Here is a 72,089-nt window from a genome sequence, read left to right on the forward strand (position 1 = left end):
CTGCACTAGAGTAATCAGGAACCTGCTAGAACCACTTCAGGAAACAGGCTGATTAGAAACACCTGCAGCCAATCAAGGCAGGCTAATCAGGGCACCTGGGTTTAAAAAGGAGCTCACTCCAGTCAGGTGAGAGAAGAAACCAGAGGAGAGGAAGTGTGTGTGAGAGCTGGGAGCAAGAGAGCAAGGAGCTGAGAGTGAGAGAGTGTACTGCTGGAGGATTGAGGAGGACAAGCATTATCAGACATCAGGAGGATGATCCTGTCCTGTGGTGAGGATAAAGAAGGTGTTTGGAGGAGGCCATGGGGAAGTAGCCCAGGGAGTTGTAGCTGTCATGCAGCTGTTACAGGAGGTACTATAGACAGCTGCAATCCACAGGGCCCTGGGCAGGAACCCGGAGTAGAGGGTGGACCCGGGTCCCCCTCAAACCTCCCAACTCCTGATCAGACACAGGAGGAGATGACCCAGACTGTGGGTTTCACCAGAAGGAAAGATCTCTGAGGCAAGCAAATCTGTCAATAAGCGCAGGATGCACCAAGGTAGAGGAGGAGCTTTGTCACAGTGCATAGCAGACATAAGCTTGTAGTTGCCAAAAATCATTTTAGAAATAGTCCATAGATTATAGTCCAATGTCCATATTCAGGGTGACTTCAGTCAGTAACTGAGGATCTCAATCCTTGTGGCTTAAGGTTTCCCCTCTTGAAACCCAAAGCAAATCTGAGATGAAGTAGGATTTTTATACATTTCCAGCAGCTTTTTGGCCTGAGAAAACGATAGGATTAACTTTCCTTCTCCTAAACATCATGGCAATTAGCACAGAGTAATTTATCCATTAAACAGTTCAGATACAGGTTACCATAATCTCAAAGAAACATAGACAATAATACTATTTCACTGAAGTGTTAATATCCCTTTTTTGATCTTTGAATCAAAGGTATAGCAGTAGACAAGACTTGTTTGCTCAGGTCTTATGAAGTAAGCAAACATCTACCCTTCTATCTCTAACAATGCAGGCTTGCATTTCAAAGTTCTATTCATTACATATCTTCCTAACCAGTCTCTGAAGTTCGGCCATGGGTCAGGTCAGTCTGTGAGTTTATTAACTCTTTTCGGCCCTGTCACCTTTCAATGAGATATTATATGACACTCATAACATCACAACTTCTTAACCCCACAGTGCCTCAGTCCTGGTCTAAGGTGTGTTCTAGCTCCTTTGTTGCTGTCTTTGATTCTGAGGTGAGATGTGAGCTCAGGGTGATGAATCCTTTTTCCTGCTGAATAAGTTGGCTCTGGTCCTTTTGTTGTTGGGTTGATCTCAGCTTCCTAGTTGCATCCCACTTCTTCATGGACTAGCACCTCAGCTGTAGCTCGCAGCTGTGCTGCTTTCTACCCTTTTGGATCAACACCACTGCTGCTCCTAACTGTTCTGTTCTCTGCTCCTTCTCTTGCAGCACAGCTGCAGTAGGTTGGAATAATAGATAAGGCCACAAGGGACTATTGTGGCATCTAATCAAACCTCTTGCACAAGAGAGGGCTTCCCTGAATTAATTTCTGTTTGAATTAGAGCAGAGGTTCCCAAACTTTGCTTATTGCATACCCACTTCCAGATCTACCTGCCTGCCCCACGCTTCTCATCATGACTGATACTTTGTGTGTTCTTCTTAACACTACCTGTCTTTAGCCATCTGTCCATAATTATAGCACAATACAGACAACTGAAAAAAAAATACCACTCTTAGTGTTAGATTGGACAGTTGCTCGGCAACTGAATCCATGCTGTATGATGATTGGAGGGAGGGCTCTATATGTCAGTGTCTGTGTTCTCATTGGTACATCTTGAAGTAAATTAATTATTGTATTTTATATAACAAATTCCCACTGAGTTTTAAAGCTTGGTCTGAGTAGCCTATTATGAAAATGCAATAAACAAAATAATTAATAATCCACCATTACACAATTTCTCCCACATACTCCCCCAGAGATGTCTTGCGTACTCTCATGGGTAAGTGTAACACAGTTTGGGAACCCCTGAACTAGAGCATATCCATTAGAAAAGAACTCCATCTTGATTTAAAAGTGAGGTAGATTCCATCATAGCCCTCGGTAGGTTGTTGCAATGATTAGTTACCCTCACTGCTAAACATTTGCTCCTTATTCCAGTCTGAATTTGTCTAGCTTCATCTTTCAGACAGTGGATCTTGTTATACCTATGGCTTCTATCTAGCTCCCACCTCTGCCAGCAGATTGGCCCAGATCCAGTGGTCTGCAGCCAATTCCCAGGTTTTGTTTTGGAGTGACACCATTCCCTTCCATAGGAAATCAGGTCACTGGTCACCTGTCTCTTATTTTTGTTCAGGATTAAAATTCTTGCCTCCAATGGGGAGCAGGTAGTCAGTAACCAGTCCAATACATACAGTGATATGTATTTGACTGTATGCAAGTAAGCAGTCAAATAACTTCAAGAGCTAAGGGAGGGAAGTCCTGGGTAATCTATTAAGATGATGCTCTACCCACCTTTAGCTTAACTGCAATTTTGAGGGAGGTTCTATTCAGCATGACAACATATCAAAAAGTTGTTCTACAGATACAGCACTCTGTTAATACTTTAACAAAAATAAGTAGACTATCCTTTTTTTCCATGTACTGAAAGCACTGAAAAGATGACTTTTTTAAATGACTTTCTCTATCAAAAGATGCTGCATGTTAATGTTTCACCTTATGGAGAAGATTTACAGACTTCTTTCAGAGACAATAATCTAACTGATCATCTCCAAGGCTTTTATGTCTTTAATGATGATGGTTGCTGTAATACAAAAACAAAATCAATTATTTAAAGATTTCAAGCCCCTTCTGAAGCAGCATGAATGTAGATATTGAGAGAGACTGGAGTTCATTTTGTTTTGTTCATTTTTAAACTTTAAGGCTAGGCTACAAAGATAGGTGCAAAGTAGATTAAGTGGATAAGCAGTTAAATGTTTTTTGAACTACTGTCTTCTGCTAGTATCATGGTCACTAGGAATACTGATGCATAGGAAGATGGTATATTTCCATGGGCTGGCATTTTCTAATTAAAGTATGGATAAAAGATCTGTTTCATGAAAAACAAATAGAGCCGCCTCCTCTTCCTTTTCCACGAAATGTCCATGTATCAACACAACCAAACTAACAGTTAGCCTTATTTAAAGTATCAAAATATCTTCCTCCTCCTCCTGCTATCATTCCTGTATGTTCACTGTTTCCAAGCTGTAAGTAAAATGCACCAGGTATATCATGTCTTTAAGATGTTAAAGGATGGGAAAATAACTATGCAGCAATGTATGACTAAGGAAAAGTTCCTGGTAGATACTCTTCATATTCTCTCAACTAAGTCATGCCAACACCAGTGGTGGTCAATGGTCCCCCTGTGTGTAATCTACTTTTAAATACTCAAAAGCACTAGAAGACAGTATGGAAATCTATATGTATTTGACTGTATGCAGGAAAGTAGTCAAATAACTTCAGGAGCTAATTTTTCAAAACCATGATCAAATTGCCCACTCGAAATGGGCCACTCTGCACACAACTTTCAATTTCATTTTAATCTGAAGTGTGCTGCAGTTTTTGCTTTCCAAACACAACTTTGGTGCATATTTTTGAAAATTTAGTTCACAGGGTGTCATCTTGAGAAATAAGTAAGGTCTTAACATACTGTAAAAGTGAAGAAAGCATGAGAGCTGATCTCTCTCTTCCTCTCTCACTTTTTCTTTTTCCCGCCCTCTGATATGAACTATCCATGCTGCTTAATAACAGGTACCCTCAAAGCCTTTCCAGCAGAGGATTTTTCTGCACCACTGGGACTTCTCTGTGATCTTTGATATCCTGTGGATCACAGTAAGGATAAGGGATCCTGAAACTGAATGAATTTATGAACAAACAAACTTTAAAGAATTCAGTCCTTTGTGTCTTAGTCTGACTTCTTCTAAAATTGCCCTGTGACATGAATAATTTTTTTTGTTATTTTCCTTTGCAATAAGCCATGGATCTACAGAAACTTAAAGCTTTATGCTGATAAATTACTACATTCAGTTCTTATAAGAAAACATCTGTCTTCAGAACTTCATAATACCCCATGAAATCTGCAGAGATATTATATTTCTATTCCACAGAGTCCAAGGCAGGTTGGTTGTTATCAATAACTATTTCCCCCTTTTACTTTTAATATTTCTCAGTTAAAAGTACAGACATGTTTGGCACTTCTACTGTAGAGTTTCTAGCTACCCTGTAAAACTATCATTTAGTGTTGTCTAGAAGTCAATGCCAATGAAGTGTCCAATACTCATGAAACCACAATTCCTATAAAATGACTTGATAATAGATGGTTTGGGGATTTGTAGCTCTTTTGTGACTGTCATTTGAGGCCCTTTTCTAATAACCACTTTTACATAATCAGATGGACTTTATGGAACCTCATCCAGTAAATGGACTATGTGAATGTTTCTCTATTATTTCCTCTATTGCTCATAGACTATACATAGTTGCTAGTCACTCTGTGCTGAAACAAATTACCATTTCAACAATAGAAATCACAGTGGCCTTGGAATAAATCATTTCAATATAGAGTAAAGACTGGATCTAAGTGTCTGTTTCGGTGTCAGAGAATTTACCTGTTAAACTTGCTGCTGACTCAATTGGTCACTGGGCTCATTGGTTTCAGTAAAGAAAGAGGGGAAATTAGTCTGATAAAATAGTCTGTTAAATTTCTGCTTTTAAAGTAAAGCTTTTCCTATTCTGCTTTCACTGCAGCTGCTGCCAAGTAGAATATATTCACTTGGTATCCCAATGCGAGCTGAAAAATGTTTTGTAGCAGTGTATAGAGGACAAATATCTGGTGCAGCTTTGCAGTAGTTTTTGTTTTAGTTATACATATTGCAAGGTAATGCGAAAAGCAACGGTGATGTTTAAGTTGAAACATGACTGACAATGGTATGTCCATGTTGTCTAATGGTTGTGATTTGAAGCAGATACAAAACTTATACTAATTGTATGTTTTAACATGCAGGAATCAATATAATTTGGAAGAAGCCAAAATGAAATTTATCATGAAATTTCTAATCTGCACTACTGTTAAACAAACAAGAGTTGAGTGTATGCTTTCTGGTTTCCAATGTTCTGTAATTTTAGGAATAACAGTGTGACCGGTGCTGCTGATTCTGCATTCAAAAGCAATAGGTTAGTTTTGCTGCTTTGCCTGCACTCTTACTACATGATACCAATTTTGCCTGATCTTTAATTGTTTGCTATAACATACTATTCTTCTCTTTAGACTTAGCTGAGTTTAGAGTGGTAATTTGACATGATGAGCGAAAAAAAGCTTATTCTACACAGTGGTTTTCAAGTCATTAAAGTTAGGTGGAAGCGAGACATGAATTACTGTTCAGGTATTAAAACTAAATATTCAGCTACTGTGAGGCCAAGCAAGGCTTTTCTTCTGCCTAACAAAATATTGCAGTTGCAGTACTAAATATTTCCTAAGCTTGCATAGAAGAGTAGCATGGGACCAGAGCCAGATAGCCAATAATAAATTTGTGAAAGTTCAGTGAGTGAAGTTTGTTCTAATATGAAGTTTCTGTCGTTTATATGTAATTTCAGAATTTTATTAGTAGCCAGCTTATTAAATTTATGTGTAGATAATTATTTTAAAAGATATCTATATTAATATTGACATGCATTTAAATGTTGACAATTACATTAAACAAATCTTCCCAGGTCACTATCACAGGGGGAAAAAACCTTTCAAATGATTTACGATGTTTGCATTTCACAGATTAAATTTCTCCCTGTCTCTAGCTATTTACATTATGTAAAATTATATAAACTCACATAAATTATGTAAAATTATATAAACTCACATAAATTATGTCACTTAAACCTGCCAGATATGTAGACAAGCTCACAGCAAGGTCCAAATTCAGCTCCTAATTTATTCTTAACTCTGAACGCACCATAATTACTAAAAATGAAGAACTCAAATAGGAAAAGATCAGTGTAACATATATTCACTTATGGTTTGCTTCAAAGTCCACTTCAGTCAAGGGGAGTTGGTCCATCGACTTCATTGGCCTTATCTCTTGCTCTTAGTTTTGACCCCTGTATTGCTCATTGGTTCTGATCCAACAAGGTTTGAAGTCTTTAAACCACGATTTGAGGAATTCAATAGCTCAGTTAGGGGGTTGATACAGGAGTGGGTGGGTGAGATTCTATGGCCTACCTTGTGCAGGAAGTCAGTCAGGCTAGACGATCATAATGGTACCTTCTGACCTTGAAGTCTATGATTCTATGAAGGCACACAGATTTTCCCATGGATGTAGATAGGCCCACTCACTTCCTTACTGTAAAGCAGGGGTCAGCAACCTCTAGCATGCGGCTCGCCAGGGTAAGCACCCTAGTGGGCTGGGCTAGTTTGTTTACCTGCAATGTCGGCAGGTTCGGCTGACCGTGGCTCCCACTGGCTGCAGTTCGCCATCCCAGGCCAATGGGGGTGGTGGGAAGCCGCAGCCACCACATCCCTCACCAGTGCTGCTTCCCCCTCTCGCATTGGCCTGGGAAGGTGAACCACGGCCAGTGGGAGCTGCGGTCCACTGAACCTACCAATGCAGCAGGTAAATACACTGGCCCAGCCTGCCCGAGTGCTTACCTTGGAGAGCCGCATGCCAGAGGTTGCTGACCCCTACTGTAAAGCATGCAATTAAGTGCTCTGATCAATAAGGGTCTTTGAAGAACGTAACTCATAGTCAGATCCATGGAAATTCCATCACTGTTAGAGGGAGAAATAATTGTTGTCCTGTCACTTGAGAATCCATTCAACTAAACCTTTTGGGAAATAATGTTGCTGGGCATCTTCTATGATATATGCCATTGGGACTGAGTAACAAGAAAAGTATGAGGTTGAGAGGGTTATGGAATGCTTTCAGCTATACATTTAAACATGGACAAGAGAAAAGCATCTGCTTATTTTATCATCCATTGTAAACAACTGCAAAGCAACTTATTTGCTGGTGAAAGTAAACTACAGCATAAGAATTAAGCCATCTTCGGGGTGGTAACTGGACTATTTGCTCACACGGTGAATGAATGAGAAAAATGCTGTTCTCAAACCATGTAAGTTGCAAACACAGACTTGGCTCAAAATTAGTCTTCTGAGGTACACATAAGTTGGATAAGAATATCCATTTTAGCTAATTTTTTTTAGATTTTAGTCAAGTAATAATTAATCAAATAAGAAAAAATTGTTCATACTTGAAAGGGTGTACCAATGTATAGGTACAATTTTCACTCATTTCAAATAAATGTTTTTTCTGATAATTTGTTCACCTATTCAAGCTTCTTCAGCCAACTTGTGAGTTATTCTGTAGTATCAATGATAATTAAAAATAAATCACAGAAAAATAATATGTATGGCCATGAAACCAAGTATAAATAAATAAAACATATGGAGAGATATCTATCTCATAGAACTGGAAGGGAAGGTCATTGAGGTCAGCTCCCTATCTTCATTAACAGGACCAAGTACTGTCCCTGAGAAGTTGTGATTTTCCCGCCCCAGATCCCTAAATTGCCCCCTCAAGGACTTAGTTCACTACTCTAGGTTTCAGCAAGCCAGTGCTCAAACCACTGAGCTATAACTTTCCCCCTGTATAGTAAGTGGAAGAAAGAAACTTAGTTATCTTGCTAGGAAGAAGCAAACTAGTCCACAATTTTGTTCAAATATATAATTCTATAAATATCACATTTTGAAACAGTAAGCACTGAACAAGGTAAACATATAGAACTAAAATTGTCTTTCATTGAAAAGTGTATGAAACAAATACTTAGCTTTCATGTTTAGTGGAAACATATCTAAAAATAGAGCAATGAAGTTGAAATTTTAAACCCATTAACAGTCAAGAAATTTAAATTAATCTTACTATAAACGTTGCATACATGCCTTTTGATGTCAGGGACAAGGAGTCGACATAACAAGCCAGGCAAATACTTTAGACATTCAAAGATCAAAATTAATGTCAAAGATTGATTAATATTATGATGATCTGTAAAGAGGGAAGCTTGTCATTGCATGTGAGTAGATCTGGCAGATGATAATTAGACTCGGAAGGATTGACTCTTTATTGGGAACTATCAGTAAATATTGACTCTTCACCATAGACAAATGAAATGACCACACACACACACACCCGTTGGTAGTAATAGAAATGTACAGATAGGCAATGTAAGAAAAATGCTTGTGTCAATAAAAATTGCCAGTGTCAATATCAAGTTACTTAAAATTTTGATATAGGCTTGCTACAAAGGCACTAGCAAATGAATAGTAAAACCAGGTATGATTTGTTGATTTAAGAATATTTGCTTTGTGTACTTTGATATGTGAAGTTGACAATTTGTGTTGTAATGGTTCATAAAGCTTAACATTTTTTTTTGACTCTCAGCAGCTATTGTCAGAAATTGTCTGACTCTACCCCAATTTCCCATATCTGTGAACATTTAAATTGATAAACACAGAAACAAATATTATTGGTAAATGGTGATTTCACCATATCAAACAAGCCAACAAAGAATATTTCAACTGATAATAGAAATTTACAGATAGGCAAAGTAAGAAAAATGCTGTCTGAGGGCTTATTCTTAAATCAAACTCCATATTTAATTTGTATTTTTTGACACGTTATAACAACGTGTTTTAACTGTTAAGTTTTAACTGTTTGAATCTCAACATCTATTGTCATTATATAATTGTCTGATGCTGCCCATAATTTCCAGCAAATGTGAACACTGAAATGAATAAAAACGGAAAAAATGTTTAAAAATAAACGTTATCCACTGAAGTTATACAAAAATAAAAATTTAACTCTGCCACGCCAATTAATAGTAATGGTCCAAAACACTACATTTAATATTTTATTTTAGTAATAGTGCAATTTTTTGGATTATTACTGTAGTACTTTTATTATTTAGTTATTTGAAAAGGTAAAATTACTGAACAGTTAACCATAGCCTAAGAGGATCATAGATTAGATCATTAGGTCTGTCCGAACTACACTCAATGCAAGATTGGTGTAGGGAAACAAAAGTGATTTTTTGGCCTCCTAAACCTGGAACTGGCTAAGGATTAATCTGGTCCATGGCATCATTTAGAACAGTCTCTGGGCTGTTTGAACCTACTCCCAGTGTCAGTGATGATCTCAAGAGAGCATAATGGAATCCCAGAATTGAAGAGAGCATGGATGCCCCTGCCATGCACTCTTCATCCTAGAAGAGACATCCTCTAAGCTGAAGGCAAGGAGGAGGTGACACAAGAGCCACTATGGTAACTGTGCTCCCTGGGGGGATTTCTTCAATGCAGCAGGATTCCTCAGGGTACTGGCTTCCCCTTGTTTTCTGTTTCCTTTGCACTGAAGTAGTTCAAAGCAGCTAGAGCTGGGGCTAGGATCCAACCTGTTCAAGGTTGAAATAGAGATGCCTTAACATAGATATGCCTTAACATAGAGGTACATATTTAAAGTCTCTTCCTCACTAAAGGTCGAATCTTATTCTTAATGTAAAGTAAATAGAAAACGTGCCAATAACCTTAGCTATGTAAAATTGTTTCCTGGGTGCAAAATTGGATTACACATTTCCCTGCTGCTTTGCTACTGCTTTTTAGGCTACTCAGCTAAGTCATATGAGGAAAAAAAAGTGCTAAAACAGCTACAATATTTGTAAATATCCCACATCTGTGAGGAGAGGAAGGAGTGTTTCTGTGTCAGTTCAATTTAAAAAAAGAAATGACAGGTGTGTGAAGCTGCTCAGGGGATTGTGAATATTAGAAGTAGTTTTGCCTCAGATGGATTCATGGGCACAGTGTAGGTGAGGCAGTCAAAAATGCATGATAAATGCAATTCATACTGTGGCCATCACAACCCTTTCTGTCATATATGTATATTGTGACAAAGTTCCTCCTCAACCTTGGTGGGTCCTGTGCTTATTGGCGGGTTTGCTTACCTCAGTGATCTTCCCCTCTTGTGGAACCCACAGTCTGGGTCAGCTCCTCCTGTGTCTGATCAGGAGTTGGGAGGTTTGGGGGCGGAACCCGCGGACTCATCCCTCTACTCCAGGTTCCAGCCCAGGGCCCTGTGGATTGCAGCTGTCTATAGTGCCTCCTGAACAGCTGCATGACAGCTACAAACTCCTGGGCTACTCCCCATGGCTCCTCCAAACACCTTCTTTATCCTCACCATAGGACCTCCTCTTGTGTCTGATAATGCTTGTCCTCCTCAATCCTCCAGCAGTATCCTCAATCTCTCACTCTCAGCTCCTTGCCATCTTGCTCCAGCTCCTCACACACACTCCTTCTCCTCTGGCTCCTCCCTGCCTAACTGGAGTGAGTTCTTTTAAACCCAGGTGCCCTGATTAGCTTGCCTTGATTGGCTGCAGGTGATTCTATTAAAGTAGCTATCTTCCACTGCTTTAGAAAGATCTTAATTGGCCCCAGGTGCCTTGATTAACCTGGAGCAACTGCCATTTGGTTACCAGAGTCCTAGGGATTTGTTTAGCCTGGGGCTAACATACCTGTTTCTCAGTACTTTACTGTAGCCATCTGGCCTTGCCCCATCACAATATGCAAACCGCTATATGAATCTAGTCTTCTCCAAATAAAGTTAAATGAAAGCTTTCCCATTTACTTCAAAGGGAGCAAATTCAAGCCCTGTATCTAAAATATGTTCATGTAGGGTAGCACATACATGATTATTCTTTCTTGTTATGGTCACTGGTATCAATAGAGGATCCAATAAGATTGATTGGGTTATTACTCCAGCCTCACTTTTTAAATAATGATAATTTTGCACATACTCCTTCCCCATCCCCCCACCACCACACTTACCAGCTGTGAAATCCTTCCAACCTTAAAAATGCCTAGTATTTGGAAAACTTCACCATTTTCAATGAAAATTCCCCCATTTATCTAGATAAGGAATGTAGCTGAAATGGTAATCTCTTTCAAAATGGTAGGATTTTTTATGTATTGACTATAGATTCTGCCTAGGGCCAAACTCATCTCACTTCACACATGGACACATGCTTAGAATCAGCTCTGCATTTTGAAGTGTATGTTCAGTTCTGAAGGAGTACCATAAGCAAAAGGGCTTTGGGGAAATTCTCTTGCCACAGTAGGATATGATAAATAATTAATAACTGATACCTTGATTTAAAATTTCTAACTGAATGTAACAGCATTTTTAAAAGAAACAAAGGAACATTACTTTGATATTTCAACAGTAGTCAGTGTATAGACAATGTCAACAGATTGTTAAAACGAAAGGAGTATATTTTTATGAGTAATGTTCTTAAGCTTTTCATTCAAAGGATAGTGGATGAGACCCAGTCCAAAATCTGAAGAGCTAACTCACAAAGAAGTACCTTCTCAGGATTTAGGCAACATAGCTCTAGGATTTTCCATGAAGGGACCAGAGAGATTGTACATTGTATTAAAATATATATTTATAAATTTGCTTCATGTGATGTAACCTGCAAGACTGGAAGGTGAAGGAGAAGCTAATTATCAGAAAAAAAAATCAGACCCTGACTGGGGAAAAATACATTTAAAATGTAATAAACTTCTTATTTAATATCTAGACATACCCTCACCTACATCCTATTTGTCTTCCTTCTCCAAAATAAGAGAAAATTGAGCTAATTTGCCAGAAAAATGGCTGGTATGGTGAGGTTATTAATCTGATGAATTTATTTCTATTTCAACCAGTGTCCTTTCTATGCTTGGGGCACATTACAAATGTTATAAAACTGAAAACAAAGATATATAATTCTAGTTTTTTAATGCCAAGATTCCAAGTTATACACTCTTTGATAAATGCTAGTTAAAAGATACTCAATATTTTTCTAAACATAGCTGCCTCTAATACTGTTGATTTTTGTGGGCTTTTCTAGTGGGATTTGATATACTTTACTTTCTTACATGTGATTTATTATTTGAGTCGTGCAATTTGTCTTTTGAGAGAATGTGCACTTGTAATTATTTTAAAGCCTCAATACAAATAAACAGAAAAAAAATCATGAACAACAAATCAGGTCAGGGTCCAAGACAAATAAATTCTCATACATATCACCAACTTTTTGCTCTGTGTCAGCCCCCTCCCCTCGCTTCCAGACACACAATCCCTAAGGATAGTGCCCTGACTCTCTCTAACTCACATTCATCTATTCACTTATTACCTCTTTCACATAGTTATCCATTTATGGTATCATTCCCTTTTCATCAGTCCCCCCACATTCTGTCACCCACTGATTTATTCAGTCAGTCACTACCCTTCACTCACAGACCCTCATCCAGCCATTCACTCAACTTCTGACACACACTCCCCAACCCCACAAATGCATAGACATTCATTCACTCCCCTCTCACCAGCACTCATTCTCCCCAGGCCTGAGGAGAAATCTGGAAGTTGGTGGAATCTAAGCTTGAAGACTTGATACTTGAAGCCACTGGAGATGCAGGAGCTTGAGGGAGAAAACAGAGATGTCACAAGAGGAGAGAGGGCAAGATGAGTAAAGCTACTATAGGTTAGGGGTGGGAGGTTATAGGAAGGGGAGTTGTGGGGGCAGAATGGGAATTTAATTGTTTGAGAGGGGAAGGGCTGAGTGGATGAGAGCGGCAGATGATTTCTGTATGGGATTGCAGGAGAAGGTGTCTTGGAAGGGGAACAACTAGGAACATGGGGGAATTGCAGCCAGAGCAGGGAGCCATTGTGAAGAGATTAGATGGAAGGAATAGTGAGCTGATAAGGTGAGGATTTTGGAGTGGAAAGAGTGAGAACTATTAAGGAAAAGAGGTCAGGGTGTGATGCTGGTGAGAGGCCAGAAGGCCTGAAGTGGAAGAAGGCCCTACAAAGCTGCTGAAGGGCTGGGGGAATAATATCACAGCAGTACCATCCCTCCCTCAGCCCAAAAGCAACAGCAGCAGTATGTACACAGAGCATAATCAGAGTAACTGTATGTCCCTTATGTCAGAAAAGGAGTTTTTTGTTGTTGTTTGTTTGTTTGTTTGTTTTAAAGAAAGCCAGTCTGGAACACTGGAACAGCCCCCACCAACTGGGATAGTCTTAGTTAAGTAAGCCACGTGGTTACCATGGTGAAATTTCTTTGGCCAGATCCCCTGTTTACATTAACTTCCTTACTTTTAAAGTAGTTCAACTGAAGTGAGTGGTAGGTCATAGAGCAGAGAGCCTCAATAATAGAATATGTATTTAGTTTTCAGTAAAAACATGTTTATATAGGTCAGCACAACTACTTTAGTACCTAAGCATTATAAATTGGCAGCTTTTGGTAGAAAAGAGTGTCAGGGAAGATTTGAAGGAGGATAAGATATTGGGTTTATGGACTATTTCTGAGATGATGTTCCAGGCACAAAGGATGGAAAAAAGAATGGAGCTGGGAGAAAGTACACAAAGGGTAAATGCAGGATGAGAAAATGCTGTTATCAAAAAGCTTTTGCTGCTACAAAATTCTCTGTGAGCCATATCCCCACTTATTTTGTGTGTCTCTTTTGAGACTTTTGCGGTATTCATGGTGTAGCTTTTTGCCACTTTAATTGCATTTACTTTGATGCTGAATATATTGTTGAGCATAAATCCTATAAAACTCATGCTGATTCACGTACCCAGTAAAGTACTGTTTTCTTAGGAGAGAAACAAAGAGAGACTGGCACCAGTTAATTGATTATTTGTCAGTCTGCCAAAATGGCAATGTATTACCTACTTTGGGGCATAACTGTGATGGATTTCAAAAAGGTAGATAAATGTGTTTTAATTCAAAAGGATTTACCATTTTTTCAACTCCATTATGCTTATTCACCTCATGATTTATCAGAAAAGCATTTTGTCTGATTCCTTTAACAGTTACATTTTCTAAAATTGCTGTAACTTTTTACACAATTGTTTAATGAAACTCATTTTATACTGAATTATTTTTACTTGTATGCTCGCTAAAAATGTTCAAAGTTCTCATTTGTGTGTCCCTGTTAGGCTTAACTTATCTCTTTGGGCCGAACCCTGCAAACGGCTGAGCACTTCTGAGTTGCTAAGCACCTTCATCACCCTTTAAGGGCCAGATCCTGCTACACTTACTCACGTTGATCAGTTCTATACTCCTGTAGTAGACTCATTCTATCAAATGAGCTGGTTTGGGCAGTATCTTACTCCATAATGTGAAAAAACAGTGTCAGAATTTAGACCAAACCCAGGGCCCTTAGCAACTCTGGAATGAATTCAATACCTGCAGGGCTGGATCCTGCTATCTATTTAAGTGGCACTCATCTCTGGTAATATCTGAACACTTCAAGATACTTAGGTATTTATCCTCACAACTTCCCTTTGAGGCAAGAAAAGGCTATTATCCTTTTTTTTTTTAACAGCTGGAGGAACTGAAACACAGAGCAATCAATGTAGCTAAAGCATACAAGAAGTCTCTGGGGGACCAGGGAATTGAACACAGTCCCCCCCATGCCTAACACCCTAACCGCTGGTCAAGCATTCAACTGAGCATTCTTTGGAAGGGGATGTGAGAGGGGAAGAAGAAAGCCTTACTTTTAAAGTCCTAAACAAATATAAAAATCTCCAAGATAATATTCAAGCCATATCTGCAGATAGGTAGCTAATTCTAATTATTAAAGAAAGTTTCATTTCAACAAGCGCTCCTTCCTCAAATATTATCTACTGCCTCTCTCAATAAAGAGATGATAGTCCTTTAGTTGTGACAACCATGCCTACAACAGGCTGTGATACCTCAGATATTGCATAGGAGGCATTTGTGTAGACTGAACAAAAGCTATCTTTAATTCTTAGACATGAAAACATGACTGAAAATAAAGGGCTACATTCTATGCCCTCCTTCCCCTTTTACTGACACTGAGTAGTATCTTACTGTGCAACTAGTTTCATGTATTTCAGTAGAGTGCTGCCATAGAATCATAGAAGATTATGGTTGGAAGGGACCTCAGGAGGTCATCTAGTCCAACTCCCTGTTCAAAGCAGGACCAACCCCAGTTAAATCATCCCAGCCACAGCTTCGTCAAGCTGGGCTTAAAAAGCTCTAATGATGCAGATTCCACTACCTCCCTAGGTAACCCGTTCCAGTGCTTCACCACCCTGTCCTGAGGAATCTCCTAAATGTCACCTGGCATTCAGAAGTAAAGTTCTAAAGTTTCATTATAAATGCAGCAAGAGAAATGCAAGAATGTAATGAGAAATCATTATCAGTCAAAATGTAAATTAAGCCAGCCGATATAGATCTAAAATAAATCTCCCCTTTTCTTGTCTCTATCCATGCTGAACATATCTCTTATAAACTTACTGTATAAGCTCCACTGATTTGTTCTTGGGACAACTTTCTTTCTAAAGTTACTCAAGTGTTTTGCAGTTAGCACAGTTTTAACTAAGTGTTGTTAACATTTCTTGCTTCCTTTAGAAGGTGCAGGAGGACACTAGTGCCTTTCCTATGCCCAGAAATCTAGTGTTTAATCTAATATTTAATATCATAGATCAGGGTCAGCAACCTCTGGCACGTGGCTCACCAGGGGAAGTACCCTGGTGGGCCGGGCCAGTTTGTTTACCTACCATGTCAGCAGGTTCAGTGGACCACAGCTCCCACTGGCCGCGGTTCACCATCCCAGGCCAATGGGGGTGTCAGGAAGCTGCGCAGGCGAGGGACGTCCTGGCCGACCCCTGTTATAGACATTATATTCAAATCACTGTATATCAAAAGAAAATGCTGCTTAGAAAAAACAAGGAGCTGCTAATCAACTAAATAAAAGGCAAACCTTCAACATTTTGCACACTTTTCTCTGTAGATTACTCTTTAGAGAAACTGTAGATTTACATTTATGTCATGTACAATGACAAGCATAGAGGGCTAGATTGTATCTACAGCTTACAGTCACATAGGGTGGTAAAGGGAATAAGAAGCTCACCTGTCACCACATTGTGCAGACCAGGTAGAAGCTGCAAATCTAAGTAGCTCTGTAGTCAGGACAGAATAGGAGTTGCTAGTAACTTGCTATCCTACTAGAGGAATTTAATGAAAAAGGGAGTGGAAGGGACAGGGAAAAGGCAGGGACATGGCTTTTTCCCCTTCCCCCTGCAGTCTCTCCACATGCACAGACCAAGGTACTCGTTCCCCTTGTACCATTCGGTATCTCTGGATGGCATTTTGAATGTCTCCCAAATACTCTGTTTGGGACATTGCAGTTCACACTGCGTTCAGTTGTGGCTAAATGCAACAATTTATCCAAAGTGAATTCCTCTCAGAGGTAATTGCTCAAGTGGGATGTAGTTTTGCCATCCTTATTCACGTTGGATAGCACCTTAATCTGAATTCAATGGGACTGTCTGCAGATAAGGCACTGCACGACAGGAGCAAGAGTTGCCAAATCTGGCCCATGAATTAAGTAAAATTTAGCCCATGTATGCATGTGCTGAATTTGGCCCATTATCATTTAAATATTTAGCTTCTCTGTGAGAACAGAAAATCAATATTTCAGTCGCTCTGTCCTTTCTCAAGGTTAGTGGGAGCTGTTGATTTTTCATCGGAATGGGTTCCCGCAAGTAATTAAAACTATCTTTTTATGAAGCTCAAGATTTAAAAGAAAATTATTTGAGTAATTATTTTTCTGATGAGTGCAATCTGTGCTTTTTCATTGTTAGGAATGAACTGAGTTGATAATATTAGGGCATGCAGGACACCCGATATTTTGGTAGCACCCAGATTTACTTTACTACACGTGTAACTTTCAGGAAATATATTACCTATCATATAATCCTGCTTTAAGGACTATTAAACAGTGTACTAGACAAAATATTTCATTTATTATGTTATATAGGACTAGACTGTGTTTAATCTAATGCAGCTGTGCAGAGGAAAAAGTCCTCCACGCACCCTCTTTGCAACTTTTCAGACTATCCAGAACTGGGGTCTGGGCCCTTTGTGGAGCACTGGGGACCATGTCCTGGATGCTCCAGACATAAAGCAAGTGGGCTGTGAAGAGCAGGGAGTGAGGCGGGGCCATTAACCCATGTTCCTCTGTGTACATGGCTGGGTGTGGCACGGAGAAGTAAGTTGCAGTATAATTCTCCTTGTGCATCCAGCCATGCAGCAAGTTACTTTCCCATTCAGCTTTTCCAAGCAAGACTTGGGCAGGGGAAGAATTGTGGTTTTAACAGTCGCAGTCCCTCCCACAGCTGTTCCTGTAATGGTGTAGTTTACACCCGCTGCTCGGAATTGTGGCTGAGGGCACAGTGTAGCAGCAGGTGCTCAATAGTAGCAATGAATTACGGGCAATGGTAAGGGAAAATGAAAAGATGCAGATAGGAACTTCAGAAATGTTATTCTTCAATCAGGCTCAATAGCATCAGATGCCCCAGGGAAAGTGGTTGTCATGCCATTCTGGAAGAGATGGCCTGCCCATGTCTACCTTTCCCTGGCGAAACAGAGGGGGCACCAACTCTTCCTTCCCATTCTGTTAGGTGCAGTGCCAGGAGCAGTGTTAGATTCCAGTAGTACTTGCATTCAGGGGCATGAATATGTCTGGGTGTGAGTGAAGCTCCTTGCATCCTTTCTCTCCCTATTTACACACCAGTGCATGGGCCATACACAAATGATCCCATAATGTTTCCCATTAATATATTTCTCTGAATCCCCTTTAGTTATCTTTCTACTTAACATCACTACAAACACATTTTACTGTTTTTCCAAATGTGTGAGATCCAGGCAATGTCTTTTCTTATCTGTGACAAAATATCCCTCATACATTTCTTACATCTACTGTCGAACATTTAATCCCTGGACCAAAAGTAAACAAACATAATGCTAATAAGTAGCTTGAAGCACTAAAGCTGGAATGCAGCAAAATGTTTTTTGTTTTTTTAAATGAAAGAGTACATAGTAATTCTTCAAAAGCAATTTTAGAAAATGGCACCCTCTCAGAGTTGTGGAAGTCATGTTGATCTTCCCTGCAGATTCTCACTTTGGCATTCATGAACTATACTTCAGAGAAATGGAATAATTGCTGGTGGTAGAGCATATTAGTTGACTTGTGCACTAGCAGGGGTATGAGTGTCCCAGAACCCAAGAATACAATATAACATGTTCTGCCCCAGAAATCTTTTGTTGCTGATGAAAAAAAAATATCATCAAGGACACAATATTCTGAGTGTTGCAGAAAAGGGATGAATTTTCTTATTGATTCATGAGGGATCTTCATACTCCAGAAAAGAGATCTCTCAACACCCTACTACTGTTCTGACTGTGGGTAATGTCTGATATCCTTTATCAGGTTGCAAAGCAAAGTTATGATGATTTTTTTTCACCCTAATCTAGGAGCCTTGGCTATTTCTGTGGCTATTGAATAAGGCTGAAGAGGCATTGTCTCTTCTTTCTTCTGCAGCAGATGAATCAGGCATATACAACCTTAACTTAATGTCCTGCTTTTTGAGTGCTTAACTCTACAACCTCATTTCATTACCTCAGGTTATAAGAGGGCCTGGTATGGAATAGATTAAAAATTGGGTACCATATCTGACCCTTGAATGGGAAATATTCTCAGTGAATATTCCCATTGCCTTAAAGGTCTTTAAATGTTTCCATGTTTAGTTTCACAGTTCGGTTAAAAGAGTATTAAAGAAAGCAAATGAGGAAGTTGAGTAATTGCTCAACTTTTCATTAACATCTTTAAAAATCACTGCATTCAGGGGAGATTCCTGAGGACTGAGAAGTGTCAAACAGCACCTCACTGCTTCCTTTTAAATTGTCAAGAGACAAACTAGGGAACTAGATCAGTGATTTATCAGCTGGTGGGAGGGGGCAGAATTATGAGAACTCTCATGTGAGGTGTGTGATGTGCAGGGAAAAGCAAGAATAGCACAGTTTGATTAAGGATAGCCAGTATAGATTCAGGCAGGAGAGGTCATTCTTAACTAACCTGCTGGAGTTTTTTGATGATATTACTGCCACGATAGATAAGAAAAATTCAATGGGTGGTATTATATTTAGATTGGCAAAAAGCACTTAACAAGGTACCATATCAGAGATTAATGTCTAAAATAAAATTCATGAAATAGGAGGTAAAATGGAAGACTGGCATATGAATCTTGCCTGAAGAGAAACTTTTTATTTTGGAAATGGGGGGATACCGCAAGGATCAACTTTAAAATTTCTGTTCATAAGATATATTTTTGGCTAATAATTTGGGTGCTGCCATTGGGAACAAAATCTCCAGATATGTAGGTGAAGGTGAAATTGAAGACAGAACAAGTAAATGAAGAACGATACAATGAGATTTAAAAGGATTTATATATCTTAGGCAATTTAATCATTGTAACGATGCTTGGTTGTAATCAAACAAAAACTATAATGAAGTCTGAAATGGAAAGTTGAGCTATTTATTAGCTTAGGTTACAATTATTCATGAACATGAAACATGCTCAAGTTGTTATACTGAAATGTGTAATGATTACACATTGGACTCTCTTCTTGTATTAGCCTGTTAAAATGACAAGTTTAGGTGGCCACATTTGATGTGGCAAGTTGAGAGTGGCAGTGAACATTGCTGAGTGATGAGTTGATGACTGGCACACCTCAAAAAGGATGACAGTACTTTTCAGTCAAGCATCTTTATTCTCCACTGCCTTATACTCTGGGATAGTTATTTATATATGTGCAATGTGAGTGTAACTTGCTACCAATTATGTGAATGTCTACACTGTAGTCTGAGGTATTTTCCTGCATAAGTAGATATACCTGAACTAGCTTTACCTACACTGGCACGGGCTAAAAATAGCAGTGTAGATGCAGGAAGGTGAGTATGTACCCAGGATAATCCTAGTATGCTTGTATATCGCACATTGAAGCCTATACTTCTTCATATACATTATTATGGTTAGCTGCATTAGAGCAGGTAAAGTCAGTGTGTGGGTCTGTCTACTCATGCTGCAGTTGGACCTCAAATTGCCACGTAGACCTACTCTGAATAGTAGTATTTTATTTACAATTTGCACTATTTAAAGCAGTGGCAAATAGGGACCAAATAGGAACTACCTGAATGTAGTCAAACCTTGAAGATTAAATGCACTTAGGTCAAAAAAACAGCTGAAAGTTAATATTTCAATTTAAGAAATCAGCAGCCACACGTAACATTGAGAAAATTGATTCTCATCCATTCTTACATAAATTGGTGGCTTACTGCAGTCTACATTTTTCTCATGTTGTTCAGCAGCTTTGTGTTTTAAACAGATGGATGAGTGGGATAGTGTAAATTAAAGAAGCTTTTCAGCACAGATCACTTTGGTGGCAATCATTTAAGGTTATCAGATATGAAAGATGTTGCAGCAGGGTACGCTGGTCACAATGAAAAACATTGACCTTGCTTATATAATTGTAAATGATGTATTCAGTGTGTTACATTATAATCATAACAAAAATGTAAATTGTTAGAACTCCTTATGCCTGAATGAGCTGTTAGAAATGGAGAGTTTTATAAAGACACTTTATAGTCAGAGAAGTGTCTCTTGATCTTATTGAGCTGACAAATAAAATATGTAGAGGCAGGGATCCTCATGTACGTCTGTACCATATATCATCTTCAAGGATTACTCCTGGGTTCATGAAGGCTGGTTTGAAAAGTTGTCATGCTTGTTTAAAGGTGAAATTAAGTGTTTTAAAAATGAACTCTGTAATATTCCAGATTACTAACAGAACAAATGGGAAGATGTAAAAATTACAAACACACCTATTTCAAATGGGAACTGGAAAGCTTCTAATGGGTAAGGAACCCAAATTCAGACCCTCCAGATGTGTTTCCTCTGCAACTAGTGGCGACATGACTGTGACCAAATACAACTCTGTATTCACATTCCATACACTATTGTAAGAATCTTTGTAAAAATATCACTTGTAAGGTATCATTTGAAAACTTAACTCACTGGTCAATAATATCTTGGTGAAATGTATGTGATGACATGTGTAAAGCTATGACATTCCCTATGTGTAATGTTAAAAGCATATATTCAAACTCTCATAGACCCTATTAGGCACAACTGGTCAAGCATGTCTTAAACAAAGGGATGTATTTCAGAATGGTAGCCGTGTTAGTCTGTATCAGCAAAAAGAACGAGGAGTACATGTGGCACCTAGAGATTAACAAATATATTCGGGCATAAGCTTTCGTGGGCTAAAACCAACTTCATCAGATGCATGCAGTGGAAAATATAGTAGGAAGATATATATACACAGAGAACATGACAAAACTGGGTGTTGCCATACCAACCCTAATGAGACTAATCAATTAAGGTAGGTTATTATCAATAGGTGAAAAAAAAAACTTTTGTAGTGATAATCAGGATGGCCCGTTTCAAATAGTTGACAAGAAGGTGTGAGTAACAGTAGGGGAAAAATTAGCATGAGGAAATAGTTTTTACTTTATGTAATGACCCATCCACTCCCAATCTTTTTTCAAGCCTAATTTAATGGTGTCCAATTCGCAAATTAATTTCAGTTCTGCGGTTTCTCATTGGAATCTGTTTTTGAAGTTTTTTTGTTGGAGAATTGCGACATTTAGGTCTGCAATTGAGTGACCAGGGAGATTGAAGTGTTCGCCAGCTGGTTTTTGAATGTTTTAATGCTTGACATCTGATTTGTGTCCATTTATTCTTTTGCGTAGAGACTGTCTGGTTTGGCCAATGTACATGGCAGAGGGGCATTGCTGGCACATGATGGCATATATCACATTGGTAGATGTGCAAATGAACAAGCCTCTGATGGTGTGGCTGATGTGATTAGGTGGTATGATGGTGTCCCTTGAATAGATATATGGACAGAGTTGGCAATGGGCTTTGTTACAAGGATAGGTTCCTGGGTTAGTGTTTTTGTTGTGAGATGTGGTTGCTCGTGAGTATTTGCTTCAGGTTGGGGGGCTGTCTGTAAGTGAAGACTGGCCTGTCTCCAAGATCTGTGAGAGTGATGGATCATCCTTCAGGTTAGGTTGTAGATCCTTGATGATGCGCTGGAGAGGTTTTAGTTGGGGGCTGAAGGTGACGGCTAGTGGTGTTCTGTTACTTGCTTTGTTGGGCCTGTCCTGGAGTAGGTGACTTCTAGGTATTCTTCTGGCTTTTTCAATCTGTTTCTTCACTTCAGCAGGTTGATATTGTAGTTGTAAGAATGCTTGATAGAGATCTTGTAGGAGCTTGCCTCTGTCTGAGGGATTGGAGTAAGTGTGGTTGTATCGTAGAGCTTGGCTGTAGACAATGGATCATGTGATGTGGTCTGGGTGAAAGCTAGAGGTCACTAGGTTTCTGGTATAGGGTGGTGTTTATGTGACCATTGCTTATTAGCACTGTAGTATCCAGGAAATGGATCTCTTGTGTGGACTTGTGCAGGCTGAGGTTGATGGTGGGGTGGAAATTGTTGAAATCACGGTGGAATTCCTCAAGGACTTCTTTCCCATGGGTCCAGATGATGAAGATATCATCAATGTAGCGCAAGTAGAGTAGGAGCAATAGGGGACAAGAGCTGAGGAAGCATTGTTCTAAGTGAGACATAAAAATGTTGGTTTACTGTGGGGCCACGAGGGTACCCATAGCAGTGCCGCTGACTTGAAGGTATACATTGTCCCCAAATGTATTGTTCTTGAGTAATTCCACCATGATTTCAACCATTTCCATCCCACCATCAACCTCAGCCTGGACCAGTCCACACAAGAGATCCACTTCCTGGACCCTACAGTGAATAACTTTAGATTCGCTGATGATATTGACTTCAAAGCGTTGACCAAGATGGATATATAGAGAATAATTGACAAGCTAGACTGGGAAAGTGGAAAATTTGGACTGAAGATCTGCACTGAGAAGACAAAAAATATGGCAACTGGAAGACAAGAGGGAGAGATAAAGATCAAAGCCAGAAACAATGAACTAGAACAAAAAAATGACTCCAAATTAAAATATTCTATAGTTATAAATATCTTGACTTTAATTAAAACTAATATGAGAACTATAACTGTTTGCTAGTCTTTTCCATCGTAGCCCAATATAATATTATATAGATTAAAATGATAAATTTCAGTTTTACATTTCCACCAGTTGGTGGTGCTAGCAGTTTCTACATTTGGTAATATATTTTACTTAAGCAATCTTCTCATACTAAGTAAAAATGTGTTTCTATTTTACTGAACAAAATATTTATAGTTGATCAAGTTACACTCAACAGATGTAAGAATGCAAGGCCTGATTTTAGATTAATCTAATATAAAATAAGTGATAACTGAAATCATGTGGCAGCTTAGCTTTCATTCTAAAAATGTAGTTAAAAGCTTTTTTTCTTTTTCTTTCTTTTATAAATTGTTCCAGTAGCCCAGATTTGTGGTTGTCAAGTTATAATTGTTCAAGATAAATCTGAGTCGTACATACCCAATCAGTGAAGATGCCATGTGTAGTATTATTGGGAGTCACCAGCGGACAACATTACAAATAGTCCTAGAAGTTCTATTTAGCTGACAGTATTGGCAGTTGTTCGCAGGGTAGCTGTAGCCATGTCATCCCAGGACATTAAAGAGAAGAGTTGGGTGAGGTAATATCTTTTATTGGACCAAATTCTCTTGGTGAGAGAGACAAGCTTCCAAACTACACAGAGCTCTTCTTTAGGTCTGGGAAAGGTACTCAGATGGTACAGCTATGCTCTCTGCTTAATTTATAATGAATGAGGTGCCAGGGCTCAAGCAATTAGGTACTGGGAGTCAAGAAATTTTTTTACATTCATAACTGATGCAGCAAGCCCAGAGGTGCCGAAGCTATAAACTGCTAAGCCTAGAGATGCTGGAACTCAACCCTGGCACAAATTAAACATTGTCTGTGCTACAATTAAGCACCCACAGCTGGCCCACATCAGCTGACTCAGGCTCACGTGACTGTAAAATTACAGTGTAGATGTTCAGGCTTGGGCTAGAGTCCAAGCTCTGGGATCCCATGATGGGGAAGGGTCCCAGAGCCTGGGTTCCATCCCAAACCCAAATCTCTACATTGCAACTTTTGCAGACCTGTAGCCCAAGATCTGTGAACATAGGTCAGCTGATATGGGAAGGCTGCAGATGTTTAATTGCAGTGTAGGTGTGCCCTGAGTGTCACAGCTAAATGAGCTGGAACAGGTTGCTTAGCATAAGTAAACACATATTTTAAGAGACCATTCAAGGTGAAATGACCAGTTAACACCCCTGCTGTCATAGGACAAAAAAGGGGAGTTAGTGGGTTACAGATTGTTGTAATAAATCATAAAACTAGTGACTTTATTAATACTATGATTTTTAGTTATGAATTTACGCTCGCAGGCTTGCTTTTGAAGGTGTTGTACAGGTTTCCTTTAAGGAAAAGACTGACAGGTCAGATACGGAGTGATCATTTTCTGAAAAGTTAAATCTTGGGGAAATACAGATTGTTCTTGTGGGGTGATTTTTTTGCAGTGTCTGAGCATAGCACCAATAAGGTTTGTTTTCCGCTTAAGGAGCTCTCCAAATAAAATCACTCCTTAGAAGTAGAGCTGCTGCATACAGGGTATATCCTTGCAAGAAAGCAAAACACTACATTGTGTCGAGCACCTAGAATTGCGAAGAGGTAGCACTAGAAGTGCTAAAAGTTGAGGGTAATAACAGAAAGGAAAGGGACATATTGGATGCTGTGAAATATGCTGGAGTTTAGCAGTTTCAAGTGATGGGGAGTTTTGGTGACTTGTCTTCTTACTCAGACTGATTTCAGTCCTTTTGTAATGAGGAAATTTCTTACTACCTTGGAGATAAAAATGAAGCAAAGTATGTCCAAGCTGTCATTTTCTCTGGATAGAGGATGAATCTGGAAAAGACACAAGGATTAAGCTTGGAGTTTAGTCCAATGATACTCACTGAATCACTTGATGTGTTGGGAGGCCGTCACCCACAACCTGTCTTTTGTATCAATGTCATTCCTGGCTGGTGAATGACAGCAGGGAGAAACTGGGTTGTATGGTGATGGGATTTGTGAATGGTTTCTTAAAGGAGGGGAAGGTCTCTAGAGGAACTTACTGTGCAGCTTTTCTCAAGAAACTAACACTTGATGCTGGCAATCTGTTTAAATATATTACAATGTTGGTTAAGACTAGAGGCTATTGGAAAAGCATGTGAGCATCTAGTTGTCTCAGATTTCCTTTTACCGTGACATTCTAGGTACAGAACAGAAACTGAACTGGAAATGGATGATATGCAGGCATCTATGCTGACATTTCATAGTTGTCATCTGCCTTCAATTCCACAGATCATGAGGTGCTGCTTATTTCTCTGTGAACTTTAGTCCTGAGCATTCTGAGAGTGGTGTTAAATTGTTCTATTAACTTCTAATGGTCTTAACAGATGGCAATCTAGAGCTCTATCTTGTCTTCCCTCCTATTCAATGTTTACATAGAGCCATTGGAAGGGTTAATTAGGAGGCCCTGGTTTCAAATATGCTTGTGACTCCCCGAGCTATGTATTTCCATATCACTTGACCTTACTGTCCAACATCTGCTGCAAAGTTTGGCAGATGCTGCAGCATGAATGAGAAGTAATTGGTTGAATCTTAATCCAGATAAAATTGGATATGAACCTTGTTACCATGATCACTGCTTTTGCCTCCCTGCAATTACATTGCAGAAACACTTACTACATGGGACATTTCCTTAAATTAACCTTAAAACTCAAGCTGGTGCAGACTGCATCGCTCCTCTTGTTGTGCAATGTATCTTAGGAGAAAAATGTAATCTCAAGCGTGGTTTATTGGTTTCCTGGTGAAGTTTAAGATCCTGTTTTTGACCTATTAAAGCCTAAATGGTATGGGTCCTGCTTACCTAAGAGACTGCCTCTTCATGTGTAAAACTGCATCAGCATCTTCAGTCACTGGAGGATATAGAACTAGAGTCCCTGAAAAGATTAAAGATGATCTTTGTGAGTGATCCTCAACTTTAGAACATACTCTGTGTGAAATAATCCAAACTTAAAGTCCTTCAGGGTACGCTATAAGGCCCATTTCTTTACCTTGACTTTTGAAAATGAAGGTTCACATTCTGAGCTGATGTCTGTGGTACCAAGAGATATAGCTTGGATTTGATTTCATTAGGATATTTCTCTTTCTCTGGCTTAAGAGTGAGGAGCACTTACTGGCTTTATTTCTAAACTATTTTTATTTTTTGGTCAAAATGCTTGGAGCCCAGGATCGGTGCTTTGTTATAAAAAGATACATACAAATAAAATCATTATAAACATTTGTTTGAAGAGTAGCCACAATAATATAAAAAATGTATCTGCAGGGAGCTAGAAGTTTGCATTTAGGAAAACATAGATATAAGCCTAGGAATTTAGAATCGACTCAATCCTGCAAAGACCTCAGCAAATAGGCTTTGTGAATAGTTCCCTTGACTTCAAATCATAGGATCCTATTTTCTTTAAATGTTAATATTTGAGGATAAAATCCTCAGCATTTAAACTATTTTTTCAGAAAAAGGTCTGCACCACACCTTTTAAGCAGGTGGACTGTTGTCTGGTTTGCTGTGGGAAAGGGAACAGTGCTTTATAGTTCCCAGGGGGAGAGGTCAGAAGCTACTGCAAAAGGGGGCGTGGGTCAGCATGGTGACACTGACTCACCCCCTGGGACTGGAAGGGTGGAGGAGAAGCCTGGGCATGAGAAGCCCTTTTTCCATGGAGCGGGTGAGGCAGCACCCACCCTCTCTCCCCTTGAGGTGGCAAAATACCAGATTTAGTTAGGACAGGGGCGGCAACCTCTGGCATGCAGCCAACCAGGATAAGCACCCTGGCGGGCCAGGCCACTTTGTTTACCTGCCATGTCCACAGGTTTGGCCAATTGCAGCTCCCACTGGCCACAGTTCGCCACTCCAAGCCAGTGAGGGCTGCGGGAAGAGTGGCCAGCACATCCTTCAGCCCACGACGCTTCCCACAGCACCCATTGGCCTAGAGTGGTGAACCACAGCCAGTGGGAGCTGTAATTGGCTGAACCCGCAAACACGGCAGGTAAACAAACTGGCCCAGCCTGCCAGGGTGCTTACCCTGGTGAGCCGCGTGCAAGAGGTTGCCAACCCCTGGGTTAGGACCTGCTGTGGATGCTGCGCTAGCCGCTCCTTTTTAGGAGGGGGGAAGTAATTTTTCCCTCCTCCAGACTGGCCTATGTGGAATGGTTGAGGCTTTTTATTTTTACCTTCCCCACAGTAGGTTCAGGGAGGGCTTTGTTATGGTGAATTGGGAAGGGTGTTAGGCTATGAGGTCACAACTCATTGTGTAAGTGTGGGGCAGATGGCCCATGCAGGTACTCCATAGGGAAGCCATATAGTGACCAGATAAATGGCTTGGTAAAAGAAATAAAGAGGAGGTGTTGGTTAAAGGGGTGGAATGGGGAGGCATCAACCTCCCTTTATTATAGCTCACCTGAACCCTTGTTTGAGCGGGGCAGGGGGGAAAGGGGCTGGTAAGGTCCCAGCAATGGGTTGGCTGTGTGATCTGGAATGAAAAGAGTGGGGGTGGCTGCAAATGGGGGGGCTGGCAGAAGTCTCCTGGACAGTTATGGAATGAATATGAAGTTACCTGCACTGTATGCTTTTATCTGTCGGATGGTCCCAGACATCTAATAATAAAGTTGTTGCCTGAATAAAACCATATTGAATGTCTCCTGTCCTTCTTCGGATATAGCCAGACAAAGATTGAAATGAATGTACACTTAAAAAGTTACTTATTTATAGAATTGCTGCTATGTCTTTTGTACTGTATTTGAAGTTGACCATATGAGTTTAAGTACTCTGGGGTTGTTTTGGTAGAGGAACTTGTATTTTATGTTCATTGGTTTTCTTTTAACACCCTAGTTTATTTTTCTCACCTCCCCAAAGACTAGGTCTCACATCTGACACATCAATTTCCTCCTTATTTTCAATTTACAATGTGTATTTTATTGCCTACCCTTTTTACCTCTGCACTCACATTATTCAGTTGTTTAAGATTATATTTTAAAGAGATGTAACCTGTACATTTGAGGCAAAGCTGCAAAATAAACACTATAATTTTATTAGGTGAAGGGCCATTACTTTTCAGAAGAACATCTGAAGTGAGAGCCAGACAATTAATTTCTCAATCTTCAAGAAGAATTAAAGGGTGTTTGCTATATTATCACTTGCTCACATCTGTGGCTCAATACTGGGACTCTGACTTGTGCAAGTAATTCATACTCACAAAAGTGGTTTCACTGAAGGAACATAGTCTTCAAAACATTACAGCAGAGGGTTTTATTTTATGTGACCCTAATAATTCACATTTTAAGGAAGAAACTGAATATACTCACCACAAATTTCTGTTCAGAATAATATACTATACTATTTATAATATATCTCACAATAGCATAAAACACCATGTGTATTCATTACTATAGTTATGATTTTACTGCAGGTAATATCGCACTATAAGATACAGTCTTTGATACAATAAAACACTTAGGCATGTGTTTAACTTTAAGCTTGTGAACAACCAACGCACATTTTCACAAAGTAGTGAATTCATTGGGGCTATTAATGTGCTTAACTTTAAGTATATGCTTACATGCTTCGCTGAATTGAGGCCTACATAAATATAGGGTCTGCATGTAATATACTTCCTCTGAGGAAAGAGAAAACTTTGTAGATCATTTTTCAGCTACTGTGTGCAAGTTTATTTCTAGTTTGATTTCTGATTTTTTTTAGCTTGTAATTCTGAGTAAAAGGACACTCATTATAGGAATTTCTTGGTATATTACCTGGTTGCTTAATGAGACCAGTCATTTTTCATTTATTTGTATCTGATATACCCTTTCAGATCTTGAACATCATGCTAACCCAAAAAAAAAAATAGATTTATTTCAGCTCAGCATTTTTTTTAACTCTACCTATGTAATAAATTGATTGGTACAAAAGTTATTTTTTCTGCTTTACTGTAGACAGGCCATTAGTGTGTGATTCTGAATCACCAAGAGCAGATAGTGCTGAATGGCTATTGATCATAATTATAATTGTTTCTCTTTTATAATGAATTTTGGCCAATGTTAGAAAATTACGGTTGCTAAGAAAAAAGGGTATATCTTTGAAGAAAATGAAAGAGGGTATGGAAAGCAGATCTGACAAACAGCTCTGGCAGCTTTAGAGCTGAGGAAAGCAGTTATATTTAAATAGTATAAATATTTAAACATTAGCATCCCTTTACCATTTCTAAAAAGTCTCCTGAGATTAATAGACTGAAAGCACAAAAAGCACTCAGAGAAATGAAAGCATACTTTATTTTGGGCCAACGCTATGGAAACATTATAAGGTAAACATGTTTCATAATATTGGCACTGACAGCAGACAGACAGTCTATTGCTGTTAATGGCTCTAACTTGAAGAGGACAGAATGAAAACCTAATTATGTGACACACACGATTTGTTGACTTTTTACTGTCTGGTTCCAAATTTAAAGCAGTTAAATTTAACCAGTGAGCTGCCATTTTGTGTTTTGTACCTTTAAATCCTTTAACCCCATTTGAGTAATCACTATAAGTAGAAGTTCTTGAATCTTACTCCTGATGACACCAAATGGCAAAACTTTGCTTTGTTGACTTGTTTGGGAGCAGAATCGTGTCCAATTATAGATGAAATCGTGAAATTTTATCACAACAGATGATGGATGTTTAATGAAATAATATGAAACACAGGATTTTAGCAGATCTGAATAAAGTTGTGATTTCCCTCATTTTTAATTTTAAAAACATTCCAGTTCATGTATGCATGTGTTTCAATTTCTGATCGCAGAAGTGCCTTTCCATAACTTATGTAGACATTCAGACATCAGTCAAAAGTTACAGGTGTAGTAGTTAGACCATGAGTTGTCAAACTTCATTGCACTGAAACCGCTTTCTGGCAACAAAAATCACTATACAACCCCAGGATGGGGAGGACCGAAGCCTGATTCCAATTGCCCGAGGTGGAGGAGTCAAAGCCTGAGGCCTACTGCCCTGGGCATGGTATGGTCAAAGCCAAAGCCCAAGGGATTCAGCCCCAGCCAGGGGGCATGTAACTTGAACCCTGCTGCCCAGGGCTGAATCCTTGGGCTTCAGCTTTGGCCCTGGGCAGTGGGGCTCAGCTTCAGCCCTGAGCCCCAGCAAATCTAAGCCAGCCCTGGTGACCCTATTAAAATGCACAGATAAATTAAACAACAAGTAAATCAATTAATTGATGAAGATCTGGCAGAAAAACAAATATATGAAATGCTGAGCTCTTTAGGGTCCCCACAGTAGTGCAATTATATCAATACCTTTTATTAAATAAAAAAAAATATTCAGTTTATGTTCTCTCCCCTTTTCCAAAGACAATTGAGTTGTCTTAAATTTATCAGAAAAAAATCTGCCAAGACTTTATTTCATGATGTGTCTGTAAATGTTTCCTTGCAAGAGCAAAAACGAGCAGTTACTTGTTACCAGTTATCTCATGTAACTATCAATATAAAGACATTTTAAGAATAGATAATCAAATAATAGTATCAGATGTAAACTCTTAGGGAATCTTCATCCACAGTAAAATAGAATCAGCACAATACTTGGACAGTACTCAAGCAATCAGTTTCTGTTTGAAAATTTATAAATAGTTTTTATAAGAAACAAATCTGAACATTCAGTAAACCAAAGGAAAAAATCTGTACAAAATATTGCAAACCTTGGGAAGATTTAAAGAATTTCTTATAAGATTGTAGTGTTCCAGCACAGAACTCTTCTTTATGCTACGTACTGCCTGTGGGATTGGGAGAGCAGTAATCTGATAATGCCTTTTTAGTGAATATGGGACTTACAGTAAATTTATTATTCAGTTTAGTTTACACTATTTTTTAACATAAACTCAGAAACTCAGACAGTAATTTGATTTCTAGCACCATAGTTCTAGACAAGGAAAACAAAAAAAAATTATTTAAAAAAAATACTTGTCTATGTATGTCAACAGAAATTATATCTATGTAAGAGGAACTTTCATGCCAAAATTATCAAATTTATATAAACTCATTTATTATATTATTATAAAGTACTTTATAATTTATTTCTATGGGAATGACACAAAGTCCCTTGAAGTGAAATTACCTTTGACCACAATGGACTTTGGATCAGACCTATAAACCAGTGTTTCCCAAACTTGGGATGCCGCTTGCGTAGGGAAAGCCCCTGGGGGGCTGGGTCAGTTTGTGTACTTGCCATGTCCGCAAGTCCGGCCGATTGCGGCTCCCACTAGCCGTGGTTCACCACCACAGGCCAATGGGAGCTGCTGGAAGTGGTGGCCAGTATGTCCCTAGGTCCGTGCTGCTTCCAGCAGCTCCCATTGGCCTGGAGCAGCGAACCACAGCCAGTGGAAGCCGCAATCAGCCGGACCAGTGGATGCGGCAGGTACACAAACTGGCCCGCCCCCCAGGGGCTTTCCCTACACAAGTTTCGTCCCAAGTTTGGGAAACACTGCTATAAACCATTCAGATATATCAAAGTACTTTGCCATAGTCAACAACTAAAAGACTGTAACTCAAGAACTGGACCATAAATTGGGCTTATCTTTGACTCAGACCTCTTTCTAAGTGCTTATATCCAGTCTAGATCTAAACCTTATGATGATTCTTTCTTCATAACTTCTCTAAGATGTTACCTTTCCTATTCATCCACACAGCTAAGCTCATCTGATCCAAGCTTTCATCGTCTCATGTCCTGATTATTGCAGCGTTCTGTTCTCTGATCTTGACAAATACAATCTTGTCCCACTCATATCCATTTAGAATACTGCTGAAAACATAATTTTCCTAAGCCATCACTCCAACCATGTCATACACTCTTTCCATGCCTCCATTGGCTCTCTTTTCTCTAGTGTATTAAATATAAACTGATTTGTCTTTATTTTCAAGGCCTTTTGTGGTCTATCCCCACACTGCATGTCCTCTTTAATCCTCTATTGATATTGACTTCCAGCTCTCATCTTCCCATGATGCCAGCCTCCATTTTATACTTGTTAAAATTTCAAACAAGCCCCTTTATGCTTTCTCTCATGCTGTCCCTCATGTTTGGGAGTTCCCGGTAAATATCTGCAAAGTTCCTTGTTTATACTTCAAAATCTTCCTTAAAACTCTCTTTTGCCGTGATGCCTAAAATATTCTTGAAAATATTTAGGTCACTGCTGTGCTGATACCACTGTCTATCCTGCTGACTAATATTGTCTCGTTGTTCTCATTTGTCTCTCTGTACTTATCTGATGTCTTTTGTCTTATACTTACATTGTAAGCTGTTTGGGGCAGGCGGCTTTTTGTTCTGTATTTGTACCCCTAGCAAAATGGGGTCCTGACTAGGGCTTCTTGGCACTATGATAATACACATGATTAATAGCAGTAATGGATATTTTCAGGAAAATCAAGGCTAATTAATAGGATCGTCTTTCATATGAGACATTGTGAAGGATATTGTCAAATTGGAAATGTAAATGTGGTTTTTTTTTTCAGTGCCTCCCCTCCTCCACCTGAACACAGAAGTAAACTTGGTATTTCTTTAAAGGTAAGGGATTGCATACATGCTCCAGTGTGGAACAGCTTGCAAAATCGGAGACCAAAGACTGCAAAGAAAAATACTCTGCTGTGGGTTGAAAAAGTGGTTTAGAGTTACTACTACGGTTAGCTCGTTTAACCCAAGGAAAACAATTTTCTATAAAAAACTAAAAATTCTAGCCTATATCTGTTATTTATATCTTTTTACAACTCAATATATTTCCCCACTTAATATGCTACATCTTTTGAAACCACTATGTAAAGATCGTGTGACCGTCTCAGCTAAAAGATGAGAGGAAGCAGTAGTAATGATAATAAAAATATTGAGTAAATGTAAGTGCAATTGTTCCAATAGTTTTTATAGCCATTATCTTTCACATTCACTCTAGAATTTTATTTTCACTCTGAACAGTTTTGTGCACATCAATGAGTATTTCCAAGTATTTCTATGTTGCTTTTTTCATGCCCTTTACTATTGATCGTGGTGTATCTGACAAGCTTAAAAGATGGACTTAGATAGCTGTGTTTTGGTTTTCAGCTTGCACCTTTTGCCTTATAGCAATAAACTCAAAGAGCTTAATCTATTTAGTTTAACAAAGAGAAGGTTAAGGGGTGACTTGATTACAGTCTATAACAGGGGTTCTCAAACTTGACTTGCAGCTTGTTCAGGGTAAGCCTCTGGCGGGTCGCAAGATGTTAATTTTACCTGAGCATCCACAGGTACAGCCGCTCAAAGCTCCCAGTGTCTGCAGTTCACTGGTCCTGGGCAATGGGAGCTGTGGGAAGCCACGGACCACAAGGATGTGCTGGCTGCCACTTCCCGTAGCTTCCATTGGCCAGGAATGGTGAACCGCAGCCACTGGAAGCTGCAGAGGGCCGTGCTTGTGGACAATCAACATAAACAAAAAGTCTCGCGACCCTCCAGTGGATTATCCTGATGGGCCGCATGCCAAAGGTTGCCGACCTCTGGTCTATAAGCATCTGCATGGGGAAAAAATATTAAATAAAGGGCTCTTCAGTCTAGCAGGGAAAGGTATAAAATGATTCAATAACTGAAAATAAGGCATACATTTTTGGCAGTGATGATAATTAGCCACTGGAATAATTTACATAAGGGCATGGTAGCTTCTCCTTTGGGGGAAATTCAATACCCTGTGTTATCCTGGAGGTCAGACTACTTTTGTAATAACATTAAATATATAAAAAAATAAAGAAGAACTGGAACATAAAATACATCCTGGTGAGTACAATAACAAAAAATGTCCTGCAAATAAATTGGGTCACAGCAGGAAAGGCTCTGAATGTAAGCAGCAGGCTCCTAAATTTGATCAGTTGTCTCACTGAAAGTTAATGGAGCTCTCTCAATATAGAAACAATATAGTCAATCATACTTGATAGTAGTAATTAACTAGTGATGAAAATTAGAATAAGTTGAAAATATTCCAAAGATGCAGCAGGAAGATCAACAAAGTTGCTGATTTTCCTGCTTCTGTAATGCCAGAGGAAGATGACGAATGTATGTACAGTATTAACATACAAAGCAACCAGTGTAGAAACTGTACTGTGCTTCCTCAAATTACTTCTAAACTGTATTATGTTTTGAAGATATAATATTAGTTTTACCAGTAGAGGCCCAACTAAAATTCCAGATTTGATCTAAACAACTTTGTGACAGCGTGTACTTGGTCCTTTGTGGCCCCCTGCTGGAGAGCCTGTGATCCTACTATATATTACCCCAAGAAGAAGCAGTGAAGGTGTGTTCTCCAGGCAGGCTTAGAGAAGCTGCATAGTAGCAGTCCAGCAAGCTCAGATAAAGGAAGCTTCAAGGCCTTAGCAGGGCAGTTCTTTGCTGTGACCAGAGAGGCAGGGAAAGGTGCTGCCTCTCTGGTCACAGGCATTTAACTAGCTGAGCTTGCTTAGCTTGGAGGAGAGAGGACCTGAGAACTTTAACTCAAAGGTAAAGGACCAGGTACAAAAAGTCCCAGGGAATGTAGCAGCAACTAATTAAAGAAATGGTACATGACTGCTGTTTATAGAGTCCCAGGACTGGAACCTGGAGTAGTGAGTAAAGCTGGGCTCCCCCACTGGCAATGTGGCCTAATCCTTGAGAAGGGGACAAGGCTTTTTTAGAGGCCCACATGAAGGGTAGATTTAAAGGTCCCAGAGATGAGGCTGAAGACCTTGGTGAGAGAAGACAAGCATTTTGTTGAATTCTGAGCTTTCTTGGAAGGGGTCCATTTTGACTGAGTGACGAGCTAGAGGGCTGAACCTCGGAAGACCCACCTAATGAGATCAGCAAACTACAGAGGGTTCCAGGAGAGGGAAAGGATTTCAGTGCCACACCCAGGTGCTAGGAGGCTCTCAAGAGGTTACTGTCCCCGTCCCCCGTATTACAACTTGTTTCAAGAAGAGGGGTCTTCTTGGACTGGCCCCTGAAAACAATGGGACATTGGGATAATTGATAAAACTTTTAGCCCAGCAGCAGCATAGCTCTGCTGAAACTCAGCATGTACTAGCTGAAGGGTAACAAGAGGCCAGGTTAGCCACCGAACAACAGCAGGCTGTATTGTTGGAGGTGATTCAGCTATAGCAACAGCAGTGACTTCAGAAGCAACCGTATCAGGCTTTACAGGGAACCTGGCATCCATGACAGCAACGAAATAAGCCTAGCTATCACACACACCAAAAGGAAATGAGATCAGACAGGCCCATCCAGGGGATGCAGGTTCTGTGGACAAATGGGGCATGAAGGATGGGCTTGTCCTTATACAAACCCTGATTGTAAGGCTAGTCTGATTACACTGAGTAACAAAGAAATTAGTGAGGCCCAGGCTATTGTAAAAGAACCGAGGATGGTGGGGACCTAGTTTGGCACAATCTGTTTGGGTTGTGGAGAAATGTGACACATACAAAGGTGTTGCCCTGCGGAAAAAAAACCCTCAAGCTCTGAAAAGCAAGATTGTTACTATTGTGAAACCAGGCTTCACAGTAACTGGCAGGCTTGGACTTGCCAGGGAAAGAGGACTGAGGACCTTAAGTTAAAAGTGGAAAGTCAGTCAGGGGTTTTAAACACCCCTTTTGCTGAGGGCAAGACCCAGCATCTAGTGTCAACCCCAGGGAAGAGAACTTGAGAATATACATAATTTTTTACAAGAACTGAATCAGAGCTAAGGGGCTGAAATGACTCCAGTGGTGAAGAGCCCAATGAGATACTCTGGAGATAGTGCAGTTCCCTGACTGGAACTGTTATAGAAAAGGAGGAATCGGTTTCACAGGATCTGGATACTCAAGGAAATGCTGATAATTGGAAACCTTCGATGAGCACCAAGCACCCCTACAAACTACAGAACCAGATAATGGGTCTCTGGCAGGAATTGGATAATAAGATGAAGGCTTATGAGATCCAGATCCAGGGAACAGTGCAGAGGTGTTTCCAAGCTGTGAAGAAACTGACCAAACCGCTGGAACAAACCAACAGCGCAAAGCAGGTTCTGGAGCTGAATGTACAAAATTGGCCAATGAAATTAAAACAAGTCTACCTGGTGAAGGAAAATCTGGTCAAACATACAAGGATGTGACAGAAAGGCAAGTAAGCTCAAGGAGCAGCCCAAGACAACCAATCTTTTTGGAAAGTAAGGTTGGGTCTACACTAATGAGGTAAATTAGTAAACTAGTCCACAAGTTAAGTTATGAAAGATATTTACAGCATATCTTAGATTGACTTACAGCAGTGTCTACACCATGCTCTGTTGATGGGAGATGTTCTCCCATCGATATAGCTTCCATGCCTCAAGGAGGTTAAGTACTAAAGTTGACAGGAGAGTGCTCTCTCATTGACTTATCACATCTTCACTAAACTGACTAAATCAATTCCTGCTGCATTGACTGCAGCAGCGTTGATTTAGCCCATAGTGATGACAAACCATAAATCAGGCATCAGGAACCTCTGGCACGCAGCTCGCCAGGGTAAGCACCCTGGAGGCTGGGCCAGTTTGTTTACCTGTCGCGTTGGAAGGTTCGGCCGACCGTAGGTCCCACTGGCTGCAGTTCACCATCCCAGGCCAAGGGGGGGGTGGGAAGCAGTGTGGGCCCGGGATGTGCTGGCTGCAGCTTCCTGCCACTCCCATTGGCCTGGGACGGTGAACTGCAGCCAGTGGGAGCTGCGGTCAACCGAACCTGTAGACGTGGCAGGTAAACAAGCTGGCCCGGCCTGCCAGGATGCTTACCCTGGCAAGCCACGTGCCAGAGTTTGCCGAACCCAGCCATAAATTATTTAAGTCAGTGGATAAATTATTAGAGCTTCAGAAAGTAATATCCAGCCTAAATGATAGACGAAAGGAGTTGGAATACTTGCTTGTTTAGGAGAGGGATCCAGTAGGCTGGAGACCTGAAGCTGGCCAACAAGATGTTATGGTTGTGGCCAGATGGGACATTTAAGAAGTGTGTACCCTTGAGATAGAGACAGCCCTGACTAAAGAGAGTAAAGAGTGTGACAAACTCTCCAGGTAGAGATTCCTGGTACAGAAGGCCCTGATCAACCGAGTCAGAGATTGCAAATGCTCTCCAGACAGAAAGGCCCAGAGGAGAAGACCCTGAAAAAGCAGGGAAGAGATTGGATAAGAACGAATGTTACTCACAGGTAAAATTACCACCCCAAATCCTGCAGTGCTACTATACCCTGCCCCAGGAAGGAGCAGTGAAGGTGGGTCCTCCAGGCCTGCCTAGAAAGGCCTCTTAAAAGCAGCCAATCAGAGCCCAGCAGGCTTATATGAAAGGAGAAGCAAGGCCTTAGCTGGTCAGATAGGTGAAGAAGGATGCTTTTCTCTGGTCAAAGGAGCATGTCTGGCCACATTTATTGAAGAGAGGGAGAGGACCTGAGAAATTTAACCCTATGGTTATGGGTGAAAATAAAGAGACTGGGTGGGAAGAGGCTCTGGGAATGCAGCAGCAGCAGCAGCTAATTAAAGGAAGTTGTATGGGGCTACTGCTTTTGGGGTCCCTGGGTTGGAACCCAGAGTAGTGGTTGGGCCCAGATTCCTCCACTGGCAGAGTGCTCTCAGCCTCTGAGAACGGGACCAGGCTCTTTTAGAAGCCCAGGCAAAGGGCTGAATATAAAGGGCTCAGAGAAGTGGCTGAAGACTCTGGTAAGGGCAGAGAGTTTCTTTAACAATTTGCTATCCTGAAGAAAGTTCATTTTGACTGTGTGACTTGGGCACTGAAGACCCATCTAGTGATTACTGAAAACCTACATGGGGCATCAGGAGTGGGGGAAAAAATTGCAGTGCTACACTAGCTGCTAGGAGGCACTCATGATGAGTGCCCCCTTGTTACAAACTTATGCCTTTGAACTATGGGGAAATGTAGATCTGGTTCTCAGATTTGTGACTCAGCAACATCAGTAAATATAAGCTTTCAGAAATGTCATACAAATCTTTGATATTCAGCTCCTGGTAATTTTAAGACATTACAGTCCGTATGTCAGTAGACAATCAAACATCAGGTAATGAATATGAATCATACTTCAATGAATGTGGCTAGGAGTAAATTTTAAAATGAACAAGGACAGTGAGTGATAAACCAAATTCAATGACATATGCAAAATAATAAGACTTCATAGTCAGGATCATCAAATATCATATACTAGTCCAGCAGGGGAAAATCAGAAAGTCACCCCTGTCAGCAGACACCATGAGGTCACTCCAAACTTGTAAAGGAGACGTCTCAGTGCTGTGAACTGGATGGAAGCCAGGCTGAAATTGATTATATAAATTATGCCTGTGTGTTTCCAAGTAAACTATGGCTGAGTGACAATCGCTTTTCGATAACCCTTGGTAATAACAAAAGTTTTTGAAATTAAATGGCAGTTTTCAGGGTTATCTCTTGTCAGGACTTGTTTCCTGAGGATTAGTGGTAGCATAATTACTTTTTTTAAAACAAAGTGGTACTGTTCTTTGCAGATATAAAGACATGAACTAGTGTTAAATATTATTTAAAATAACAAAACATAGGATATCTAATCAACTAACAAGCAGGAATCCACAATTGTTTTCTTAGCCTCAGCTGCTAATATGTACTTTGTCATACCTTTTTATAAGATTTTTCTTAGTATAAAGAATGCATATGGTACCCAATCCAGTACGAGTCTTTTCAGTGAATTCATTGACCTTTGGATCACAACTCTACTGTAGGTAACAATAACTGTGGGCACATTTGGTGCAGCAGGAGATGTTTGCAGTAGGACAGAACACAATGGTGCTCTCACTCACTGTGTGTGAGACAGATACAGGCCTGATTGGAGGGAGAATGTTCAGTAGTGCCCCTTGCATGTGCTGCATAAAGATGCAGCCTGTGCCTTTCCCTGTACTTGTTGTGCTCCTCCAAGTGCTGCCAGGTGTCTAACGAGAACCAACCAACCTGATCACACACACTTAAGGCAATTAGTTGGACTATGAGCATTTTGGCAAGACCAAACAGTTAAGCATTTAATAAAAAATTCTTTATAGTAACTCAGAGCCCTCCCCATCTTGTGTCCCATCACCTGCCATTGGGGATATTTGTCGCTAGCAGTGTCAGCTACATGCCATTGTAGGCAGTTTCATCATACCATCCCCTCCATAAACTTATCAAGCTCAGTCTTGAAGCAGTTAGATTGTTTGTCCCCATTGGTCCCCTTGGAAAGCTGTTCCAGAACTTCATCTAATGCCAAGTGGTGATGAATTTATATCCATTTGTTCTTGTGTCAACGTTGTTGCATAACTTAAGTAATACCTCTCTCTCTCTGGTATTGATGTATTTATCGAGAGCAATCATATCTCCCCTCAGCCATTTTGTGGTTAGGCTAAACATGTAAACTCTTTGAATATTGTCTCATAAGGTAGGTTTTCCATTCCTCTGATCATCTGAGTAGCCCTTCTCTGTACCTTTTCCACTGCTATGTCTGCTAACTGCCTCTTCCTTTCACTCAGGGACTAGTGGTGTCCACAGACAAATGCACTTTGTTCTCATATATCACCACGATGGATACAGTGATAAGAATGTATGCCCTGATCCAATTCATGTTGAACCAAATGGAAAAACTCTTGCTTTTAATGGGCTTTTGGATCAGGGACTAAATTTGTAGGTAGATGGGAAGATGCTCACCAGCTGTTCCTGATAGTGTATCTACAGAAGGCAAGACAAAAATTCACCCTTAAGGTGATGCATACTGCCCTGGTACATACCAAGCATCAATACTCCATGGTATATTAATTAAGTCTAACATGTTTGGGAAGAAGCAGTAAGCAACACAGGTGATCTTGGAATACACTGAAATGGTGTTCAGAAAGATGGAGCAGAAGATACTAGTCCTGGTTGTGGTACTGATGGCTAATCTGCTCCTGAAACTTTGTGTGCCAACTACATTATCTCACAAGCTTACAGAAGAATACATATTGCAACATTAACTTGTAATAGACATTTCCCCCAGGTGTGCAAGAAGTAGGGACGATATAATGAAGCCAGTGAGAAGTCCTCATCAGCCAGCAAACAAACTACACATCAGAAATCTTTGAAAGAACTACTCAAAAGCTTACTCAGTTTAAATCTGCATATGGAATAAAAGAAACAGATCTTCTCCATTTTCAGGGATTATATTGTATGGAGGTAGTTTCATGTTAAGAAATACTTAGCTGAAACTGAAAATGTCCAAAGCAGGAAAAAGAAGATACATAGAGATATAGTAAGACTTTGTGTGTATGATAAAAGAAGTAAAACCTAAGATTATTTAGCCTAGATTATGTTGTTTTGTATTATTCCATAGGGTGGGGAAATGAATTTAAATAAATGGGGAAAGTATATTAAAAAACGAAGGAAAATGTTCTTCACACATCCTGTGGAATTCAGTACTTTATGAGAGGTCATATGTAGATTTTGGGTTTATATTTATAAGGGGAAGGGAAGATTGTGGTACTGATATCAGCATAAGTAAATTCTTGATGAGGTAAAGGTAATCACATCTCATGATTCAGGGTTTAAGCTCTTTGCTGCAGAGGTCAGACAAATGGGTGTATTTTAATGTTTTAGCTAGTTCATTTTTCCTTATGGTGATGCTATGGGTATTCTTGCATGGAGTTCTGGGATCTGTAATTCCAGCAGGTGGAATTATTAGCAGGGAACAGACTCTCTTACTTTTCTTGTATATTTCAAGAAAGTAAGTCAGGCCCTCAAATGAGATCTCTGGGATATTGCTGGGATAGCTGCTGCTTAGAGAGACAGTAGGGAAGATGTGACTAGCTGAAAGAGCCAAAGAGAGGAGTTAAAACAAAGTCTTTATTCAGAAGACATCAATGAGTAAATGGTGACCCTGGAGGTTGTGTGAGAGCAAGATAGTGTCAGGGTCTCAAATGGCCTTTTCCAAACTTTGAATTCAACCAGTTCCAAATCCAGAAGATGGATCTGGATTCAGCATATTATATTCAAGTAACAAACAGGACTGAACTGAACTTTGGAGGCCATCTCTAAAATGTAAAAGTAATCGTAGTGGTGGACTGTCACAGTTGCAGGTTTAACTGTATCTGGGACTCCCCTCCTGGTCTTCCTCAAGGGCGCCCACTCAGTTTTCAGCCATCACCTCGCTCATGCAGAGACTCATCTCTCTCTTGGTCCAGAGTGGGGTTTAGGCTTGTAGTCCCTCTGCACCTCACTGTGATTTCCCTAGCAGGTCTGTCCAGGGTCCAGCACTTATGGGTAACATTTCTCCAGGGGCTACAGTAGTTTGTACCAGTTACCAACCAGCCTTCACAAAGCAAAATATGTTTATTCTTAGGGTAAAAGCATTATAAAGAAAACATATACAAACAATAAACATTACTGTACACATGCAAAAAGCTTACCAAAGGTCACTCACCAGTCTTATGGGGTCCTAATAAACCAAAGTCTTTTCAACCCTTCAGCAATAGTTGCACTTTCCCACCACTCCCCACCACCCCACCTTCCATTGGACAGATGGTCCTGTGCCTCTGCTGAGTCAAAAAAAGACCCTGTACCTGTATTAAGTCAATGTTTCAGTCTTTTCTTTGTTTGTTGGTCTCTGAAAACCCATTTTGAACCAGTATGTGCAAACCTCCCCAAGAGTGATACCTCTTTTGAGGTATTAACAACTTGAGTGCTTCACTTTGATCACCCTTCACTGTTTTTTGATTCCTGAAGGAGCCGTGGTAACCCTCCTCCTGGGGAGTTGTTTACAATCCCTGCTCACAGTCATACATAAGCCATTCATAAACTTAATACAATATGGTCCTGTAGCAGGGGTGGTTACTCGCTCCAGCCCTGACAGGGTTATGGCCCACCCTGGGAGAGGGGTGGGGCTGTAAGGAAAAGTCCAGGCTGCTTAGGAATGCAGGCACAGCTGGAGCCACGCCCCAGACAGCATGGCAGGTCCTTATAAAAGGCTGCTAACTTGACACTAGAGTAGCTCTCTCCAGTCTTGGAGGGAGCAGGGCCTGGCTGTTGGTTGGAAAGGTACCGGGAGTGAAGCAGGGCTGGGGAAAGGCCAGAGGAGCAGGGGAGCTCCAGACTGGTGACCCCTCATGCTGTAGGGCCTGGTCCTAGGCCGACCCTTGAGGTACTGGGTGGTAGAAGAAGACAGCAGGTCCTACCCCCTTGCCTGTGATGACTGGCTCTTATAGTGCAGTCTGCCCCAGGGAGTGGGGGCTCATTGCTGACTGGCAGTAGCCACCAGCTCAGGAAAGATGGGATTAGGGAGTTGGAGTCCCTGGAGAGGGGAGACCCTGAAAGTGAGGGGTTACTGCCAGGGGGCAGCGCACCAGATAACAGGGCACTGGAATCCAGGAGGGACTTGGGGCCAAGTGGCAATGGAATACTGGCCTGCAGAGGGCGCTCTAAGGCTGGCAGAGCTAATTCCCGGAAGAGACCAGCAGGAGATGCCGCAGGGATGAGTCTCACATCACTACAGGTCCCCAAAGATATTGCAAACTCACGCAATATATCTCACAGGGACCTTTTGATTCCAAAAGCGTAATTGCAACTCTAGGTAGCTAAAAGCCAACAATTCTCCACTGGTTTCATTTGTCACAAACCAAAAGGAGAGAATGGTTAATCCCCAGTTCAAACTTGGATTGTACTTTTGGCTTCATAGAATCATCACAACCCATTTTTAATGGCAAATATGGACATTTTTATATTTTAATTTCTGAGATTTGACTTTTCCACTCTTTCCGGGCTTATTTCTCTCCAACCTTCTGTATTAAAATAGTTAATCTTTGTTGTGTGAAATTCACATGGTTGGAAACATAGAGTGGGAATACTTACTTTTAACTACTTACTCTATATTGTGTTTTAAGGAGCTTGTGCAAAGCTTACTGAGGTCACTGTGGGTTTTACATTGTTTATTGACCATTGGTCAGTCCTCAAATCAGAATATAAAGACAGGGAAAAAAATTGTAAAAAACCCTTTTGTATGTAAATTTTATTTTTCTCCAAGGTGAATACAGAAACAACTATGCAGGGTGTCGTTTAGATAAACCACTTTTGACCTCATGTGTTAATCAAGGACATTTTATTTCCCTTTTCTTCCTCCATTTTCCTCTGTTAATGCAGATAGAAAATGTACTTATTAATTGCCTACAGAAATTTTCTTAAAATCTGTATAGGGGAAATAAGAGTAATTCTGTCAAAGAATCCAGCTAGTTAAAATCAGTGGAGTGGCTTTAAACATGTAAGTATCAATTTACATCCTAATTTGAACACTCTTTTTATAACAACCTACATTGAAAGTGCGGGATTCAAGTTAAGAAGCTTTAGAATTCTTGAAACATTCGAGGTTAAATCAAACAAATTGATATTTAGGTTCATTAAGCTGTAATCAGCAATTTGCTAGTAGGCAATTATACAGATGAGCCAAAGTTGGAAGTTTTGGTTATAGACAAAGGTGCATAATTGTCGTTAAGACAGTTATTGGAAAACAGTAAGGAAAAAAACTGTTTAAAAAATCATATTACACTAAATCCAACATTTTCAAACCTCAATTCATAAAACTTAAACTTGGGTACCCCTATATTGGGAAATGTGAAGGGGATTATCAGCACCTTTTAAAAAATGGGAAATTTTTTTTTATTCAGGTGTGTGAATGCAGATTAAAAGGCCTAATATTAGATAGTCAAGTTTAGTCTAGAGATACGTAATGAAGCCCAATATCACAAGACAATAACTAATGTTAGCCCAAGCAGCCTAGAATGAAGTAGTAAAAGTGAACACAATAGCTAAAGGCACTGCAAAATCAAATGAGTTGGCTAATGTTGACTCAGTAATACCTTGCTCTTGTACAATGCTTTCCATTATATAGATGTCAGAGCACTTTGCAAAGGGAGATAAGTATTATTATCCCCCTTTTAACTGCATGATTAGAACATGGGAAATATATGGTTATGACATGATAACCTTAACTCAGAATACAGATGTCTTTGTAATTTTTATTAGTGTCAGTATTTTCATTCCTCCTTCTTTCACTTATCTCGTCATCTGGGGTCAGGTCATCATGCAAGCATCTGCTGTCTTTGGCTGTCCAAAGCAGCACTAAGATCCATCTGCTTTGATGCAATCCATCCATAACTTTTTCAGCTTTCCATGAGGGTGTCTTTCCTACCACCTTCTTCCACAATGCTATCTTCACTAGATACTTTTTCATTCATCCTTTGCATGTGTCTGAACCTGTGAAGTTGTGCTTCCTGGATTTTGTCAGCCGCATCATGGACTTTGATTCCATCCTAATGCTTTCATTTCACAATCTGTCCCTTTGTGTAACTTTTTATTGCATGAAGATATCTCATCGCAAACACCTGTAGGCATGGAACTTACTGTCTCTTTACAGACCATACTTCTGCATCAGACAGCATTGTGGGGAGCACCATTTTTCCATACAATTGGGCTTTCTGTCTCAGTGACATATGCTTGTCATACACAACCCCTGAGTTGTTTGTTCCACACTCTTGCAGCACTCCTCAGTATGGACTTTGTCTCATGTTCAAGGTTGCCATCTTCCATAACTCAGCTGCCCAGGCACTTGAACTGGTCAGTCTGGTTTGGCCACGCTCCATTAATCTTTAAATACAGTTTCACTGTGTCATCTCTACTGACCCACATGACCTCTGTTTTAGTCATGTTCATTTTCATCCCATGACTACTTAGTTGGTCATGCCACTAGTTAACTATTTCCTCCAGGTCTTTTGAGGATGTATTTATTGCTGTGTTGTCTGCAAATAGTAGCTTCTCACCTTTTTCCATTGGGATCTTCCTGCTGACCTAGTCTAGCAATATAATAAATAGCAGTGGACTGAGGGCTGACCTCTGTTACACTCCTGTTTTTACTTCAACAGGGCTTGTCATTCCCAAACATGTTAATATCACTGTTTTAGGTGACCTATGCAGTGTATTCACTGTAGTTATTAAACCCTCAGACCCTCCATATTTCCTCAGCACATGTAAAAATCCTTCAGTCCATTTTATCTTATACCTTTTCTAGGTCTATAAAAGCCCAGAGGTTGTTGGTACTCTAGCCACTTCTCAATCACTTGATGAATTGCCAAAATAGCATTTGTGGTCCCTTGTGCTTTCCTAAAGCCAAACTGTTCTTGTTTTGAAAAGGAGTTGCACCATCCTCCTAATCCTAAAATCCAACAGGAATTCTAGTATCTTCATTCCATGCAACAGTAATTTTATCTCTCTAGTTTCCACATTCATGGATGTCCCTTCTTTTGTACTGGGTCCAAGATAGATCTGCACCAGTGTTTAATCATTCTGCTCATCAATCTTGTGCCACTCTCACTCTTGTGACCCAGGACTTTCATCAGGTCTGCCGTCACTTCATCAAGTCCTGCTGCTTTACTTTTCTTGACTTTTTTTTTTTTCTGGAGTGCATTTCTAATCTCTCCTCCATTATGTCTGGCTCAGTCACCTCAGTAGCCTAAGCTGTTGGCAACTCCACCAAAAAAGGTATTTGTCTCTCTTCAGGGACTCTCATAGTATTGTTTCCATTTCTTCTTCACTTGTTCATGTGTTACTAACAGTCTCACCTGGTCATCAATTATAAATCATGTTGCAATGCCATTCTTCCCTTTGCATCTCACTTTTGCAGTGCTGTATACCTCTTTGTGAGCTTGCTGTGGTTCATGTACAAGCTCAGCATGCAGGTCATCTAGGGCATTCTTTGTGATCTTTTTACCCTGTCTGCCTGGCATCTCACTTTATGTCTTTGTATTCACCTTCATTTACACTCAAGATGTTTTTCTTTTGACACACCATTTTTTTGTTTCAGATTGCTACCTGTACTTCATTGGTTCACCACCACTCCTCTCTTTCCCTTGGTTTTCCCCATCTACACTATCCACAAACCTCTTCCACCTCTGCAGTCAACATTATTCTGAAGTGGTTCTACTCCTCCTCAGCGGATAACAAATCTGTTTCCAGATGCCTATCCTGCACAAACTTTTCTGCCATCCTTCCCCTTAATTTCCTGTATTTTAAACTTGTTTCTTTGAGATCAGTTCCCTCCTTGTCCAATGCTCTGCTGTCTTTTTTTAAACCATGAAAGGCTTGAGTTGTAATGCTATTGTCTTGTTAGGCATCACTTTGCAGTCCATAAATTGACTCCACTGACATTGATATGATGTCAGTAAGGCAATCTGGTTTTTGTTTCCACCAGTGATATGTGACCAAATGACTAACTCACCCTCTTTTGGAACTATGTATTGCAGGGCTCGGCAACCTCTGGCATGCAGCTTGCCAGGGTAAGCACCCTGGTGGGCTGGGCCACTTTGTTTACCTGCCACATTGGCAGGTTCGGCCAACCGTGGCTCCCACTGGTCGTGGTTTGCCGTTCCAGGCCAATGGGAGTGGTGGGAAGCCGGGGCCAGCACATCCCTCAGCCCGCACCGCTTCCTGCAGCCCCCATTGGCCTGGGATGGCAAACTACAGCCAGTGGGAGCCGCGGTTGGCTGAATCTGCTGACACGGCAGGCAAACTGGCCCAGCCCATCAGGGTGCTTACCTTGGTGAGCCACATGCCAGACCTCTGATGTATTGGTTTTTTCTCCTGATAGTTTTAATACATATTTAGAAACACTTTCTGTTCCTCATTCATAGTGGATAGATGGAAATCGCATGTTATAAACTTCAGTTTTTGCCTGTGTGCATTCATATCACCCAGCACCAACAGCAGCACCTCTGGCACTGATGCATCCACTAGTGCTTGCAAGTCTTAGTGTAAACTCTCATTTTATTCTTCATCCTATCCTTGTTGAAGTGCATATGCTGATATCAGAAACAGAGCATGCTCTCTACCTTGAACTCTAAGAGCCATCTAAAAACTTCAATCACCATCTTCCTCATGTCTCCTCTCACTTCCTCCACAACTCCTTATGTCTCCTTCTGTCATGCACATAGAGTTTACAAACGAAGCCCAACTCCTTCACTGCCTTTGCCATTTATTGTGTTTCCTGTATGCACAGAACATCAATACTCTTCTTAGCATCCTCTCAGCTACTTTCACACCTTTACCAGTCAAGCTGGATACAGTCCATGTTGCAACTTCTATAATATGGTATTTCTTTAGCTGTACAGGTCACTGCTTTTCATCTGACTCTTTACTCTAGCTGCTGGTCCCCCTAACACTCTAGAGGACAACTCAGACACCAGTCACCAGAAATCGTGTTAGCCTGAGGTTGCCAAGCTTGAAGCAGAACAAAGTTCTTTCATAAGACTGAGATGCCTTCCCGTTGTTACCAGTAGTCCCTGGTGAAGAAGCGTACAGGCCAGTCTCACCCTGCCATGTAATGGGTATCCAATATTGCCCTTTGGTAATTCACCAAAAAGAAGAAAACTGCTTGCACAAACATAGTTACCTGGCACCAGAAACTATATAGTGCAAGTGTGGGCAACCTCTGGCACACAGCTCGCCAGGATAAGGACCCTGGTGGGACAGGCCAGTTTGTTTACTGTGTCAGTAGATTTGGCTGACCGCGGCTCCCACTGGCCGCAGTTCACCGTCCCAAGACAATGGGGGCTGCAGGAAGCAGTGCGAGCCGAGAGATGTGCTGGCTGCAGCTTCCCACCACCCCCATTGGCTAGTGGGAGCCGTGGTTGGCCGAACCTGCCGACACGGCAAGTAAACAAAGTGGCCCGGCCTACCAGGGTGCCAGAGGTTGCCGACCCCTGATAATGCATGTGGAAGATGAGAACTCAACCGCTGAGATATAGAACACAGATGTTTAGCTGTCCTTTGGGCCTGAGAATAGAACCACAGCTTATTCCATGCTAGGAGTATGCTCTGCTCAAATCTCCATGGAATGATTTGGGAGTAATTCCTGGGAGAGGCTGATCCAGTCCAATAATACTTTCTGTCATCTAGAAATCAGATGGGGAGCTCTAACAGTCAGTGGCCCAATATTAATGCATTTCTGTGAATTTCATCAACTCGAGAGCCCAAATAAGTTATCAGAAATGCATTAATGCATGGTTGGGTGCAATGGCATGGAGTCAGCCACCTTGAAAGAGACTCTGGTAATACTATAGTTGCATTTCTTTATGGTATTCTTCCTAAAGCTAAAGAGTTTGGGTATTTGGTCAATATATAACTTGAATAGTTCAAATGCATTATTCAGTTCAGTGCATTACTCTTAAAAAGAAGTTGTCAGAGCAATTTACACTCCTCTCTGAAGGATGTCTGACAGGAATTATGCAGTACAATGTGGGCTTGATTTTCTGCACTCAGATGAACAGGAGGAGGGAGACCATTTGTAGCTCCACAATCCTAGAGCTAGTTCAGGATTGCACTAAATTATGCCCTAGTTGAGTATGGCTCCAAAAAGTATTCAACCAGCTGAAGTTTGTAGAGTTATGGCACTCCTACAGTCATGCCCCCCTCTTTCAGCAGCTATCTATGCCAGGGATGGGAAGAAGATGAAGTATGAACTCACTGCACTAGCTATATGCCATTGAAGGAGACTCCCTCACTAGTGGAATCCTCACCTGGAGAGACCCACTAGCTCTCTAGTTCTTGTACACAACTTCCATGATACATGGAACAAATGGTGGGAGTACTCAGAATTGAATCTCCCATCTCTATCACTGTCCAGTAGAAAACATTCCCTTCTCTCCAGGAAAAAAGCAAGATTTTAGCCTGCATATCAAACTTTAGCATTTTGACATTCAAAGAATACCAAAGCCTTCAAATGTGACTGTCTCAAAGAAATCCATGTTGACTGAATTTTGGTGATATGATATGAGAAAGGACCCTAGATAATGGGTCACAAGGTAGCTGGTCTCTGTGGATACACTGAGCCCAGATCCCCTGCAATGCAGTAGGTGATGCTAATTCAGCCAATTAAATATGGCTGGGCTACACCTGGGCCTATAAAGGGTTGCTAGTAGGCAATTAGGGAAGGAAGGAAGGACTTAGACACACCGAGCCCTAGTATGCAATATCCACAGTGGAGTGGCACTATCTTCTGTGGTGGGTCCCTGGAAGAGAGCTTAAGGAAGTACCCTACAGTTGTGACACCAAAAGGGGAACAGACCTGGAGGAAGCAAGGAAGATGTCAGGAGCTGGAAAGGCAGAGACCCCTGGGAGGCTGAAGCTTGGGACCGGGTATTGATATAAGATTGCCTTCTGTTTGTTAACCTTTGTTATAAGAGAATAAACTCCTTGACTAGTACTGGGTATGGCAGTGCATGCTTGGAGATAGGTGTGAGGAGGAAGTGGTGGCCCTCCCTGGTGACAATGGAACTATATTTTAATTAACCTCAGTACTTCTTTAAATAAAACATCAGCATAAATGATTGTAATAACATTCCAGAAGCTTCCAGGTAGTGCTTTTTATTTGTGTTCATATGCAGTACTCTGATTTTAGTGTGTGATTAAAACAAACAAAAAGACATCTGCTCTATGTCAACTGATAGAGTAAAAACCAGCCTGCTGAGATCCTTACCAATCTGTGACAAACATGTGCTGTGAATAATTCCCCCAGATAGAAGTAAGCATGCTGCTTTTTCCACTGCAGAGACACACTGAGAAAAGTAGTAGATTCACTAGAATAGGAAATAGACTCTCTAGTCACGAATAGACAAACATTAGCTTCAGGTAAAGTAAAAAGCCTCTGGGGGAATATACATGTGTGGGCTGCTGATAAGATGCATCTATTTAGTTCCACTCCAGTTTCATGCATTTGTATTTATTATTTTACTAACACAATTCTGATAACTTATTTGGGCTCTTGAGGTGATAAAATTCACAGAAATGCTTAAATCCATGATTCTTCCTAGGAAAGGCCCTTTATTAAAATTCTTGGTGTTACATTTCTATTGAATTTTTTCTTTAGTTGCATGCCGTGACCTGAAGTCCACATGGAATTCATTTTTTTTGGAGCTTAGAAATAATTTAGCTAAATACAGACTTGATTCATAAGCACCTGGAGAGTCTGTAAGAAACCCTAGACAATCTTGATAAAATGAAGTTCAGAATTGGAGACGCCTCTAGAAGGAAACTGCAGTCTGTCCCTTTTCCTTCCACTAGATCTTGTATCAAAGAATATTGGACTCGACTCTGTGGAGTCCTGCTGTCACATGAGCTGAACAGAAGAAGCTTGAGAATAACAAGTAGTCTTCCTCCAGTAGCTAAGTGATGCATCCGACATTCATCCGATGAAGTGGGTATTCACCCACGAAAGCTCATGCTCCAAAATGTCTGTTAGTCTATAAGGTGCCACAGGATTCTCTGCTGCTTTAGCTAAGTGATGTTGTCTCAGACCCCATTAGTATGCCTGATTGTAGTTGGTTTGGATTTTATTTTAAAGTGCCAGGGCTCTTGTGACACACTATACTAGGGATCGGCAACCTTTGGCATGCGGCCTGCCAGGGTAAGCACACTGGAGGGCCGGGCCGGTTTGTTTACCTGTTTACCTGCCCTGTCCGCAGGTTTGGCCGATCATCCTTCAGCCCATGCCGCTTCCTGCAGCCCCCATTGGCCTGGGATGGTGAACCGCAGCAATCATCAAACCTGAAGACACGGCAGGTATACAAACCAGCCCGGCCCGCCAGGGTGCTTAACCTGGTGAGCCACATGCCAAAGGTTGCTGATCCCTTATGTATATTAATGAATATTAAATTATGTTGTACGGTTGTCACTAAAATATGCTGTAAGTTTGGGAATCGCCCAGATATTAGGAACCCAGAGATGACAAACATGCCCATGTGGGTGTTGAACATCAACAGCCATAGGTCAGCAAGGGAGTTACAATGCAATGACTCATTGCATAAGGCCACAGCATGGGAATTGCTCAATCTTGCTTTGGGCATTGTGAAGTCACCATCATGCCTGGACTCTCGAAGCGCATGGACTAGGATACAAAATAGGGGATAGAGGCCACATGGTTTGTCCTTCCCTTCTCATTGTCTTCAGCATAGTGGGGAAAAGAATGCTGGAGCTGAGGAGACTGGTCTCCAGGCTAAAAGGGAGAGCCTGTGTATGATAACCAACCTGCAGTATGCAGTGGGGTGAGGAAAGCTGCTAAATCCAGATATTGCCTAGAATAGCAAGACTGAGAATTTAGACTGAATGCTTATTTTCTTTTCTTTTGGTAGCTACTCTGACTTCTGCCAATCATCTTAAAATCCATCTTTTGTAATCAATACACTTATTCTAATTTTTATCCTTACCAGTGAGTTTGACTGAAAATTTGGTAAATCTGCTCAAGTTACAAAGGCTGGTGTATGTCCACTTTCCATTGATGAACTGGTGAACCAATTAATAAATGTGCATTTCTCAGGACCTTTGAGCAATGGATGACGGTATATTCCAGTGGTACAAAGCAGGGGGATTTGGCTGGTGCCTTTCTCTGTGTGATTCATGAGTAGCTCTGGGAACATTCATGCGATCCGGCTGTGTATGGGGGTTCTACATGAACTTGTACTGAGTGATAATAGCACCTGGAGGGAGTTGCTGTTTGACTCACAAAACCGTACTGGTTATAACCCAGATTAATGAGTTAAAGGGGCACAGCAGTCCCACAGTCTCAGCTGAACACTGGGGATCCTGTCACAGCTTCCTGAGAGCTGGTCAAAATATGCAGAAATGATTTAATTATTTTTATTCCCAAGTTTTCTATTTCGTAGAATTCAAGACTCCGAATTTTCATTGTTTCAGATAGTTTTCAATGTTGCAAAATTTCAAAGTATTTTCTCCTTCGTGCCCCATTTTTACCATTGAGTGCAATAAAATTAATCATGTCAGATTCACTTTTACTTTTTTCTTTTGCTATTTTTTTCAAAAAACATACTCAAATTTGCCAAAGTTACTTTTGTTTTTCCTTTTGTTAGTCTGTAATTTTTTCCAAAGTTGAATAATTCTTGAAAATGTAGTGACAAAATCTGAAGGAAAAACATGCAAAAGTGAAATAAAACCCTTAGACTTAATGTATTCTTTTGTAATTAGTGTCACAGAAGAATAAATATTGGGGGTTTGAGGAGGGGGGAGAAACAAAACTTAGAATGTTTTATTTTTTTCTAATTTGTGGTTGAGATGAGAATTGTGTGGTTTTTTGTTTTGTTTTGGGTTTTTTTTAAACAATGTAAATTTTGGGAAAGTTTTGGGTTTTGAAAAAGATGCAAAAGAAAAATATTTTGAATGAAAAAGTAAATATTTCTGCACCATATGCATTTAAAATTGTGGAGCGCAATGTCATGACATGTGGCCTTTGGGAGGCCTTAATAAGGAACAGAAGCTAGAACTCCTGGAATTTGTCTCTACTGCTAACTTGCTGTGAGACTTTGTAACTCTGAGGTTCTACTGTATAACAAAGTTTGGACACCTCTGGAATGTAGGTTGTCCATAACTCTGAAATGTTCGTAATGATGAACAAAACACAACTTCAGCTCCAGGCATTAACACTCCAGGCCAGGTTCCAGAGGCAGCTAGGCAGCTTCCAATCGGGCAAGCTTGTCCCCATCCTGACCAGGTGGGGTAGAAGGGGTGGTGGTGAAAACAGTGTGCCCCCCTCCCAGTGTGTGTGAAAACAGTATCCCTTCCTCCTGGCCAGGAAAGAGATGTGGGTGAAAACAGCACCCATGGCTTGCAGGCAAGCAGAGCAGACCCCAGTGCTGCTCCTGCTCTGGCTACCTGGGGCTGGCAGCAGGGGCTCACAGCTTTACCTGTGAATCTCACCATTTTCAATTCCTAACTGTATGTGGTTGCCCCACACATAGAGGTGGGGACAGGCTGTCCAGATGTGCCTACCTTTAAGATGCAATAAAGGCACAGTCTAGTAGTTGCAGTTTTTGTTGGTTGGTTGATGGTTTTACTTTGCTGCTGCCTGATTGGTTACTTCTGGTTTCACATGGTGTCCCGGCTGACCAGTTAGTCTGTAACTCTGGTGTTTGTATCTTTGAGGCTCTACTGTAGTGCTCCCGTGTTGCCAACTCTCGTGATTTTTACAATGAGTCATGCAATTTTGTCTTTTTTTTTCTTGAAGCCTCCCTTCCCAAAGTCATGGTTTTTTTTTATTTTAACCAAAAAACGAGCTTCTCATAAAAGTACATTTCTAGCCCTCGTCATTGCAGAGAAAAGCTCAGAAACATGTAGTTTGAGAACAAGAAGGCATATAAAAAAACTTTTTTAACCTCATGATTTTTAAGCCCAAATAATTGTTTTTTTTGGGGGGGGGGACTGATTCATTATTGATGTGACATTCTCCTGGTGTTATCTGGATTGGTGATCTGTTAGGTCACTCCAATCCTTAACTCTGGGAGCCAGCCGTACCCTGCTTCGCTGTGAGAACCCCCCGCCCTCAGGCTGTTTACGCACAGCCTCTAGCATGTAAACTACTCCCAACATGTGAGTGAGCACTTTTGGCTAGCTGCTGCTTGGATTGTGCAACTGAATGACGCTAGCCAATATCTCCAATCCCAGACACAACCCTAGGAACCTCCATCTTGCTGTGTCCAGTTATGCCCACTGAACTCTGCAAGCTTATGAGTTCATCAATTTTTTGTTAAATTGATATGCACTAGGCTTGTTATCCCAAGAGGAGTTTCTGACATGCTTCAAACCAAATACACTTCCCTTTACACATACACTGAAGCCTATATGATTTTTTGGGAAATATATTCCCCATCATATCAGCTCTGAACAGTATGGCATAGGTGGACATGTAGAAAGATCAAGGGTTGGGACTGCCAAAGCTGCCTCATGAGCTGTAAAAACTGTTTACATAAAACTTCCAGACCTAGTTGAACTGAGTACTACATGAGAACGGCCATGCTGCATCAGACCAATGATCCATCTAGCTCAGTACCCTGACTCTGACAGTAGATAGTGCCAGATGCTTCAGAACGTATGACCATGGCAATTTTTAGTGATCTATCCACTGTCATCCAGTCACAACTTCTGGCACTTAGTCAAGGACACAATTTCATGCATCATCTTGGCTTGTAACCATTGATCCTTCATAATCTTACCTAATTCTTTTTATTTTTTTAACCTAGTTATACTTTTGACCTTCACAGCATCCCATGACAATGAACTCCAAAGGTTGACTATTGTGACAAAGTTCCCCTCTACCTTGGTGGGTCCTGCGCTTATTCGCGGATTTGTTCACCTCAGTGATCTTCCCTTCTTGTGGAACCCACAGTCTGGGTCAGCTCCTCCTGTGTCTGATCAGGAGTTGGGAGGTTTTGCGGGGAACCCGGGCCCGCCCTCTACTCCGGGTTCCAGCCCAAGGCCCTGTGGATCGCAGCTGTCTATAGTGCCTCCTGTAACAGCTGCATGACAGCTACAACTCCCTGGGCTACTTCCCCATGGCCTCCTCCAAACACCTTCTTTATCCTCACCACAGGACCTTCCTCCTGGTGTCTGACAACGCTTGTCCTCCTCAATCCTCCAGCAGTACACTCTCTCACTCTCAGCTCCTTGCCTTCTTGCTCCCAGCTCCTCACACACGCTCCTTCTCCTCTGGCTCCTCCCTGCCTGACTGGAGTGAGCTCCTTTTTAAACCCAGGTGCCCTGATTAGCCTGCCTTGATTGCCTGCAGGTGTTCTAATTAAAGTAGCTATCTCTACTGCCTTCTAGAAAGATCTTAATTGGCTCCAGGTGCCTTGATTAACCTGGAGCAACTGCCATTTGGTTACCAGGGTACTAGGGATTTGTTTAGCCTGGGGCTAACATACCTGTTTCTCAGTACTTTACTGTTGCCATCTGGCCTTGCCCCATCACACTATGCATAATGTTGTCATCTTAGCATATGCACAATATGCCTCAGGTGGCACATGACCAGGATTCATCACTGAATTTGGTCCACTGGTTGTATCATTAGCTTGCCCGTCCCAGGATTGATGCTGGTGGGGAGAACAACGTGAACGCTGATCCATGCATTGTGTAAGGAAATACTTCCTTAGGTTTATTAAATCAGCAAGCTATTAATTTCATCAAATGACCCCTAGTTCCTGTGATATGTGAAGGTGTAAATAACACATTTTCTCCACACCGTTCATGATTTTATACGTTTCTGTCATATTAACCTCTTAGTCATCATTTTTTTTATAAGCTGAACAGTCAGTCTTAAATCTTTCCTCATATGGCAGCAGTTCCATATCCCTAATCGCTTTCATTGTCCTTCTCTGCACCTTTCCAATGATATTATCTTTTTTGAGATGAAGTGACCAGAACTGCATGCAGCACTATGACATTTTCTGTCATATTCTCTATCCTTTCTTCTAATGGTTTCTAACATTGTTAGCTCGTTTTTTTTTTGTTTTGTTTTTTTTTACTGTCGCTATACATTGGATGGCTGTTTTCAGGGAATAATCCAGTGACTTCAAGATCTTTCTGAGTGATGACAGCTAATTTAGACCCCATCACTTTGTATGTATAGATAGCATTACTTTTTCCAATGTGTATTGCTTTGCACTTACTAATGTTGAATTTCATCTGCCATTTTGTCACACAGTTTAGTGAGAACATCTCTTCACAGCAGTCTTTGTATTTAATTATCTTGAGTAATTTTGTATTGTCTGCAAACTTTGCCTACTCACTGTTTACCCCTCTTTTCCAGATCATTTCTGAATATGTTCAATGGCACAGGTCTTAGTACAGATCTTTGGGACCCTGCTGTTCACCTCTCTCCACTGTGATAACTGGCCATTTATTCCTATTCTTTGTTTCCTATGTTTTAACTAGTTACTGATCCATCAGAGGTCCTTCCCTCTTAAGCAAACAAATCATTCATGGGATAAGAGCCATCGGTGGAGAACCTCATCAAAGGATTTCTGAAAGTCCAAGTACACTGTATCTAGTGGATCACCCTTGTCCATATGCTTGTTGATTGCAACAAAAATTTAATGAGTCAAAATTTCCCTTTACAAAAGCTTTGCTGACTCTTCCACAGCATATTGTGTTTTGTGTCTGATAATTTTGTTCTTAACTATAGTTTCAAACAATTTGCCTGGTACTCGAAGCAAGGCTTACTGGCCTGTAATTGCCTGGATCACCTCTGGAACATTTTTTTTTAACAAAACATGTGTTACCATGGGCACTGGATATTATAGGCCCAGGGAGGCTCTGGACTCCAGGGAGATTACTGATGAACCCAGGAAGCTAAGTAGCAGATACTGCCTCCTCAGTTGCCCCAGAACCTACCTGGGGCATATCAAAAGGTTGTTCTTCTTTGGAATAGGATTACCAATTTTGGTTGGATGTATTCCTCAAGGTTTCTGTGCATGACATAAAGATTAATCTTCAATTAAAAATTAGTTACTGGAGATTCCAGGCCAATCCTGGAGGGTTGGCCAACCTACTTTGGGAAGAGACACTGATTTTTTTTTTCCCAGGCAACTTGGGGTCTGGACAGGGAATTGGTGGAGGAGTCTCTCAAGGCTACCCAGGGAGGGGAAGGTTTTGGGGGGGAAGACAGAGTTTTCCAGATGACTCAGACATCTGGATGGTGGCAGCAAAACCAAATCTAAGCTGGTAATTAAGCTTAGGGCTTCTCATGAAGGTCCTCATATCTGTACTCTAAAGTCCAGAGTGGGGGTGAAACCTATGACAGGGCTCCTCCAGACAAGTGTGTGGGCAGGGGCGAAGAGGGGGTTGGGGCTCCCCTGGGCAGGTGAAGGGATGCTTCAGCCTCTGGCCAGTTCAGGGCTCCTTTGGCTGAGTGGGCAGTGAGGGGGGCTGGGGGCTTCAGACTGGGCAGGGTATGGGCTAAAGGAGCAGAGCTGGCAGCTGGCCTCCCTGAAGGGGGTTTCCACCCACTGTCCATGGGTGTTACATTAGCTACTCTTCAGTCATTTTGTAGAAAGGCAGATTTAAGCATTAGGTTACATACTTATGTATCTACAGTTAGTAGTTCTGCAGTTACATGTTTGAGTTTTTTCAGAACTGTTGGGTGAATACTGTCTGGTCTTGGTGACTTATTACTGCTTTAATGTATCAACTTGTTCTGGAACCTCATTTATCTGGGATAGCTACTCATATTTGTCATCTAAACATGTGTGGGGATCTCCCCCATATCTTTTGCAGGGAAGGCTGATGCAAAGAATTCATTTAGCTTCTCCACAATGGCCTTGTCATCCTTGAGTGTTTCCAGGGCTGGTGCAAGGAAGTTTCACGCCTTAGGCGAAACTTCCACCTTGTACCACCCGCCCCCAGCTAACCCCGCCTACCGCCCCCCCGTGGCAGCTAACCACACCCACCCGCACCACCCACCCAAGTAGCTCCCCCCCCCCGTGGCAGCTAACACTGTCCGCCACGGCAGCTAACCCTGCCCAGGGAGCCTGCCCCGGGAGCCTGCCCCAGCTATCCTCCACTGAGCATGCCAGTGCTGCTCTAATTCTCCTCCTCTCCCAGGCTTGCGACACTGATTGGAGGAGTCTTAGAGCGGGGGCTGTGTACTCAGCAGGGGAGGCAGAGTGGAGGTGATCTGGGGCAGGGAGCGGTTCCCCTGCCCCCCCCCCCCCCGTTACTGCAGGCGGCCCTCCCCGTGCCTCCCCCCTCACCGCCCAGCTCACCTCCACTCCACCTCCTCAGCTGAGCACGCTTTTAGGCGCCGTCAACCACTAGGTGCCCTAGGCGGCCAACTAGTTTGCCTAAATGGTTGCACTGGCCCTGAGTGTTTCTAATTGATTAGCAGGCTTCTTGTTTCTGTTGTACTTTATTTATTAATTTTATTTATTCGTAGCTAGTTGATCTTCAAATTCTTCCTTGGCCTGCCTTATCATATTATTACACTAGATTTTCCAGAGTCTAAGCTCCTTTTTATTTTCCTCACTATGATCTGACTTCCAGTTTTTAAAGAATGTCTTTTGACTCTGCTGTTTAGTCATGGTGGCATTTTTTCCCCCTTTTTTAATTTGGAGTATACATTTTGTTTGTGCTTGTATTACAGTGCCTTAAAATAGTCTCCATGCAGTTTGGAAGCATTAACCCCTTGTGATCCTTTTCATTTCCATATAAAAAGCTTCCTCACTTTTTGTGTAGTTCCCTCTTTTGAAGATGAGCTTGGGAACCTCTGGCACATGGCTTGCCAGGTTAAGCACCCTGGCGAGCTGGGCCAGGCCAGTGGTGGCTGATGGAAGCGGTGCAGACCAAGGGATGTGCTGGCCACCTCCATTGGCCTGGAACGGCGAACCGCAGCCAGTGGGAGCTGCGATCAGCTGAACCTGCCGACGCAGCAGGTAAACAAACTGGCCCAGCCCACCACGGTGCTTACCCTGGCAAGCCGCGTGCCAGAGGTTGCTGACCCCTGTGCTGGTAGAATGGGTTTCTTTGACACTTGAGCCCTTCAAAGATACAAAATTTAATTACTTTTTTGCTATTACCAAGTTTTTCATCTATACTCACCTCTTGGACCAAATCATCCGGTCTATTTAGGACTCTTGTGGGTTCCAGGACAAGCTGTTCCAAGAAGCAGTCATTTGTGGTGTGTCCAGGAATTTCATATCTGCATCCTACAATGCACCAAGTCAATCTGAGGATAGCTGAAATCCCTCATTATTGTTGCATTTCTACCTCTGTAATCTCCCTGAGCATTTCAAAATCACTGTCCCTATCATGGTAATGTTGCCAATACTATATTCCTACTTTTATACTGTTGTTCAAGCATGAAATTTCTGTCCATAGAGATTCTATGACAGTTTGTCATTTAAGATTACTTTATTTGATTCTATGCTGAGTTTGTTCCTCACCTATGGTCTTAACGTTGTGGGTGGTTTGTTTTTTTTTGCAGTAGTCATCCCAGGCTGTTCTCACAACCGCACTGTGGAAACTACAGTGTTCCTCTCCAGACCCACCCTAAAAGGTGCCCCCCACTACATTTTCAGGTGCCCAGGGATTCTTGTAATCGAGCTATCTATCAGACTTGAAACTATTTATCATACTTGAAATTGCATGGGCTGATTCATTCTATTCGTTGTGCATTTAGTGGATCCATAGTGAAACTGGACCCTCAAGCCTGACTTGCAGCTTAGACTGCAAGTCTTTCAATGTAAAGTCCATATCTCCACCTCTATTTGTATACCACCTAGCACAAGAGGCCTGGATGATCAGTGTGCATAGAATGTGCATTTATTCCTGTCCTGTGCAGTAACTAGGGCTAGGTTGTCTAGCTGCATTTCTATTCTGACTCTTTTCTCAGGATTTCCATAGTTTTACTTCTCTCTGCAGTGCACCAGATAGCTTAGGCCCCATGTTTCTAACAGATGCGGAAGTCTTGATATTTTCTCCCCGTTGGATTTTGCCTGGCCTAGTAATTTATATCTCCCAGAAAAGTGGGCTACCCTATCAGAATGGTGCATTTCGCACTCCCTTTGCACGGGCATATTATGGCTTATCACGTCTACTGCATTAGCACCCAAGCACAAACATACAGAAGTAAAAACAGAGCTTATTAACTAATTGAAGACAAGTGTAAATTACTGCACAAGGTGCAAAGCAGTGAAGAATCTGGCCAACAGATGTTACAAAGAGACATTCTTAACCTTTTAAGTCATTTAGTCCATCCTTTTGCTGATGCATGACTGATCCCTATAATATAGTCTTCATTGTTTTTAGTACAGTTTAGTTTTACATAGTTCACAAGTTATGCACCGTTTCTGAAACAGTTAGTGTTAGAAGCAACCTGTTATTGACTTGAATTCTGACTGAAAAATACATTTTTAAAAAAGGCATTTAACTAAAACGTCTTGAGTTGCAGCATTTTTCCTCCCTCTACAGTCTAACTCAAAAATGGCTGAAGGAAATTTACCAAACTTAAAGAATGAGCTGAATTTTTTTATGCTTATTCTCAAAGGGTAATTTCCTACCTTGCCCTCAGAAACTAAGCGCTTTAAAGCAAGTATCTGTAATTGCCTCAGCCTTAACTACAACAACAAGACCGCATAGCTATAACAACCACAAGTGGCTGCAGTACAATTTTAGCAGCATATATTTTGTTCACTAAAAAGACAGGACACTTCACAGCTGTTCATCAATATCTCAGTGCACTTATAGTACAGCCATTTCACTATTACACTAATTCTTATCTGTGAAAATATAATGAGGAAATGCAGATGTGAAAAGAATTCCCCACTGTGGTATTGGGACCTGTACCTTTAATTGGTACAGCTCCCCAGACAGAAAGTCCAAGGTAGGGGGTATTTGATGAGAAGGTACTGCAGAAGCTCATTCTCTACTATGCAGGGACAGAATGGAATGATGTCACTGAATAAAGAGGATCCCTTTTAAGCACCAGAGTGATTCTAAAATATTAAAAAATCAGAGTTAGCGTAAGGTTGCAGATATAAATTTAGAATCAACAAAGCTTTGACCTGCCCCAGTCTGCATAATCTGTATTTTTTCCTATTTCTTCCCTTCACTGTTATTACTCCTGCCTATTTTTTTGTCCTGGAATCCTTGGCTTGTATCATCTCCTGCAATGTGTGCAGCACAAACAGAAGGCAATCACTAACTCACCCATGTAGGCAGAAAGGAAGAGTAACCTGGGTAAAATCCATTGCACAAATAGCATCCCACTGCATGCTATCGCATGTAGGCTTCAATCTAGCAGCTGTTCACACAGGAAGCATGTGTTGTAAAAGGTGAGCCTAGAAATCTGAAAAGGAGCTTGGCAGATGGATCAAAGCTCTTGTGCAGTATCAGCCTGTTCTTAAAACTGATGCTACACATAAAGTAGGAGGCACAAGCCTTCCCTTTATGCCCTTAACTACACATTGGCAAGCATAAGTCAACGCTGTTTAAAGTATTATGAGCTTAAATTTGAGGTCCTAATTCTCAGATGGTTTGTACCAGTAACTTGAGGGTTTGCTTTCAGAGAAATAGGTGGAGGTGACATCTGCACTACTATGCATTTTTGAAAGAGTACAGCCATAGCACGGAGGCCAGGAGGCATGCATCAAGCACCCTTAGGCTACATCAACAAATGTTCTCCTCCCAGAGGTGTTCTCTGCACTCCATCTCCCAAGCAATTGTCTTTGTAAATTGGAGAGAAGCTGAGCTGAGTAGTGCCCTGGCACCTTGTCAATCTCTGTGGGTTTTGTGTCCTTTGGAAAAGGAGATGGAGGTGAGAGGGTGAACGGGACAGGGCAACAGTGCACCTCTGTTGTAATCTTTGTGCATATCAGAAGATATTTACAATAATGTGCTTGTCCAGGGCCACAGAGGGAGCCAGAGTCTTAATGAGGATGCGGAATTAGAAGTTGCTGATGCCTGGTCCTGTGTATAAATTCCATTGCCTCTAAAAGAAAGTAGTGTTCAGGGTTCCATAAACCAACAGTACAGGTGTATCTCTACCCCAGGGTTATCACCAAAAACATTTTACCTGCACCCCAGTGCAATTATATTTGTTAAGTCTGTGATGAGATCTAATCCAAGTCTTCTTCACTGTTCCAAGAAACCTAAACTAAGCCACTTCTGTTGTATAAATGTAAAACCAATTTCCTTCTCTTCAGCTCTTTCTCTTTGTATTTAATGTTCACTAAGTTGTCTTTTCTTGACCATCTTTCTTTCTCTTCCTTGTTCCATTTCCTGTCAGACACAGCCTGAAGGATGTTTTATGTACACCTGTTAATTAAAATCTCTCACTTTCTTGATTACTTCTTTTCCCTACTTTTATTTGTATTTTCATTTATTCTTTTATTTCCATGAAAAATTGACCTCATTTTTTTTCTTAAATTTACAAAAACAAAAGTACTACCATACTCAAATATTTTATTTTCCTTGTTTTTTCTTAACTTTAATTCCCTGACGTATTCCTCTATTACTTGTGGGCTAAGATGCACTCCTCTTGGAAAATGGCAGGGGGGAGCGGAGGAAGAGTGATTCCTCTTGGCATTAGATTTTTAACAGAAGCAAGAAGAACAAGTGCTAGTCAGTCTTCTTCTTTTGGTTGTGTCTTAGCTGCCCCACAACACTGTAATTGCAAGTGTTAAGTTCATCTTAAGTTCAGCCTGTCTCTTCCTTTAACTTACTATTTTCTCTATATTTTCTGTATCTTTATTTATTCTTTCAAGCTGGTTTCTCCTTGAACTTTCATCTTCCATTTTTATAAATGAACACTTCAACTTGTCCGTTTTTTTCCCCAGTAAAGTGTAATATCTCTCCTCTCTTCTCTATCGAAATTGTTTTTGCCTCCCTTCCCTGACTACAATTACATCTTTCATTTTGATCTTCTTTCACATTCTCCCTGTAAGGACACTTTTTTTTTAAATGCTGTTTGCATGTTCCTTTCAGTGTCCAAATTCTGAAGTTTAAACACTGTGGCTAGTAAATATGTTTATTACATATCTAATGTTAACTTCTATATTCTCAACTAATACTCAGCGCAATTTAATATTAACAAGCGGGAAGGAACACAATCTAAAATCAGGAAAGAACAGGTTAAAGAATATTTAGGTAAGTTAGATATATTCAAGTCAACAAGTCCTGATGAAAATCACCCTGGAGTACCTGAAGCAATCTTGGAACCATTAGCAATTATCTTTGAGGACTCATGGAGGACAAGTGAGGTCCCAGAGGACTGAAAGAGAGCAAAAATAGTACTTATCTTTAAAACAGGGAACAAGGAGGGTCCAGGAAATTAGAGAGGTCAGCCTAACTTCAATACCTGGAAAGATATTGGTAGAAATTCTAACAATGAGTTTGCAAGCAACTAGAGGATAATATGAATATAAGAAATAGCCAGCATGGAATTGTTGAAAACAAATCATGCCAAATCAACCTAATTTCCTTCTTTTAGAGGGTTACTAGCCTAGTGGATAGGGGAAAGCAATAGACATGATCTATCTTAATTTACAGTATGGCTTTTGATACAGACCAGGTGATGTTCTCATAAGCAAACTAGAAAATGTGGTCAAGGTGAAATCACTAGAAGGTGGGAACATAACCATACTCAAAGAGTAGTTATCAGTGACACACCCTCCACATTTGACAGTGAATTTGGGGCCCTCCAGGGTCAGTTCTGAGTCTGTTACTAGTCAAGATTTTCATTAATGACTTTGGTGATGGAGGGGATAGTATGCTCATAAAATTTGCAGATAACACCAAGCTGGGAGGAATGCCAAGTATTTTGGAGTAAAGTATTAGAATTCAAAATTACATTGAAAAATTGGAGAATTGATCTGAAATCAACAAGATGAAATGCAGTTAAGATAAGAGGAAATTACTACAATTAGAAAGGAAAAATGAAATGCACATCTACAAAATGGAGGATAATTGGCCAGATGGTAACACTATTAAAAAAGACGTGGGGGTTATAGTAGATCACAAAGTGAACATGAGTCAACAACATGAGGCAAATATCATTCTGAGATTACTCCTGGGGAAATTCAGCATCACTGTGCATGTGTGGAATGAGTCCCGCATTTTTTTTCTTCATAGAAAATACATTCTGATGGAGAGACTCTGCACTCATGCCTTTCACCCACTGGGGGTTGCTGTTGTGCCAGAACAGAAGCAGGCTCCTTGGCTGTAGCATTCAGCTGGCAATCATGAGAGAGCAGAGTCTGCGTTCCTCACAGGGCCCAGCTTGTGGGGCCAGATGAGGGGATGCATGGGATATGGGGGTGGGGGCAGACAGTGCAGAGCACATAAGGCTGCTGAGAGGTCATATCAACTGGGGTTTTAAAGGGCTAGAGGGGGTACAGACTAGAGTGGGGGCTTGAATGGGAGTGAGGATGTAGGGACACATGGGGATAGGGGATGGTTAACGGAGGTGCAGGGACACATGAAGACAGGAGCAGATGCACCTGATTAATTGGGAGTGGATAGGGGTCAGCCAGGGTCTGCATGGGTGAAGCTTCCCCATTCACTAACAATCCTCTAGCCACACCCAACGATCCTCCAGGTTCACTCCCAGGCTTCTTTCCAGAAATTATTTCCCTCTTCCCTGACTCCCTCAATCCTTTGCGCTGCTTCTGAGGAGTGCAAGAAATACATTTCTGTCTTGTAATAATTCATTTAAACTGCTCAGTGTTCTGTATTAATATGACTAGTAAGGAATCTATTTCTCAAAAACAAACATTTTCTGACTCTTTTTTGTTGTTGTCTATATTGTTAAAGACATAATTGACAGGTTTTTTTTAATAAATTAACAAAATAATTTAAACTCTCGTAATTATATTGTGTTTTGACAAATACAACTTTCAGAAATTTAAAATATTGTGGCGGAATTTTTAATACCATATTCCCGAAGGACTATGGGATATATTAACAGGAATGTCTTATGTAATACACAGGAGGGAATTGTCCAGCTTCATTTGGCACTGGTGAGGCCTCAGCTGGAGTACTATGCCCAATTCTTGGCTCCACACATTAGGAAAGATGTGGACAAATTAGAAACTCTAGAGGAGAGCAACAAAAATTATGAGATTTAGAAAACCTAACCTATGATGAAAGGTTTTAATTTAAATAAAAAAGAAGCATGTTTAGTCTTGAAAAAAAAAAAAGACTGAGTAGGGGACCTGATGACAGTCTTCAAATATGTTAAGGGATGTTTTAAAAAGGATGGTGATCAATTATTCATATCCATTGAAGGTAGGACAAGAAGTAATGGAACTAATATGCAGAAGAGGAGATTTAGGATAGATATTAGGGAAAGCTTTCTACCTATAAGGGTATTTAAGTACTGGAATAGGCTTCCAAGGAAGGTTGTGGGATGTGCCCCCCTATGGGAGCATGGGGAAACATTTGAGGGGCCCAGCAGGACTCAGGCCAGTCTCCACAGGGGGTGGGGAGGGAGTGCCATTCTGCCATAAGCTCCATATCATTCAATCCTGAGATTCTGAGTAAGGATTCTCACTAATATTTCAATCTACTACCCCATTTTGACACTAACACTTTTCCCACAAAGAATTGGATTGTAATTGTAACCACTAACTTATTTCATAGGAGTTACTTCATTTTATCTGTGCCATTAGAATATCTGCGTATCCACAGGTTGCTGTATAGAGGCTTTTTTATTTTTTAAAGATTCAAGTGAAAATAACGAATGCACTTTTTTTTCTTTCTTGAGGGTCAACACCAGGATTTTTAATGGGTTTTTATTTTGGATCCTTTCCTTTTATTTCCTTCTTGTTTTGTGATTTTCAACTTGTTAATTTTAGATCACATTAATTTCACAGAGTGACCCAGGCACCTACCATGCTATGACTCATGTGGAAGAATTTTTGTTTTTATTACGCCACTATAGCATCTGGTTCATGTTTTTTAAAACACAACTCTGTTTCAGAAATGACTTTATGAGATTCTATGTTTATTGTAGCTCAGTAATTTTTAGATCTAATTTCCTAACTGTCATTTTTGCTTGCCCCTGTGGGATCTGAAAGTCAAGCTGGATCCTTTCATTTGTGTGCATCATCAAAAGTACAAAAGATTTTGCAGGCAAAATTCCAGTCTGCTTACACATCTTCAGATTTTGTCCTCAGAGCATGATCCTGATCCATGACTTCAGTTGAAATTGAAGGTACATAGAAGTAAAATTGGTTTGTTGCAACAGAATTATCCAGAACTCTTTATCCTTCTTTTATGTTCAGAAATCCTTTTCAAGTGGATCCTGATTTTTGTGAATGTATTTGTTCGTAAGTATTCACTGAGTAATTTTCAGCATATGTGCTGTTGGCAAACTGTTCACTTTTACTATTTACTATTCATTACTCAGTATTCACGGTGTGTAGTCACCTAAGATGCATGCTGTTTCATGTCCCTGATTGGATGATTAAAATTTTTGAAACCCAGGAAAATGAATAGTAACAAAGTTTTGTGCATGCATGTCCTTGTTCACATGCAGATATAAATATTGTTCAAACACCTGTGTGAACAGAAATCTGCTAATGTGAATAAAAAGGGACATGAACATGTGCAAATAGTTCAGCCACTGGGAATTTGATTTGAACTAATGAACACTGGTTTTCCAGTATATAATCAGCTGTATTACGAATCAGTCCCCTGCAACTATTCAACCCCACTATGTTCAAAGTACCTGCACAGGTGTAACAGAGTAGAATTGGCCTTTTATTTGACATTTAGGACAAGATTTTCCATGTCTAATGTGTGTCAAGTTGGACACCCAAGAAGTGACCAATTTTTGTCATTAGAGCCTAATTTTCAGAGGAACTGTTGATCTGTGGATCCGAGTGACTCTAATGGAGAGGATGTGGTTTAGATTACAGAGAAACTGGAGCTACAAAGTGCAGAACCAGTTTTTCCTAAAGTTGGGGATGTTGAGATTTGGGGTTCTGGTTTAGCATATTATAAGGATAGGCCTGAATCACAATATTTAAATCTGAATCCAGATCTAAATTCAAATGTTCTCAGAGTTTGAGATTTTGAAATTTGGTTTCAAACTCTCTCCTCTCTAATTTGGAGAATTCAGAAAGTTTGGATAAGCATTCAAGCAACTTCTCTTATTTTCCATGGCTTGGATGATGCTCTAGAATGGGAACTGACTTTTCTTGTACTCGGCTTCAATACAAGATACTAGAATGAGGTCTCCCTGCTCTTCTCCCCCAACTTTATAAATTCTGATGAATTCTGGACAGCACCAGATCTATGGGACATTCAGAGCAGAAGAGTAAATACACATCACTGACATTTTTTGTACTTTTGTTCCTTCAAACATAAATGTGAATAGTTTTAATTTTGTGAGAAATCTCGATGAGATCAAAGTGTATCAAATTACATTTGTGTAAGTGCTTGCATGATCAGAGCATTTGAATATAAATTCCTTAGAGGTGCAGGGTCCATATTGCTTATTTGTTACTTTCAGAACCAGGTGCACTGTCAGAGCTCAACAGATAATACACATCCATGAACATTAGAGTATGTGCACATTAGAACTCTCATATCTATATGCATTCATCAGCATTAAAAGATGCAAGGCTCCAAACATCAGAGATCAAAATCTAAAATGGGGTATGAAGTAAAATGTTTATATGATTCTTAATTCTAATCTAAATGTTCCAAACTTGTCTATGACGTGTGTCCTTCCAGTGCTTAAACAAGTTCTGACTAGTTAAAAAAAACAAGTGGTGGCGGTGGTAGTTTGGTTGTGTGCATGTGTGTTTTTGTTTGTTTGTTACAAATAGGTAAAGATCAGAACACTCTCCCCCCCTTTTTAAAATATCTATAAAAATTCCTCACAGCTTCATAACTTGATAAAATGAGCTCATTCCATTTTGTTAACTCTTTACAAAGACTAATTTGTCTGAGATTAAGCATGAGAATGTTAGCTCAAAAGGATATTTTAAAGTTTTTATTCTCAAAATTAGAAGAGGGTAAAAATAAGGGTTAGAAAGGAATGGCAATGCAAATTTAATTGACTGTGACAGAGGAATAGACGTGATGTGTGCAGGTCACTGAGCAATGAAACAATTGAAAGGCTTCTTGTCTTTTCATCTCTCTCTCTCTCTCTCCCCTTCCTTCTATTCCCTTGTTTGATTTTTGTTCAGTGGACTGTTTTGACTGCATTCAGTGAGAATGTGATCACATTTGTGTTTAATTCAACTGTACTCAGGGAGTATTTACATAAAAATCAGCACATTTTCCATCCTTTCAATGGAATTCCCTAGCATCTCTGAGAGTTGAAGACAAGGTGAAATCAAACAAGTGTAATATTGTCATCCCCTCTCCAAACATATCCCATTGCTGTGATTTAAAGGATTGTGTGAGCTTGCTCAGTAACTGTTATGCTTGGTGAGTTTCGCAGAATCATACTAATATCTGTGCTGTAGCAGAACTTGGGAGACGTGATGATTGTTTTCATTGCTGGGGGTGATATACACTCTTCTCATATCCCTTTAGAGGTTTTAGCATTTGAGAAAATACAACTCCTCATTATAGCTCATAGGCTGCCACACAGAAAGCTTTAAAATTTACAATTGGCTGCACAGCTGAACTTATATTATACTGCATCCTGTTTGTCTAAACTACTCTGGCATCTGTATACATGTCTCAGTACCCACATATTTACGCTGTGTTCAATCCAACTCCTTTCTACTTTGATGCCCATGCAGTGATGGGCTCAGATCTTTGTGTAAGCATTTATAATACATTGCCTTTTGCAGTAGGTTGAACTTTAACAAATTTCATTTTTTCCAAGAAGCCCTCAGTCTAAATGACTGAGACATTTTTTTTTTCAGCCAAATTGGTGATGAGTAAGAATTTAAGATCAATTTGGGAGAATTATAATGAGCATATATTTTATATTTTCAGTACATGGTTGTTACTTATAAAGCTCATTCAAAGCTCCCTTTAGGCATGTGAATTAAGGGAAAGCTATAGGGAGAATTTTTTATTGTGGTGCATGAGAATGACTTACGCAGTGGGGTTTGGTGAAACTTCAAAAACTTCAGCTTAGCTCACATAAGCAATCCAAATTTAGATGTGTATGTATGGTTCAGTCAAATGCTCATTTTTCCATTTACTTCAGTAGGCTTCATTTGGATCAGGTCCTTAAAGCTAGTCCCAAATAAGTGAAAACTCAAGGGGTTCCCAAGCTGGACTGCAAATCTCAGGAGCAGAGACTTTCTTGCAAAATTCCCAATTATTCCTTTTGTCACAGACATAACAAAAAGATCTCTCTCTTTTTTGGGGTGTGGGGGAGAATGGGGGTTATATTGCCACTACCAAACTGCAGACAGGAACCAGTTCCCAGATGGAACCAGGTTATTTACAAGCCAAATGATGATTAATAATGGAAATAATGCACTTTTTCAAATGATCAAAAAGGTTCAATTTTAGTTTGGGGCAAAGGCTTTTGGGAGTTCTTATGTTATCAGAACCTCTTACTTGATCCCTAGTGTCCACAATGAATTATTGTTAGTTAAACCTTTTTGTGTAATTTAAAATGCTAAAAACCTATGTCTTAAAATATTTCCATTGAAAATAAATTTTACAAAACCTGGTACTGTCTTCTCTGTTCTAACCAATCTTTATGCATACCACACAATTTCTCTGGCAAATGAATTTCTTTGGTACTTCAAAAACATTTTGGAAAGCCTTCAGGTAAGAACTGATTTTGAATGGGATAATTAACCTTGACAGTAATTTCTTCAAATCTGAGCCAAGTAGCAGTTGGAAAGATGTATTCACTTTTCACAGAGTGCTAGGTACTTATGGTCTGGAAAAAGACCATAATGTGCTCAAAGAAAGTGTATTTCAAACATTTCAAAGAGCACTGAAAAGTGTTCCAACAGAGATCCATCCATCAAAATCCTGAAGAAGGACATGCTTCACACAGGAGTGTGGGAGGAAGCGGGGGGGATGAATGTTTGCAGTATGCTTTAGTAGCATTCCTAAACTACTACATTCCTACAGTAGTTTTAGTATACCTAAAGAACACTGAAGTTGTATTTCCTGAGTAGATATGATTGCACAATAGAACTACACATGAATTGGCCTTAGCAATGGTTTATACCTGGTTTTCCCCAATCCAATATTTGGGAAACTGGGAATAATTAGTCCAAATTATGTCAGTCCCAAATCAGTAGATATGTGGTTGAATCTGCTTGCAGAGCTGCTTCTAAAATGTTTTTCTTAGAGTTTAATGCTTTCACATTTTTTTTAATTTGTTGATTGCTCATCGTTTGTTATTGATTTGCTCTGCTGTTTGTACTGTTAGTTTGCTAGCTTTTGTATTGGAGGCTTTAGAGTGAGCATGTCTACTGTGAAAAATGTTTGTATTTTGTTAGGGTAGGGACACTGATTTAAAATGTCACTGGTTCTGAGGAGGCAAGTTTAAACTGTGTGTGTTTGTACAGCTCAAAAAATTTGTATGGGGAGGATGAAGGCAATTAAAAAAAATATCAGTGTGTTGGCACACTTAAATTTCTATCTGTGTTGGGGGGAGTCATTTGCTGCATACATTCCATATGGTGATGCTTTCTGGAAGGCATTTTCCAAGACATGTTCATGTTAACTGGGATTTTCCCAAGCACTCAATGGGAGCAGAATTAGGGCAGTGCTGGGTACCTCTGAAATCCCACCCATTGTTGGCATGAGATGACAATTGAAAACCTTGCAGAAAATTCAGTTGATGCATAAGTCACTATAAATTAGATCTCTTACACTGACTGATTTTAGGTGTAGTTTTTCTCATTTGCAAATGGTGTGTTTGTCTACCAAGGGGGGTTAAATCAGATTTGGTCAAATTAATCCAGTTTGAAAACACTTAAGTACACATGACATAATCCATTTTAGCTCACTAACTCTGCATTTATCACAGACTCTGGAGTCTTCCTTAAAGTGATCTAATTTTGCAGTGAATTGAGTTGGTTTGGTGTCTTGCTTGTGTGTATGCAATGCTGCTGCACACTGCTTTGGCAGTCCTCCAATGGCTGTCCCACGCTGGTTTGCAGAAGACCATTACTAACGTGTCTTTACCTGTGTGCCATCCCCTGGTCTGGTGTCAAGCTGAAAAGGGGCATACAAATGTTTAGCATATCTGGCACCAGGGATGAAAGTGGGCTGGTATGGCGTACCAGTAAAATGTGCCTGCCAGTACTGGCCCGTACGCAGCCCACATTAAAGCACTACCATGGCAGCCCTTTAACATCGCTGTCCCTTTTGCCCCCCTGTTGGCAGCCCTGCTTGTAGGGACCCTACCGACAGGGCCGCTGACAGAGGGGGGCTCAAAAGGTATCAATGTTAAAGCACTGCCGCAGCAAAGGACCCCGCTTAAAGCACTGCAGCAGCACTATAACGTCATTGTCTCTTATGTGCCCCTTCCCCCCTGAGCCCTTTAAATTGCTGCCGGAGCCCCAGGTGGCACAGCCCAGGCAGCTGGAAGCTGACCCCCCCCTACAACCCGTCCTGAGGCCCTCCCCTTCCGGGGGCCTGGACCCAGACCCTGGACTAGTAAGTAATTAATGTTACTTTCACCCTGTTTGGCACGTAAATATCTTGAGACACCAGCTACAACAGTGCCATGAAGATGCCTATTCTCACTTTCAGGTGACATTGTAAACAAGAATCAGGCAGCATTATCTTCCTGCAAATGTGAACAAACTTGTTTGTCTGAGCGATTGGCTGAACAAGAAGTAGGACTGAGTGGACTTTTTTTAATCATAGACTATCAGGGTTGGAAGGGACCTCATGAGGTCATCTAGTCCAACCCCCTGCTCAAAGCGGGACCAATCCCCAGACAGATTTTGCCCCAGATCCCTAAATGTCCCCCTCAAGGATTGAACTCATAAACCTGGGTTTAGCAGGCCAATGCTCAAACCACTGGAGTCCAAAGCCAAATTAATCCGGCTTTGAGTTCTGAAAAGCAGCCTTTGCATGTTCATGGTTGCCAGTATAGTGGCACAGAGCATTCCTGGATCAATGCTGGCAGATAGCAATTCAAAAAGGGTGCTATTCTGCCAAGAAAAGAAATATAGGGAGGAGACAGAGAAACATGGGATTGTTTTTTTCTTTTTGTTTGTTTGTTTTTTTAAAGTGAACTCATCTGACTTCTTCTAGATATTCCACAATTCACAGCAAGAAAAATCCCAGCATTCATGCCACTGAGCAGCAAAGCAAGAATGTCATGCCTTAATATGCAGCAAGCTGCTGCCATGTCTACACAATGCACTTTCACAGTGGCCTACAGCTGCCCTAACCTGACTCACCCATCCACCAAACCCCACTCACCATTTGGATTGGTGACTAGTAGTAGGCCAAGTGTGTCTCTTCACATCTGTCAGTCTCAAGGGAGCTTCCTGCCTGGAGGTGCTACCACCTGACCCAGGTTAGTAATTCAGCTTCATTAAAGTGCTTGGCAATCAGGGCCTCACGAGAGTCCACTCAGCTGTGTTGCTGTCCTGGGTCCCATCTCTCAATGAGAAGGGTTAACTGGGAGGTGGGGGAGATCTGTTATGCCTCACAGAACCAGCCTATTGGATTCACACTGTGAGAAAACAGTCTTAAAACAAGTTTTACACAAAAAGGCCCT

Source organism: Chelonoidis abingdonii, chromosome 1 (genome assembly GCF_003597395.2).
Source record: "Chelonoidis abingdonii isolate Lonesome George chromosome 1, CheloAbing_2.0, whole genome shotgun sequence".
Taxonomy (NCBI): domain Eukaryota; kingdom Metazoa; phylum Chordata; order Testudines; family Testudinidae; genus Chelonoidis; species Chelonoidis abingdonii.